The following is a 72,089-nucleotide window of genomic DNA, read 5'->3' as shown; positions in this document are numbered from 1 at the left end:
CCCGGGATCAAGCAACTTTCAGAAAAGATGTTTATGTTTTTATGTTTATGTCTTGTTTTTTTTTTTTATTGGAAGAGAATAATGAAAATGTATAAGATAGATGGATATAAAAAATGTACACAATCTAAAGTTAAAGAGATATAATTTGAATAAATAGAAGGAAAGGAAGTAATAAAGAGAAGTTTGGGATAAGATATGAAGATGAACAGATAAGGTAAATATATATATCAAATTGTGCTTGTTTGGAAATGTGATAACTTGGAATAATTCTGTCTTTAAATAAGATGTTGTATTGGCTTTTTTAAAAAAAAAACTCTTATTATATTCTATGTTTTGTTTGTCTGTGTATTGTTTTGGAAAATCAATAAAATTTGTTCAAAAAAAAAAAAAAGAAATCAACAAACAGAACTTTCAATGCTTAAGGGGTGAGTACTATGCGGGGATTGGGTAGTCATACCAGACAGATTAAGGAAACATATACTAGAACTATTACATGAGGGACACCCGGGTATTGTAAAAATGAAAGCCCTGGAAAGGAGTTATATATAGTGGCCAGGGATGGATAAGGAAATAGGGGATTGGGTGGCAATGTGTAAAAGCTGCCAGGAATCGAGGCCAACACCCCCCACAGCACCAAAACATGAATGGGAAACACCAAGGGGACCATGGTAAAGATTACACATTGATTTTGCAGGCCCAACCAAAGGACACACATTTCTAATAGTCGTAGATGCTTACTCTAAATGGCTAGAGGTAAGCATCATGCACTCCACCACAACAGAAGCCATCATTAGACAGCTCAGGAAACTTTTTGCCACATATGGATTGCCAGATTTGATTGTATGGGCCGCAATTCACACAACAACATTTGAGGGATTCCTAGCATAACAAGGCATGTACTAACAGCTCTGGGACACCCAGCTACAAACAGACAGGCAGAATGCATAGTACGTTACATGAAGGAAACATTACAAAAATTGGGGCCTGGGGATATACAATAAAAGATAGATAACCATTCAACACATGACACCCAGTGCCACAACTAATAAAAGCCCAGCAGAATTACAAATGGGAAGGAAACTAAGATCACACCTAGACAGACTACACCCCACATATAGCCCAGAAAAACCAGCAGACTCCTCCAGTAATTGCCACACATTTCAAACAGGGGACCCGGTTTATGCAAAAAATCTCATAGGAGAACCACTGTGGATCCCAGCAAAAATAACCCAGATAACGGGCCCCCGCTCATACAGGGTAGACACCACGGATGGGAGAAGCTGGAGAAGACACATTGACCAGCTCAGATCGAGAGTCATGAAAGGTGACCCAAGTAAAACTATGGAAGAGGGGGGAGACCCCTCAAACAAACAAAACAAATACAAGGAAGGAGGGGGAACCCCTCAAAAATAACCATAGGGGAGGGGAGGCCCCTCAAACAAACAAAACACAACCAGAGAAGAGTGGGGAGACCCCTCAAACAGACAAAACACAAGTAGGAAGGGAGGGGGAGACCCTCCACGAGCAACAGAAATAACAGAACAAACCCTGACAACTACGCAATAACCATTACTAACACTAGCCCAGTCAGGAAACGCAAAACATGTACCTGAAACCAGGGAAGAAGGCAGGTTGGGGAGATAGGAACAGGTCCAGGAAGATAGCCAGAAAGCAGCCCCTGGTGGGAACGGCTGGGCTGACTCAACCATCCAGGAAATTCCTGGCGGGAGCAGCATGGTCGACTCAACCTTCCAGGACATTCCAAGAAGACGGACGGGAGGAACAACAGATCCATCCAAACAGTTCAGGAGACAAACGAAGACTGAGTTGCTCAGGTCCAGTAGAACCCATACATGATTACATACGGTAGGTGAAGCTCTGATTGGTTGAACCGGACCAGGTGGGAAGGAGTGTTATGTATGAGCATACTTACCTGTATGCTAATACTTAGCCGGTCCGTGGCGGCAGGAAATTTGAAGAGCCATCACTGACCATAGCCGCGAGCAGCTGAGTATAAGAAGGGCTGCCGCGTTTTCTTTGGTGCTGAGTCTGAGACGGAAGTAAAGACAAATTGAAAATCATGCTGGTGTCCTGTGTCTCATTCCCGCGACATAACAGAGAAGATTTCTATGAGGGTTTTGAACCCCACTTAAAATAACAGTCAAGTAACTGACTCTGAGAATCTGAGACTTAACAGTCAACAACAGTCCAAACAAAGTGGTTAGGCAAAAACAGTACTCAATTTTAGAAGGGGTGGCTTCCCAACCTTTACCTATAAATAAGCTTGGTGGAATACTGCAGACTCTGGATTGATGGGTATGCTGATCTTACCAAACTCCTGTATGCAAAGTTAATCGAATCTGAACCTTGGAATTTGAAATGGGAGGGACATGAAAGAGGAAGCTTTGAAAACTTGAAACAAGCTTAACCAAAGCTCCTGTATTAAGTCTGCCAAATTTGGAAAAGCCATTCCATCTCTTTGTAAACACAGAGAATGGAATAGCGCAAGGGGTGTTGGCTCAGCCTGTAGCATTTTTGTCAAAAATAATGGACCCAGTGATAATGGGGCAGCCAGTATGTATTCAAGCAATTGCTGCTACTGCTATGAAATTGACCTTTGAAGGAGCCCTCATTGTGAGCACCCCACATCAAGTTAGAACCATTCTCCACCAAAAAGAGATCTTGGAGGCAGGGGGTTTGCCTCATAATTGGCCTGTTCAAACTTGTGAATTGTATGCACTAAATCATTTCGGAAGGAAAAATAGGGACAATATATACAGATTCCAAATATACATTTGGGATAGTGCATACCTTTGGCAAAATATGGTGGAAAGGGAAGGAATTAGTACATGAGACTCTAATAAAGGAAACAATGAGTTCCTAACTTAAACCTAGAAAACTAGCAGTGACACCTGTGAATGCACACCAAAAAGGAACATCATTTGAGAACACAGGTAATCTTTTTTTTTCCAAAAATTTTATTAATTTTTAAAAAACAAACATACAAACCAGACACAAAACATGGAAACATAAAACATCTTTTTTGAAAGCAGTTTGATGCCGGGTTACATCTCTTTGTAGAGACATAAATTCAAGTTCATGCTCACTTTTATATACCATTCTGTTATGCCTCACCTGAATCCACAGGTGAGCAATCACAATTCTGAAGTTCCAAAATTATAAGCAACTAAAAACAAACCCCAACCAAGATAACTGCTGAAGTTTTTCCAGTCCTCAGCAGTAAATCCGATATCTGTTTAGCAAACCTGAAGTGCCTATTGTTAGGGATACACCCTAGCAGAATCTGCACGGCAGTCAGGCCTCCAACCAATCAATGCTTTTCCATTGCTCTATGCCAAAATGTATCCTTTGCAGGATACATTTTAAGTTCTTCCACAGTAGTTGGAACTTTACTAACTTGGCAAACTACACTTGCTTGGTACCTATCAGGTGGTCTGGTTTCACGTGTTGAACATCTAGGTATTACAGGGCTTACAGGTGGACTTTCATGTTCTACCTGTTCCTGGTGATCTATTTCTTCGTGTTCACCTATTTCTTCCTGTTCTGGTCCTATTTGCTCTTCTTGTACTTCCTCTTTAATTGGACTTTTCTTATTACTGATATGTTGGTTTGGTCTTTTGTAGGTTTCTATAATTACATCCTTATTCGAATCTTGCTCCAGTTTTTCCCATCCTACATGTTCAAGGAATTGTGCACTAGCACTACAGTAAACTCTAGATGTACCTCTTTCCCAGAACCTGTAAGATTTATGGTTAGATTCGTAACCTACAAAAAATAATCTTTTAGCCCTATGCTGCCCCTTATGTCTCAGTTGTGTAGGAATACGCACCCATGCTGGTGCTCCAAATGTGTGCATATAGCTTAGGTCAGGTTTTCTACCATGCCACCATGTGAATGGTAATTCACCTGTTGTTGAGTTAACAACATTATTCAATATATGATTACCACACATTATTGCTTCTCCCCACAAATTTTCAGGTAATCCTGAATCCGACAACATAGTACGAGCCATTGCCTGTATTGTTTGGCCTCGTCTTTCTATAAAGGAATTACGTTGTGGCCTATATGGTGCAGACTTTTTATGTTCTACACCTGCCATCTTCAATCTATTTTGGAATTTATTATTTATAAATTCTGTACCATTATCAGTTACAAGAGTTACTAGTTTCCTTTTAGTTTTCCTTTCTGCAAACTTCAACCAATTAAAGAAATTCTGATATGTTTCCATTTTACTCTTCATTAAATAACAGAAACCATATCTAGAATAATGATCCATTATACTTAATATATAACGAGCACCTCCCACACTTGGTTTTTTAGGACCTATAATATCAGCAAATACGACCTCTAGAGCCTCTTTAGTTTTAAATCCATTAACTCTATTTGCTGGTATTACCTTGCTTTTTTCTTGACTGCAAGCATTGCAGTGCAAATACTTACTGCAAGGCTTCAGTTTTATACCTTTAGATAGTTCAACCGTTTGCTTGAGCATTTTAAAATTTATATGCCCTAAACGTCTGTGTAACAAATGTATGCATTCATCATGAGGTTCAACGTTATTATACACTGTGTTAGCCACCTCTGATTGATTATCTTTTAACACATACAATTCACCTTTTAAAGTTGCAGTCACTTTTTTACCCTCCTTTTCTATTATGCAGTTTTCTCCCCTAAAGGTAACTACATAACCTAGTTTAATCAAAACTCTAACCGAAAGCAAATTAAACTTAAGTTGTGGTACATATAACATTTTTACATTTTCTTTTATGCAAGAACAATGTGCAGTACCTTCAGCTTTTGCTTTAATTTTCCAGCCATTAGCTAACGATATCTGCTGTGAACTCGTGGACATCTTAATAAATCTTTTCTTATCTTTCATTATGCAGTGCGATGCTCCACTGTCTACCACCCAAAAATTATCATTGTTCACAGTTTTGTTGCTACACATGGCTAACTCTAAGCATTTTTTATCCTTTTGATGCCTTTTTGCATTCTGGCTGACATTGTGGCGTTTTTCTTTCTTGCAGAATCTAGCCAAATGTCCTTTTCTTCCACAATTAAAACATTTTCTAATTGTGTAGGCTGATGAAGATAATTCCTCTTCTTGTGGTTGTTCCCTTCTCAGTTGATCCCTTTCAAGCCTTCTCCTGGCTTCTTCAATTAATCTGCCAGTAATGTCAGTTAATGTGAGGTTATCTTTTGGCAGAACTTCCAGTGAAGTTACATAGTCGTCATAGCTCTCATCTAATGAAGACAAAATTATATAAACCTGATGCAGTTCAGTGAAGATAAGTTCTTTTTCATGCAGTTCTTGAAAAATCCTCTTCATAGTGTTTATATGAGTCAACATGTCTCCATTCTTTTGAAGATGTGTTCTGAACAGCTTCCGTGTAAGATTTATATGTGCTCCTACACTGTCTTGAACATAAATCTTCTTTAAATTCTCCCAACACTTAGCAGCTGTTTCTTCTCCACGAATATGGACAAGCTGCTGGTCACAGAGTGTCAGTCCTATTATACAGAGAGCTTGCTCATTCTTCAGTTTATATTCTTGTATTTTCTGGGCATCATCTTCATCCTCCGGATCACAAGCATCTACCTCTGGTGGGTTTTGAATTATACTCCACAAACCTTCTCTGCGTAGAAGTAGGCTGCATTTCATAGACCATGAAACATAGTTTGTTCCATCCAGTTTGGATATTAGAGACAAACTTGGTAAATTGACTTGTGCCATCTTTCTCTGGATATTAAACTATAATTAATAAAACACAGCTGTCTGTTTACAGTATTGTGTAACTACACTAACTCTCACTTTATATAAGCCTGTTATATCCTGGTTAGTCTGACTGTGCAGCTGGGCCCATAACCAGTGTTGAAGATGCACCCTAGCAGAATCTGCACGGCAGTCAGGCAGGCAGGCAAAATATGTGAGATAGACATTTTGTAGCTTACACTCAGTAAAACAGATACACCGTGCTAGTTAAATAGTTTATTCCAGTAAGAGTTATAGCATAGTCAAACAGTCCATATATCATTCACTAGTTCAGCCTGTCCGGGGATTATTCAGTTGCAAATTCCAGTGTTGAAAAAGAGGTCAGTAAACTTACAAATATCAGTCCAGTAATATATCTCCTCGCAGTAGAGTTATGAAGAAGTCACACCTCCTTTCTTCCTTCAGCGACTCAGCAGTAGGGAAAACACACAGTTAAGAAACCATCAATCCATCAAACCAAATCCATCAAATCGTCAGGAATCGTCAGCAAATGAGCAGGTTCTCTTGCTCCCTCTTATGGCGGTTCAACACCGCACCCAAAATTACATGCTTTGCAGTTTAAAGTGACACACACTTAAACTTACAATCATAGTTTATATATATTATTTCACCCAAACTACGTTAGGTAACCTATGTTATTCCTAACACCTATAAATCACAATGCCTCAGAGAATCTTCACAAGACTTTCGCTCTAACAAGACACTTTGCTTCTGGCAAATTTCTCAAGCCAATCCATTTCCTTTTATCCCCTAAAGGGGGCATGTCAGTCTCATTAATCACTGGCTTGACGCTTCTTTCCCAATTGAGATTGACGTCTCAATCTCCGTCTATTTCTCACATCAAGCCAAGATCCCTCAAACCCCTCCTCCTCCGCATTTGAAACCTCTCACACTTTTTCCTGATTAACTGTTCCCGGCTGCTGTATAATCAGAGAGGGAGATTCGGGGGAATTCACCTCCAATAAATCAGGTTCGTCTCTCATAACTAAGTCCACTTCCTCATCCTGACTTCCCTCAGAATCACTCAGCAATGCAGGCTCAAATTTCACTGCCACCGTCTTCGCTCGAGCTCACATCTGCCAAAAGAGCAGATTCCAATAACAGAGTCACAACACCATTCCATATCTTATTACCATTCTAGATTTTCTTTTCTTTTCTTTTTGAGTTAATTACTTTTTTATTGGAAAACAAATATACAACTTGGAATGGATTTGAGGCAAGTTGTGCCATAAGCGGATTCTTTTTAAAATAAGTGGCTGAACAAAAGTTTTTAAAAGCATAGTAACTATAGAAGAAAAATGTCTTCTGGTACATGACCAGGAATACAATAGTGTACGAGTACCTGGATAATACACCTGTTTTGCAATAGTGCAAACTTTTTAAAGTTCCATATTGTTGACTGTCCATAGTCCACAAAGTTAAGACTACATTTCAACAACATGCTAAATTTCCTAAAATAACTAATTTCAACAGGCATAACCTAGATGATCCCTCATTTAACCAACACCATCTAACTTTAGAAGTGTGGAAGGACTTAAATATCCAGAGTAAGCCACATGCAAACATTTGTTACTTTGATCATTTTCCCAAAATATCAGGATGACAGATAAAGGGGAAAACATGGAGGAATGAGTTTGTTACTATATACGCATCTCTCTCAACAGAAGGGGAAAACCTTTTACAGATATGTTACAAACAGAGAAAAAGGCGAATAAACAATTTGTACAAGAAATTTAACACATTCTGTGCAGTGTCTTCACTTCGCTGTCATCATTTGTACAAACTCTTCATAGTTTACTTGACCATCACCATCAATATCTGCTTCTCTAATCATCTCATCAACTTCTTCATCTGTTAGCTTCTCTCCAAGATTTGTCATCACATGACGAAGTTCTGCAGCACTAATATAACCGTTACTATCCTTATCAAATACACGGAATGCTTCTCTAATTTCTTCCTCATTGTCTGTGTCCTTCATTTTTTTTGCCATCATTATCAAAAATTCTGGAAGGTCAATTGTGCCATTACCATCAGCATCTACTTCATTGATCATGTCCTGTAATTCTGCTTCTGTGGGATTCTGACCAAGTGACCACATCACTGTCCCCAATTCTTTTGTTGTTATTGTGCCATCTCCGTCTTTGTCGAATAGTAAAAAGGCTTCCTTGAATTCTGCGATCTGCTCTTCTGTCAGTTGATCAGCCATTTTGGGTTTTGCTGGGTCTGGTAGCGATTACTGCAGGCTAAAGATCACGACTGGTGCCGCCTTGTTCGGCCCAGGAGTGGTGCGCCGTCCGCTGGCTCTTCAGCTCCTAAAACCCAAATGCCTCGGCGATTCGCCTCACACTGAACGAAGCACGCCTGCCGGCAGCTTCTTATCACCATTCTAGATTTTCTATATAGCTTCTCCCCTCTTTTCACTCTCTTAATTCTATTTTATTTATTTCATCTCAATTTAAATCATTATACTTATATCCGTTGTCTGTCCTGTTTCAACTGTCTATTATCTTTTCTCATTAACACAAAATTTCTCCTGTAATCACTGATTGGAGTATGACGCCTTTATATCTTTCCCCTAAATTTAACACTTAATATAATACATAACTTTCATTTGGATTCTGCTTAGTACATTCTAAAGCTATTTTAAGAAAAGAAAAAAGTATAAATATATAATATAATTAAAACAACAATCCATACCAATTGAACTCTATCATTAAAATTAATATTTATTTAAATCTTAAACATTTTACACATTCCTTTTCAAATAGGTATCATGCTTCCATGGGAATAGTTATAAATTTTGCGTAGTTCCCCCCCATTTCACTTATATTTTAAAACGTTATGTAATTAAAACGTTCCCATTCCTTCTTAATTCAATTCTCTCATATTTCATTTCATTTATTTTGTTCAAAAAAGAAAAAGTTTCACTAAATTACATTGAATATTTTATCCCATTTTATAATCATATGTTGTTCCAATTTTCTAACATTATTTCTAATACAAATACAACAATACAGTCTATATGTACCTTTGCAGAATCTCTTTTTCAGTTATATTTTTACCCATTATCTCTAAATAAATCCTGTTTCTTTACATCTTGTTTCAAACCCTTGTAGCTTCTCTTTCCTTCTTTCCTCCCTTGCTTCTTCATGCCCTTTTTACCCCTTGTCTCTCCATCTCCATTTCCCTCTTCTGTATTCCTCTTTTCTGTTGCTTTCTGACATTATATCCACTTTTCACCTTATTTTTTCCCTTTTTTGGTTGTTTTTTTAGGTCTTAAATTATCTTTCCCCTCTTTCCCCTTTCTTCCCCAGATAAAGTTACTTGTTCATTAAAGATGGCTTCTTCTTTGTCCCAATCTTCTTGTTCTTGTAGTTTCTCAAAGGTAGAAATCACCATTTCTAAAAAGTGGAAAACAGAGCCAAAAGAGCCCTTCCCTTCTTGTTCCTCTTCTTTATATTTTTTAAATTCAATTTTCAGTTCATCCACAAGTGATGCCATAAAAAAAATTTTAAACAACCACCCAAGTATTTTTAATCATTAAAATATAATTTCCAAAAGTCCCAAAGTCGCCAAGCAGTCCAAATACACACAAGCTGTTTCATTTAGCACTTTCCTCTTTTTTCACTTTCTCTTCCTGGGGTTACAATTCAGTTACAAAGTTCCAATTAAAATGTATCTTTTAGAAGTCTTGTTACAATTTAACTTTCGATTCTTTTAAATTCCAAGCAGTCTCCTCCAGCCAAATCTTACTCTTATTCTTTTCCTCTCCCTTCCCACTTACAGCAAAATAAAAGTTTTTTCAGTGTTCAGAAATCTTTATTGTCCCCTTGGCTTTGATTTTCAGTTTAATTACCTGCTGATGCCAAAGCGTGTTTTTCCGATTTCTCATTCATCTGCTGTCACCGTAAGGAAGGAGAGTGAGAAAAAACAAACTTTCCCTTTTCACTTTCATTCGCTGCTTCCAGATCTTCCCTGGGAATGATGAATCTTTTTTAAAGTTTAAATTCCAGGATATCTTGAATGTTGCTTCTTATCCCTGTCAGCCAAAACTTTCATTTCTTAGCTTCCTCCTGCACATTCTTTTCTGAATGAGTGCTTCTTTGTGGCGGACATTTCTGATTGCTGCTCTACTGCCTTCGGAAAAGGGAGTTAAGCCAGCTGAGGAGGGGAGGTGCGGACTCCCCTCAAAACCCTGCCAGGTCTCCCCTGTCTTCAGCCACCTCTGTAGGGTGGCTTTAGCCCTGAAGCCAGCTGGCTCAGGGCACTCCAGCGGCGAGTGCAAGCAGAAACCACACATGATTGTGGATTCCTGCTGCCGCCGAAACCCAGCAAACCGGAAGTCAAGAACACAGGTAATCTATTTGCTGATGAGGAGGCAAAATTGACTGCTACTGCGGAAAGAATGGAGGTATTAATTCCCATTTTAGAGTCAATAGAAGAAATTGTGTTCATTGACAGAGAACAGAAAGAGTTACAACAAGTAGGAGGCCAGGAGGGTGAGAAGGGAAAGTGGTTCTTCCCAGATGGAAGGAAAATAATAAGCAAACCTATTTATTTATTTAGTCAATTTCTTACAAGATAATAGGTATAAGTAAAAACATAGTTATGAATACATGGATACATATAATAAAAATATAAAAAATAAAAGAAACAATAGGACAGGGATGGTAGGCATGTTGGTGCACTTATGCATGAGAATTGTTGGGAAAACTACATGAAGGAAGTTATTGGGGAATTCAAGCCATTATAGATTAACTTTTAAAAATTTATGGTTTTATTGGAATATATCCTGTAGCAAAATCAATTTTAGAGAAATGTAAAAAGGTAAATAGGCAAGCTGTTAGGAAACAACAGATTGGTGGAAGGTCACCTGCATTAAGACCATTCCAGTGTATTCAAGTGGATTTTACAGAATTACCAAAAGTGGGGAGAATAAAATATGTATTGGTCATAATAGATCATCTGACAGGATGGGTGAAAGCCTTTTCTTGCAGTAATGCTACAACAACAGTGGTGTCAAGAGTATTGTTAGATCAAATTAATATTGGAAGTGCATATGCCATGGACTAAATGCCTACCTTTGCCCCTATTGAGAGTATGAACCCAGTCTCAAAAGGATATTGGATTATCACCTAATGAATTGTTGTTTGGAGTAATTTTTATTCCAGGGAGCATATTCATTGATTCTTTGGAGATTGAAGATAAAATATTGAAACAATATGTGCATAAACTGTCCAGTTATTTTGATTTCCTTAGGAAACAAGGACTATTGGCTCAGACACCACTTTTGGAGTTAGTTTCCAGTCCATAAATTCCACCACGGAATTAAGTGCTGATCCGGAGCTGGAAGGAGAGGTTAACCCTGAAGTGGGAAGAACCATTCCAAGTACTGCTCACCTCTGAAACTACAGTCCAGACAGCTGAGAAGGGTTGGACTCACTACACCAGAGTGAAAGGCCCTGTGTCTCCACCAAGCACCAGGACCAGCATTCTGCAAGGGGACCCACTGAAGTTAATCTTGAGGAAACAATAAACTATATATGTTTAATTACTAATGAAATTTGTCCCTGTAGGTTCTGGATCCAAGTGGAAGGAGCTGAAAAAATGTAGCGAATCCAGATTCAGTGGAGAATTTTGGGACCAGGAAACTCATATATGTGGTGTTAAAAATTAAAAATAAGGTTTATAAAATTGTCAGGATGTAGGAGGGGCAGGGAGGCATCAGGGTAGAACTGTATAAGGGGTGGTTTTCTTAACTAAATTTCAGGCTGAGAGACCCACCACACTTTGCAAATTGCTTTTTTCTTTTAAGTTTTAAATAACATCTCTTTGTTTTCACTGAACCAAGTTTTTGATGGCTGACATCATTTCCAACAATATGCATATCTTTATAATTTTAGTTTTTAATTAGTTTTCCTTTTTAAAAATTAATAGATCATATTTTGTTTACAACTATCTGTATTGAAAGAGTTGGAAGTAACTTTAATGTTATTTTTGGAATTTTTTTAATGTCACTTTGTAATTTTTTCCTAATGGTCCCCTTCCCCATCTTTCCCTTTTGTTGTAATTTTGTATTTTAACTTTTTATTTTATAAAATGTAATATGTAATATATTTAATAGTTTTTTTAAAAATAAATAAATACCAAACTACAATTTTATTTATTTATTGTCAACCCCAAAGCTGTTCTGACTGTGGGCTTTTCCCCCATCTTTCCTTTTCTGTAGTTTGTAGTAAGGGTTCTTTCATGTGGCTGCAGGCTTGTCAAAGCTAGGAGCTGAAGTGGGGAGGATTTGGTAACTACAACAAATTAGTTCATTGCTGGGCCAAGGACATTTCAACTGCTGACTGGCTGGAGGTGGAGGAAGGAGTTTCCAGGCAATCAAGGCAGCACCCAGATTGGACAATGTAATTTATTGTTTTGGGGGAAAGTGAAACTGTTGGTTTTATTTAGGTGGAAAGCTTGGGAAAATTCAGAGTTGAGTTTTCAGCAGTTAATGCCAAGATGATTTCTCCTAAATAAAAATTGTTCTTTGAGAATCTACCTTGAAGTTCTATTTTGAAATGGGGTCAGTACTTGGAAGGCCAACATTAAGCCAACTCTCCAAAATTCTCTGATCCCATGGGAGCTACTCTCCAGAGTCCTGAGTGTAGCCAGGGAGCAGGAAGACTCATGGAAGATTGCAGAATGGAGGAAGAAGGAGAGGATACGAGAAGTTGCTGTGCAGACAGTCTGGAGAGGCACCAAACCCCTTCAGGCAGCCAGCAGTTAGCAGAAGCTACAGTGGACACCCAGATGAAGGTCTGCATCAAGATGCCATTTACCGGAGACACATGCCAGGTGAAGGACAGATACTGATGCCGGTTTGCTCTGGGGACCAGTGAGTGGATGCCCAGGGATGCCACAGAGGGAGATGCTTGCCAACATCAGCCCAGGTGAGTTGGGGCTTTGGATGAAGTTGCACAACCAGATCCTGAGACCAGAATGGAGCCTGCCAGGGTGTCATGAAGGGAATCACCTGCCCAGTCACCCAATATCCCAGCCAGGGAAGCAAGTGCCAACTGACTGGGTTTAACACCCTAGCCGTGCTAGGTTCCAGGTACAGTGGGTCCCTGCTTTAGAGCCATCATTGCCCCTTATGCCCTATTGGCTTGCAGTCATGCCAGGAATCTGAAGCCAGTCCAGCAATTGGCAATTCAGGCTACAATTGCTTGGAGAGCTGATGAGAGAAGCCTCAGCGTGGCCTGTGGGAAGCTCCTATGGCAGCAGCCAAGGCCCACAGCCATGGGTCATATTGGGTCTTGGGATCCTGGGAGTTCAAAGTTATATCCTGCAATGAAGGCCTTGGTCTGGAACAAATCCTGCCAAGATGCTGCAGAAGTGGCAGCCTACAGCAGCCTGCGATACCAGTTCCTTTGCCCCCTCAAGCTGTAGCCCTGCCGCGGATTTAATGCAAGCCTCTGAAGTGTCCGCTTAGCCAACAACCTTGGGGATCCAAAAAGCTGCCCAAAAGCCCTGCCAACAGTCTCATAAATATGCTCAAGGTCGTCATCAGGGACTCCAGGCAGTGGAGGACTTGGTCCCGAAATCCCAGCCATGGTTGGGGGCTACCGAACTAGTCATGAGGTCACCATGGAGGATGATGGAAAGGGAAAGCCTCACCATGCAGGCAGTTGAGGCTTCCCCTCCCACAAATAGGGAAGAGGGAACTCCGGCTCAAGAATCTCAGGTACCGGTGACCTACGATACCAATGACAAAGTTGAAAATGACCCAATGGTAAGTAAAGCTGTCCATCCATTTGCCATCAGTTGAGAATAATGGCATCCAAGACAGGGGCATAGGGGAAGTGGACATGATCATAGACATGGGCCGCACCCACTGTGTTGAACTTACCTACAGTCCTAAAGCTGGAGATCAGGCAAAGACAATGACCTAACCCATATGATTTCAGCAAGTTGATGAATTGCTGATAGGTGGGGCCCACCACGCTCCTCACTGAACCCATAAGTCTGGAAATGGGCCGACAGTGGGAACTCATCTGCTTCGTGGTGATGCCAAAAATGACCGAAGCAATGATCCTAGGCCTGGCTGGACAAGTGGTGTCCCATCATTTCCTGGGGAGATGGTTATGGAAGGCTAAAGCTGGGAATAGGGCCCAATCCCCCTTGAGAGGTTGCTGAAAAAGAGGCAGTCCAATGACAGAGCAGTGGCAAGCAAAGTGAAAGAACCGCAGGTATCTCAATGCTGCCTCCCCACAAACCTTAGATCCCTAGAGTATACTGGGACCTGGTGGAAGTGTTCAGTGAGGAGGAATGTAACATGCTACTGTTGTGGTTCGCTGGCAGCAGGTGTGGTTGGCTGAGGTCTCTGAGAGCAAGGACTTGGATGAGGGGTCTGCGTGTGATGCAGGGATGGGGCCAGAACTATCAGAGAGTCAGGTGTGCCTCCAAAGCTGGCAGCACTGATGCAGAGGACCCCTTTGAGCAGACCTGTGCACGTGAGCAATAGAGCTGCTCAAAGGAAAGAGTAGCTGTAGCAGCACGGGGCATAGGGGTAAGGGACTCAGAGTAAGGCTGCAAGGTGATGGCCCCTACCTTAAGGAATAAAAGCCAGCCCTCAGAGATGAGATTCTTTGCAGGAAGCAAATAAGTTCTTGCATTTCAAGTCCTCAGGGAAGTTTGGGCTATCCTGGTTTGTTTTCAGAGACTTTTGGCTTTGAATATTTCTTTGCATTTAATCTTGTGTTCTTGGCAGCCTTGCACAACCTTGACAGGGTTTGCTCTTATTTGGGACTATTAGTTTTAATAGTGCTTTGCTGTGAATGAACAGAATTTACAGAGAGGCATTAAAAAGGTTGTTTTGTGTTTGTTTGATTTGAAGGAGGCTTGAGTCAGAACAGCTATCTCCCCACTGCCCCACAGACTATGCCATAGAGTTTGTACCTGTGGCTAACTACCCAAGCCAAAGATGTACTCCATGACCTGAAAGGAGATGAGGGAGCTAAGAGAGTACATTGACACCAACCACACCCATGGATTTATCCAACCAGCTAAATTTAGAGTAGCAGCCCCAGTCTTCTTTAAAAAGAAAAAAGAGGTTTGATGAGCCTATGCATAGACTTCAAGAGAATGAACATGGTATGCTTGGAGAACACCTATTTACTTCCCCTCATGAAGGACATTTTGTCTCACCTGGCTAAGGGGAAGGTGTTTACCCAATTGGACCTGTGAGAGGCATACTACTGGATACGAATCAAAGAAGAGGATGAGTGGAAAACAACATTCAACTTCCCTTTAGAGAATTTCCAGTTCAAGGTGATGCCTTTTGGCCTGCAAAGAAGCTGTATTCATGCAGTTAATAAATAAAGTGCTTCATGAACACCGGTATAAGGAAGTTCTCATGTACTTAGATGACATTTTCATCTTCTCTGAGACACTAGAGCAGTATTGGCAAAATATTTTGGCACTGAGTGCCAAAACAGGAGCGTGCACACATGCACACAATCCCAGGTGCCAGAAACCAGAAGAGTAGCTGGTTTCCAGTGCATTCATGTGTGCTGGCCACCTGGTCTTCTGGGTTCTGGCACACATGTGCAGACCAGCTGGCCAGTGCACATGCACACGCTGGAAACCACAAAAATGTTAATGAAGCCACCCCCCATCCTGCCACCTCTGCCAAGGGAGCACAACTGCTTCCCAGCCAGCATGCCTGCTACCCCAGTTCTGGACATATGTTCCTCCCTAACCAGGCCCATAAGGAAAAGGCACTTCTGCTGCCAATGAACCCCTGGAGAGGGCCAGAACGGCGGATCTTCCACCTCAGCTTCTATGGCTGCAGCCAACAGTGCTGCCTCTTCTTTCTCCTCTTCCACCACTGGCACAGATTTGGCTGCACTCCCCATGCTTGGAAGAGCATGGCCTGCCAGCTTCTGCCTTTCATTTCAGCAGTGCTGCCACCCTCTCACTGTTCTCTTGCAACTCCTCTCAATAGATAGTGGTACCATCTTGATGGCCATTGAAAAACCTACCAGAAACTTTCATTCTTGTTTGGTGGCCTCCTGCTCCCCCCCCAAAAGGCCACTTTCTACTTAACTACTTAATGAGACCTTGTTGTCCCACAGAGCTTGCATGCAAATGGAGTGAGACAGAGAGAGGAGGGGGACTTTCCAAACTGTGTGTGTGTGTTTGTATGAGAGAGAGAGAGTGCATTTTTAGCTGGAGCATTTAAGCTTCGGGCAATGGTGGCGTGGGAAGGGAGCAGGAGCCGTTTTTCTCCTTGTCTTCCCCACTGAAGCAGCAGCAGCCACCTAATGATTGCCCCCACTCCAACCAGCCAGCCAACACTGCCTGACCTGAACCGTGCCTGGCGAGCCAGCACAAACCCTTGCTGTTCTCCTCCTCCTTCTCCTCCCCACCAAAGTGGGAGCAGGCTCCATAGGACAGGGGCTCATTCCTGGACGTGGGTGTGAATGGCCTGGCCCCACAGTGCTTTCTTGCTTCATTCAGCCTCCAAACAGTAAGGCTGGCTCACATAAGTGAGCAGTGCACCAGGGCCATGGACGTGTTGGTTCCTGCACCCAGCTGATTCCAATCCCCCTGGAAGCCCCCCTGCCTCCCCCTTTTACCCTGGCACCGGATAGCCATTCTTCCTACATAGACTCAGTTCCTGTGAAGCCCTGCCACCCCAGAAGAGTGGCAGCTGCAGGTGACAGATAGGACCGACTGGCCAGCCCCCACAGCCTCTCCCATGGCAGCAAGCTGGGACCTCAGTGGTGTCTCTATGGGTGAGAAGCTGTGCTCTCCTCCAGCCTTCCTGGGGCAGCTTGCCTCTCCAACAACGGCTCCTCCTCCAGCATCCCAGCCAGAAGTGGCACTGCAGGAACCACTTCCAGCCCCTCACACATTCCAGCGGGGATGTTAGAGGAGAAAGTGGATGAGCCACCATCGGGAAGGAGGGCCAGAGGATAGCACAGATCCTCACACATGGAGACACCACCGAGAGCTTGGTTCACTGGTGGGGGAGTAGCTGCAGGGCCCAGTCACTCCTGCCCCTTGTTGCTGCTGCCTCTGCTGTTCTTCTGTAGCACCCAAATCGGCCAGGTGCTCTGGACCATGGATGTAAATTGGTATTGCAGGCTGGAAGGATGGGGCCATGCAAGAAGCACACTCGGGAGGGATGGCCTGCCCATCCTGGCCAACAGCTTTGCTCCCCTAGGAAGTGATGGATGGGATCCCCTTCTCCATGTCTTTGGGCACACAGAGCTGTCACCTGTTGCTCTTCCAGGTTTCAGTGTGTGCGTGTGCACCAGCCAGCTGGTCTTTGCATGTGCATGCATGCCAAAAACCTGAAAACCAGGTGATTGTCATGCATGCGTGCGCTGGAACCAGGAAAAGCAACAGGCAACAGCTCTGCATGCCCAGAGAGATGGTTCCGCGTGCCACTTCTGGCATGTGTGCCATAGGTTCACCATCATGTCACTAGAGGAACATATGAAGCTGGTTCATTAGGTGCTGGAAAAACTCCTTGCGGCCAAGCTGTATGCAAAGCTATCAAAATATGAGTTCCATAAGGCCTGTCTAGATTATCTGGATTACTGAGTGTCGAACAAGGGCATGGAGATGGACTCAGCTAAAGTCAAAGCTGTTCTGGACTGGCAACCCCCACGAATACAGAAACAGCTGCAGAACTTCCTGGGGCTTGCTAACTTCTACCCGCAATTCATCTCCTCCTTTTCTGAGATCACTCTACCATCACCGAACTGTTTTAAAGACTGGGGGAGACCCCACAACCATGGCCCACTCAATCCCTAAAGTGGACCTTAGAATGCCAGTGGCCATTTGAGGAATTAAAAAACTGTTCACTAAGGAGTCAGTCCTAAGGCACCCTGATTCAGAATGGTCCTTTGTAATTCAAGCTGACACCAATGATATGGTCGTTTCAGGAGTCCTCCTTCAGAGGAATACAGAGAGTAATTTACAACTCTGCACTTACACCTCCAAAAAACTAACTGAGCCTGAACGGAGGTGGGCAATGTGGGAGAAACAGGCTTATGTGGTTCATTGGGCCCTCTGACCTGGAGGCATTTCACTGAGGGCAGTAGCATGCCTTTTGAGGTATGGACTGACCACAAAAACCTAGAGGTACTGAAAACCTTTCAAAAACTCTTCCCAAAGCAGGTCCGCTGGGTGCAATATTTCAAGCTGAAGTACATTCCGGGGGGGTGGGGTGGGGAAACCTAGCAGATGCTTTGTTGCACACACCACAGTACTATAGTAAATAAAAAGAGGTGGTTCACACTATGATTCCCCTGTTCCAATCTGCCTCACAAGCCTTAATCAGGGGACAAGCTAAGCAAAGGAGGACAGTAGATGGGGTGGTGGTGGTGGAAGATGACTCAAAAGTTGAAAGATGAGCTATTGGCTGACCCAATGAACAAAAATAACTCCCAAGGCCTGGAAAGGCTCTAAACTGTATGTGCCCAGCAGCTTGTAACTCCTTCAAAAAAGTCATGATTCTAAGCAGGCAGGCCACTTTGGTTGCATTTGGTAGCAGGCAGTTTTGGTGGCCGAAGATGAAGAAGGACATTGAGGACTATCTCAAAAGTTGTGCCACATGCACAGCCATGAAGAAGAGGCCAGAGAACTTCCCTGGGTTGCTCCAACAAGTTTCCAATACATCCTGATCCTGGGAGAAAATAGCTATGGACTTCATTATGGAGCTCCCTGAGAGTGGGGGGAGCACAGTTATTTGGAATATCATAGATTTGTTTTCAAAGCAAGCCCATTTTATTGCTTGCCCAGGGCTCCCATCAGCACAGAAGCTGGCTAACCTATAGATAAAGCATATCTAGAGGCTGCATGGGGTCCCCTGCAGAGTTATCTCCAATAGTGGGGTACAAGTCACTGCTAAGTTCTGGAGGGAGTTCATGAGGTCCATTGGGCCCTGGCAGGGAATTAGTTTGGTGTTTCATCCAAGCACTAATGAGGCTTCAGAATGTAAGAATACCATGGTGAAGAAATATTTGAGGTGCTGTGTCAACTACCAGCAGACAGATTGGGCGGAGTTGCTACCATTCGCTGAGGTAGCATATAACAGTGCAGTACACAGTGGTACCTGCCTGACTCTCTTCCAAATCACCAGTGGCATTAAGTTTGTCCCCATGCCTGAGCTCCCCAGTGAGCCACCCTCCTCCATGTCATTGACAGAATGGATGGAGTCATTGAAAAAAGCATGGGAAAATACCAAGCAAGCTCCAAGGGAGGCGGTGAAAACCCATAAGGGAGCAGGACGACAAGCACTGATCTCTTTAACCACAGTATAAGGTGTGGGATAGGGTTTACTTATCCACAAAGTACTTAAAGTTGAAACTATCTTCAAAGAAACCTGGTCCAAAGTTTGTAGAGCCATTCCCTATTGTGAAAGTAATCAACCTGGTCACTGTACAACTCAACTCCCCAGATTGCTAGGGAAAGTGCATCCAGTTTTCTACAGCAGCCTATTAAAGCTTGCAGTATGTTCCCAAAGATTGGGCATCACCCAAGCCACTCATAATCGTGGGTCAAACACATTATGAAGTAAAGAAGATCTTAGACTCAAAGTTATATAGAGGTCAGTAGCAGTATTTGGTGCACTGGAAGGGATACCCCATACTCCCAAAAACTGAAGGGTCCTCCTGGGCAGAGAGGGTTAGGAATAATGCTTATCTAGCCCCCCCGTGCTTTGTCTCTCTTTGCATGAGGATTCCTTCCAATGGGGGGGGCAGCCTGTCAACCCCAAAGCTATGGGTTCCCCCCTTTTACTTTTCTGTAATTTTCTTTCTTTTTTATTATAAATTTTATTAAATATAAACATTAAAAACAATGAAAGTGGTTCTTTGATATACATTTCTGTCCAATCTCTTTACAATTAGAAAGAAAAAAGAAGTTAATACATTTATATACATATATACATTTTTGTGTATCATTTTTCCAATTGTCTCTTATTCCTTTTTATCACTTCTCTACATTTTAAATCTAGGAAAACTTTTTCATGTCCCTCCATGTATAAAATTTGTTCCATAGTTTATAATATTCTAATTCATCTCACCCTTTCAATTCAAGTGTTAGCCTATCCATTTTGGTGCAGTGTAGTATTTTCCCAATCAAGGCATCCTCACTTGGAATCTCTCTTGCTTTCCGGTTTTGCGTGAATGTTACTCTTGCTGCAATAATTATATGTATAATTAAATAAGTGTCAACTTTGTTTACATTCCCCTCTATTATTCCTAATAAAAACATCTCTGGTGTGTACTGGATTTCAAGTCCTGTCATTTCCTTTAAACATGATCAAAATTTATGCCAAAATCCTTGCGCTTTCTTGCAGGTCCACCATGTAAGTACCCCATGCTTTCATGTATTTCCAGCAGTTGGGAGATTGGTTACCATACATTCTAGCTAGTCTGGCAGGTGGGAAGTGCCACTTGTAGAACATCTTATAGATATTTTCTTTGTATGATGCCTCTAACAAGATCTTTTTGTTCCGCTCCCAAATTTGCTGCCATTGATCTAAGTTGATAGTGTATCCAAAATCCCTAGCCCAGGTCACCATTGTTTTTTTTACTTGTTCTTCATATAATTTGTAATCTAATAGATATCTATATGTATTCTTTATTTGTTTAGTTTCTTGGTCCCAATAATATTTTATCTAATGCTGTATCTTGTCAACTGATTCCCCCATTCATTTTTGTCTTTTCCATACCTGGACTGTATTTGAAGGTAGGCCCAGCATTCTAGGCCTATTCGATGATAGTTCAATTCATTTCTCTGTTTTAAGTGGCCTTCCGCAGATAAGATATCTTTATATGTGATGGCTTTTGTTCGGTTATATAGGTTTGGATACATTATTGCTTTGAGTGATGAAAACCAGCTTGGGACTTCCACATAATGTTGATATTTTATTTTGTTCCAGATCAAGATTAAGGCTTGTCGAATTTCGTGTCTTAGAAAGTAATGGTGAGTCATTGTTTTTTACAGGGCCATAAATATGCATGCCATCCCTGTTGTAGATTGTGGCTTTCTAAGTATAAAAGTCTTTTGTTGTCCAATTTTATCCATTCCTTGATCTAAGTCAAGGCAGCCACATGGTAATACAATTCCCATTCTGGGAAGCTAAGTCCTCCTCTTTCTTTAACATTCTGTAAAGGTTTCAGTTTGATTCTATCCCTCTTTCTCTGCCAGACAAAATTTAATGTTAATTTGTCCAAATCTTTAAAGATTTTTTTATCCAATTTAATCGGTATGTTTTGAAACAAAAATAGTACTTTTGGTAGAATATTCATTTTAATTACTGAGATTCTGCCTGATAATGATAATCTTAAATTGCCCCAAATTTTTAAGTCCTCTTTTATTTGTTTTAATAATTTTTTGGAAAAATACTTTATTCAGTTTTCAAAGTTTAAAAACATAAAATTATATTTTATAGATCATTGTATCAATGTTAAGACATCTTTTACATTACCTTATCATCTTTCTATATATACTTTCTTATTCCATTATCATTGCATATTTCTTTCCTTACTCTTCCTACAAATCAATATTTTCATTTTGCATTTCAATTTTCTCCATAACAGATAATTTCTTATTCTTTACCTAATTGCCGTTTTAATTTCTTTTTATTCTTAAACCATTCGTACCAGGCGTCCCAGACTATATAATATATTGAATCTTCTTTATCTCTTAATTTCAATGCTAGCATGTCCATCTCTGAACAGTCTAATATTTTCTTTTTTAACAACATCCTCTGATGGTACATTTTCCTGCTTCCAAAATTGTGCCTAAGAGATCCTAGCAGCTGTTAAAATATGTAACATAATATATCTGTCTTTTTTGTTATATTTTTCTGTTGTTATGCCTAATAGAAATAATTCTGGTTTGGGTTCAATTTTCTGTTTTGTTATTTCTTCTAGTCAATCAAATTATGTTCAAATATTTCTTGATTTCTGGGGAGGTCCACCACATATGAAAATAAGTGCCTTTTTCTTTCTTACACTTCCAACAATTTGGGTTTAGGTTAAACATTTTTGCTAGCCTAGCAGGCGGTAGGTGCCACCTATAAAACATTTTGTACAGGTTTTCCCTGTACACTGTAGACGTAGTTAATTTCTAATTTAGTCCCCACATTTTTCCCAGTGTTCCAAATCTATATTGTGGCCAACATTTTTCACCCATACCACCATTGTTTCTTTTTTTTTAAAAAAAGTTTTTTTATTTTAACAACAAACAAAACAATATAAGACATACAACATAAAACATAAAAACATCATCCTTCATAAATTTACAAACAGTGTATTGGTTGGTTTACCACTTTTTTGTGTGTGCATCCATTTCCTAAACGCTAATATAATTATATTACATAATAACTCATATTATCAATAAATAATTGTATAACCCAATATCATCACTAAGAAATCATTTATCTGTAATTTTATTAACTCATACTTTAACGAGATAACTATAATTTACTTAATTTATTCTGCAATGAATCGTAAGATCATACCAAATCTATCTTAATAAAGTTTTATAAAAACAATATAAAAAAAATTGTATCCTAAGTCTAAATGTTCTATTATTATGTTTTATTATCTAACCATTGATAAAAAAGATCCCAAACTTCATAAAATTGTTTATCTTCTTGTTCTCTAATTTCAAATGTCAATTTACTCATTTCAGCACAATCCAGTATTTTCTTAATAATTTCTTCCTCTGATGGAATTTTCTCACTCTTCCAGTTTTTAGCAAATACAATCCTAGCCGCTGTTAATACATTTACAATCAAATACTTCAAATTTTTATTGTATGTATCAGATAAGATTCCCAATAAAAAAATCTCTGGTTTCAAATCTATATGTGTCTGTCATTTTTTCCAACCATATGCGAATTTTAGTCCAGTATTTTCTAGCATCCTCACAAGTCCACCACATATGGTAGTATGAGCCAGGTATCTGATGACATTTCCAGCACTTTTCCGATTCGTTCTTGAACATTCTTGCAATTCTTGTTGGGGGAAAATGCCACCTGTAAAACATCTTATACAAGTTTTCTTTATAAGCTGTTGACATTGTCATTTTATAATTTTGAGACCACAATTTTTCCCATTTCTCCAAATCAATCCCATATCCAAAATTCTTCCCCCAAACAATCATCGTTTCTTTAACTTGTTCCTCCTCTAATGTAATTTCCAACAAATAACTGTATAATTTTTTAATCACTTTTTCATTAGTACCTGTCAAAATCCTATCTAAATCAGTCAACTTATCATAAATCCCTCCATTTTAGAATCTATAAGATACCTTGAATGTATTTGCGCATATGAAAACCAATTCATCTTTATGCCTTGTTCTTCTAGTTTTTGCATTGTTTTAAGTTCACTCTTTTCATCCAATATTTCCCCATATCTAACTGTTTGTTCCTTCTCATATATTATAGGATAAGAAAAGGCTTCAATAGTTGATAGCCAGACTGGGATTTTCAAATAACATTTTCTCTTAATTTCCCCCCAATTCAACCATAAAGACTTCCGTATGTAATGCTTTCTAAAATAGCCCTGCGATTTAGTTCCCTTATACCACAGAAAAGCATGCCATCCCAGTAGTAAATCATGTCCTTCTAATGTCAACAATCTGGTCTTTCTTAATGTTATCCATTCTTTAACCTACATTAAATTTGCAGCTTGGTAGTACAGCTCCCAGTTCGGAAGGCCAAATCTTCCTCTAATTCTAGCATCTTGTAGAAGTTTTAATTTTATTCTCGCTTTCTTACCTTGCCATATAAACTTCAACACAATTTCATTTAATTCTTCAAAATAATCTTTACCAAGTCTAATTGGTATGGTTTGAAACAAATATAAAATTCTGGGTAAAATACCTATCAATGACAATTGTAAGTTTTCCCATTTCTTCAAATCAGATGCTATCTGTTGTTTAAGTTTAATATAGTTATTCTCTTTCAATGTAGTACATCTTGACGTCAAATGTATCCCCAAATATTTAACCTTATTCTTAACTTGAATTTTCAATAAGTCTGCCAGTTCATCTCTTTGTTTTAGTAACATATTCTTTGTCAAGATCTTTGTTTTATCTTTGTTTATTTTCAGACTCGCCATCTCACCATTACATCTCTATCTTTTCCAATAGTTTTAAAGCTGTTTCTAGAGGATCTTCCAGAATAAAAACCAAATCATCCGCAAAGGCTTGCAGTTTAAATTCCTCCTTCTTAATTTTCATTCCTTTTTATATTTGGATCCTCTCTAATATTTCTATTCAGCACTTCCAAAGTCAATACAAATAACAAAGGTGATAATGGGCATCCTTGTCTTGTGCCTTTCTTATATTAATAGAGTCTGTAAATTCTCCTCTATCATTACTTTTGCCGCTTGCTTATCATATATGCTTCTATTGCTTGAATAAATTTTCTAGCAAAGCCCATCTGTTCCAATAACAAAAACATGAATCTCCAGTTCACATTATCAAATGCCTTTTGGGCATCTAAAAATATCAAAGCCATTTGTTTTTCAGGATGCGCCTCGTAATATTCCAAAGTGTCCAGAATTACCCTCATATTATCCCTAATTTGTCTCTTTGGCAGGAATCCATTCTGATCAGGATGAATACAGTTATTTAAGTATCTTTTGAGCCTTTCTGCCAAGATTGAGGCAAAAATTTTATAGTCTGCATTCAGTAAAGAAATAGGTCTATAGTTTTTAATTTGTAATGGATCGGCCCCTTCTTTTGGAATAAGTGTAATATAAGCTTCTGAACATGTTTTAGGTATTTTCTTATTTAACATGACTTCATTCATGACTTCTAATAATGGAGTGCTCAACAATTCTTGTAATGTTTTATAAAATTCTGCCGGGAGCCCATCTGGGCCTGGTGCTTTTCTGTTATTCTGCCTATTGAATGCTTCAGTTAATTCCATCATTGTTATAGTACTTTCTAACATTTTTTCCGTCTCTTCAGATATCTTAGGTAGATTAGCATTTTGTAGATAAAGTTTAATTCTTTCCTCATCAAAATCCTCCTGTTTATATAATTGTCCATAAAAATCTCGAATAATTATCTTTTTCTCCTATTACCATAACACATTTGACCTTGATCATCTATTAGCTGTAATATTTTCCTAGATTCTTTCTTATTTTTCAATTTATATGCTAGCCATCTACCTGGTTTGTTTGCATCTTCAAAGTAAAAGTAGTTCTGTTTAACACTTCTAATTTTTTGTGCCAGTTCTTCTTTCTCTGCCTGACCCATCTTAAGTTTAATTATATCCATTTTGAATTTAATATCTTTTTTCTGTGGCATATTCTGCAGTTCTTTTTCCAATTTTTATAATCATCTTCTAAAGCTTTAATAATTTGCCTCTTCCTAATATTCTTTTTCTTTGTATAGTCCATTATTAATCCTCTCGATATGCCTTCATTGTATCCCAAACATTCTGCATTGAAGTATCTTCTTTTTTATTTTCACTGGAAAAGAAAGCCAATTCTTTTGCCCATCCATTGTGTAAAATCTTTTTCCTTTAAAATAGTATTGTTTAATGTCCATCTAGATCTTCTTTTTTGTCCTTTCCATTTAATTGTCATTGGGTTATGGTCTGCCCATATACCCATTTCAATATTTATTTCTTGAATATTAGATATTAATTCTGATGAAGTCCAAATCATATCTATTCTGGACCATGATAAATGTCTATTTGAATAAAAAGTATATTGTTGGGTTTATACCATTTCTTTCTCTCCATATATCTTTTAAATTTAATTCATCTATCATTTTAAAAAGGATTTAGGGAGAGTCTTTCTATTTTGTTTTGATGCTGTCCTGCTGTATAGTCCAGTTTATTATCTACAATTCCGTTGAAATCTCCCATCATAATTATATTGACATAGTCCAGTCCAATTGATTTCATATGTAACTTTTTATAAAATTCTTCTTGTTTATCGTTCAGAGCATAAATTGCAACCAGCAGTGTTTTTATATTGTTATCCACTATTTCAACCATTAATACTCTTCCATCTTCATCAGTATAAATCAAATTTGCTGCGATAGTTTCTTTAATGTATACGACCACTCCTCTTTTCTTACAGTTAGTCAAGGAGGTAAAAATTTTCCCCAGTTTTGCTCGTACCAATAATCATTGATGTTGCTTTTTAATATGTACTTCTTGTAGGCAAATTATATCAAATTTTAACTTCTCTAATTTATAAAAGATTTTTCTTCTTTTAATAGCTGAGTTCAATCCATTTATATTCATAGAAATCAATTTTTTTTCCTCCATGGTTATGTTTTGTATTTAGGTCTAACAGTTCTTGTAGATCTTACTTCATGTTGTTCTTTGGTCTCCATTTGTCCACCTACCGCATCTTCTTCTTTTCCCATTCCCATTTGGTCTTCTTGGGGTTCAGTCAGGATAGTCTCTTTTTCTGTCTCTATTTCTCTTCTTCCAAAAAATTCAGTGTAGAATGTTTCTGCGTTCTCAATTGAGTCGATTCTGTGTCTCTGTTTTTGCCATATGAACATTAATCCTTCTGGAATCAACCATCTATAATTCACCTCTTTTTCCAATAACTTTTTGGTCAAGAATCGATATTCTCTTCTCATCTCTCTCACTCTTCTGGGCACTTGTTTTAGAACCACAATCTCTTTGTCTTTGTATTTCAACACCTTATCTCTTGCCACTTGTAGTATTTGTGTTTTAATAGACTTTTTAGTAAATCTGACATGGACCTCTCTTGGTAGCTTGTTCCTCATCGCATATCTTGTGAAGACACGGTATATCTCATCTACTCCGTCCATCATCATTTCCTCTGTTATCCCCAAAGCTCCAGCCAAAATTTCTATCATTACAGCCGCCAAATCTTGTCCTTTTTCTTCCTCTATATTTTGAAATCTGAGATAATATTCTGACCTATCCATCTCCCACTTCAACATCCCAGTTATATCTTGTTCAACCATTGTTAATTTGCTAACGATATTTCCAATTATCTCATCTCTTTGTTTGTCTTTCTCTTCAATTTTTTGGAGTCTCTCCTCATGTTTCGCCATCATTTGTTGAAAATTTTCAATTTTTTCGTCAGTCTTCGCAATACTCGTTTTGAGTTCTTGTATTCCTTGTATAATCGTCGCTAGGTCCATTTGTACTTTATCTTGCTTTGCCATTATTGATAGTCATCCTCCAGTTGATGGAGAAGCAGGAGCAGAAGTTGAACTGCCAGGAGGTAAAGTTTTCTTACTCATTTGAGTAACTCAGAATCTTTAGGCTCCTTTAATCCAATTAATAAGGTAGCCAATTATAATCCAATTGGGAGGAAGAAAAACATAAAAAAAGCCAGTAAAAAATAAAGAGTCCAGAGTTAAAAAGAGAAGGAGAGAAAGAAGATCAAAAAGAAAAAGGAGGAAATTCTTCAGGTTCTTCTAAACCTTAATCCTATTGTGGAATAGTCAATTATAATTCAAAAGTAAAAATTAAGAATACTAAAAAAAGAAAAAGAGAAAAAAAAAGAATTCTTCAGGTTCTTCACACCTTAATCCAATTAAGAGGTCTCAAGAAATAAATAAAAAAATAACCATAGAAGTAAATAAAAAATGAAAATAGAAAAGGCAAAAATCCCAATAAGAAAAAAGAAAAAAGAAAAGTATTCTGAGGCTTTCCCTTTAAAAGGAAAAATAAAAATAAAGTCAAACAAGAAAGTAAGATATACAAATATTACAAGATACTGTGGGATTGAAGAGGAGGGATGGAACAGCTAAGAAGAAGTAAAAAAGAAAATACACTGCATCTTATTTAATTATCCAAGGCTCTTATTATGGCTTCTCCACAGATTCCAAAGCCAAGCTTCAAGTATTCAATTAATAATAGACGTTCCAAAGAACACCTGTTAAAACATTCTCCAGTGTTCTTCCCTCTATCTTATCAAGTTCCAATGTCCTTGAAAAAGGATTTCTTCACAGTCCTCTCAACTTCCAATAAAGTATTTTCAAGCCTCTAGTTGGCAGTGTTACAAAATTTCTTTAATCCATTCCCCTTCTTTCCCAGAAAAGGCCTAATAAAAAAAGGAAATATACATGTATGTATGTATGTATGTATGTATATATATATATATATATATATATATGTATGTATATATGTATGTATGTGTATATATATATATATATATATATATATATATATATATATATATATATATTTGTTTTCTGAGGTTCTCATGGGTATTTGTATGTGATCTTTGGTTGTTCGGGTTTTCTCCCGCGTAAAGATTCGAAGTATCTAGGCAACGTTTCGATGAAGTCTCATTCATCATCTTCAGGCTTCTGTCTCCGGCTCTGTGCTTCTCAGAGTAATGGAGATTGCAGCTGCTTCCTCCTTTAACTGCTTCTCACTCAAGCACAGAGCCGGAGGCAGAAGCCTGAAGATGATGAATGAGACTTCATCAAACGCTGCCTAGATACTTCTCAATCTTATGCGGAGAAAACCCAACAACCAAAGATCCACATACAAATACCCGCGAGAACTCAGAAATATATATATATATATATATATATATATATATATATATATATATATATATATATATATATATATATATATATATATATATATATATATATATATATATATATATATATATATATATATGGATCTTTGGTTGTTCGGGTTTTCTCCTGCGTAAGATTTGAAGTATCTAGGCAACATTTCGATGAAGTCTCATTCATCATCTTCAGGCTTCTGTCTTCGGCTCTGGGCTTCTCAGAGTGATGTGAGATTGCAGCTGCTTCTTCCTTTTAACTGCTAGTGGGGGGTGTGACTTGATTGGGTGGGGGCTTGGCTGTGTTCTGATTGGGTGGGGGTGTGTTCTCATTGGTAGAGGGTTTGGCTGTGTTCTGATTGGTTGGGGGGTTGGTTGTGTTCTGACTGGCTGGAGGCATGTTCTGTTCAGGTGGGGGCTTGGTTGTGCTCAGGTTAGTCTTAGTTGCTGGGGGATTTGAGTTGGTGAGCTGTGATCTTGCTGTTTGGCTTCGAGTTCGTGGTCGTGCTGCATCTTTATAGTGGGTGTCGGTTTGCTTCATGTATGGCTCGGAGGGGTTTGAAGTGGGTAGTGATGCAGCTACAGTGCAGTTTTTGGTCTGTGGTCGTGTCTCATCTTCTGAGTGGGTGTGAGTCTGTTTTCTACATGGAAGTGTGGTGGTGGCATCTTGTGTGGCTCTCATGGGTGTGGGTCTGGTGTCATTCTTCATGTTAGGTCCTTGTCTGTTCATGAGGGCGGGTTTCCAAATGGCTGGAAGGCGGGAGGTGTCATCTCATTTGTTCATGCTGTGTGGGCGTTTTTCTATCTCTATGGCTTCTCTGATTATTCTGCTGTTGAAGTGTTCGGTTTTGGCGATGGTTCTGGTATTTTTAAAATCAATTTCATGTCCTGTGGCTTTGAGGTGTTGGACCAGGGAAGAGGTCGTTTCTTCTTTTTTGATTGAGTTCTTATGTTCTTCAATGCGTAACCCCCCAACCAATCAGAACACAGCCAAACCCCCTACCAATGAGAACACACCCCCACCCAATCAGAACCCAGCCAAGCCCCCACCCAATCAAGTCCCACCCCCACTGGCAGTTAAAAGGAGGAAGCAGCTGCAATCTCACATTACTCTGAGAAGCACAGAGCCGGAGACAGAAGCCTGAAGATGATGAATGAGACTTCATCGAAACGTTGCCTAGATACTTCGAATCTTACGTGGGAGAAAACCTGAACAACCAAAGATCCACATACAAATACCGGCGAGAACCTCAGAAAATATATATATCTAATCTGATTATCTATATATAATCTAGATTATCTATATATAATCTGGCCACATGGGAAAGAAAAACTGAACAACTTCCTCACACACCTCAACAGCCTACACCCCAAAATACAATTCACCATGGAAACAGAAGCCAACAACCAACTTCCCTTCCTAGATGTCTTGGTATACAAAAGATCCAATGGCTCCCTAGGACACACCATCTACCAGAAGAAAACACACACTAACCGCTATCTACATGCACTCTCACACCACCACCCAGCACAGATCAATTCCGTAGCCAAGACACTCATCTCCAGAACAAAATGCTTAGCCGATGAACAACACCAAAAACCGAACTACACACTCTCACCAACGTACTTACAGCCAATGGATTCCAAAGAAAGAAGATTACCCACCTAATCCAAAAGAAACCCCAACCAAAATCCAAGACAGAGAACAAGAAAACGGCAAAGCCCTCCTCCCATATATAAAAGGCACTACAGACAAAATCAGCAAGATCCTCCAAAAACACAACATCAAAACAGCATTCTGCACAAACAGAAAAATATCCACCATCCTAAGAAACCCCAAAGACAAAATCGAATTAGAAAACCAAGGAGTATACGAAATCCCCTGCACTGCCTGCCCTACCACATACATTGGACAAACTAACAGAAGAATAAATGCACGCATTGAAGAACATAAGAACTCAATCAAAAAGAAGAAACGACCTCTTCCTGGTCCAACACCTCAAAGCCACAGGACATGAAATTGATTTTAAAAACACCAGAACTATCGCCAAAACCGAACACTTCAACAGCAGAATAATCAGAGAAGCCATAGAGATAGAAAACGCCCACACAGCATGAACAAACGAGATGACACTTCCCGCCTTCCAGCCATTTGGAAACCCGCCTCCTCATGAACAGACGAGTACCTAACATGAAGAAGGACACCAGACCCACACCCATGAGAGCCACACAAGATGCCACCACCACACTTCCATGTAGAAAACAGACTCTCACCCACTCAGAAGATGAGACACCGACCATGGACCATAAGCTGCACTACAGCTGCATCACTACCCACTTCAAACCCTCCGAGCCATACATGAAGCAAACCGACACCCACTATGAAGATGCAACAGGACCACGAACTAGAAGCCAAACAGCAAGATCACAACTCACCAGCTCAAATCCCCAGCAACTAAGACTAACCGGAGCACAGCCAAGCCCCCACCTGAACAGAACACGCCTCCAACCAATCAGAACACGGCTAACCCCCCAACCAATCAGAACACAACCAAACCCCTACCAATGAGAACACACCCCACCCAATCAGAACACAGCCAAGCCCCCACCCAATCAAGTCCCACCCCCACTGGCAGTTAAAAGGAGGAAGCAGCTGCAATCTCACATTACTCTGAAAAGCACAGAGCCGGAGACAGAAGCCTGAAGATGATGAATGAGACTTCATCAAACGTTGCCTAGATACTTCGAATCTTACGCGGGAGAAAACCCGAACAACCAAAGATCCACATATATATATATATATATATATATATATATATATATATATATATATATATATATATATATATATATATATATATATTTAAAAACTAATTACTAAAGGAGCCTCTATTCTAAAAAAAAAACTATTAACAGTCAAAAGGGAGAAAAAAAGAAAAGAAAATTAGATAAATATAAGAGAAAAAAACCAGTCTAGTTACAGTTACTAAATCACAATAGAAGTTCAATGAAAACAAAAGTAAAAATAAAAAGCCAAGCCTCAGTTTGACATTCTCTTTAAAAAATCACCGCTAAGTCAGTTTCATCAGTTTTTGTCCAAAGTCTTGCAGGATTCTTCTCATTTTAGAGTGTCCTTAAGTCCCGAAAAAAAAAAAGATTCTCACCAGCCGATACACTTTCTCTTTCTGCCTCTTCCTTCTGGAGCTGTCACAGCTTCAGCAGCTTAATGGCTGCCTCTCCGCCGATGGTAAAGGGGCTTCTTCTGGATCAACCAGGGACTTTGCTTTCCCTGGGACCAGCAGAACGCACCCCTTGCTATCACCGTCTCTATGGGACGGTTTAGGTCCATTAGGACCGACCAGGGGCGAAGATATCAGCTGCGATCTCGGAGCCCTGAGATTGCAGCTGTATCGCAGCGACATGGCTCCGCCTTCTCCCCACCATTGTTTCTTTAACTACCTCCTCTTCCATCTTAAAATCTAAAAGAAAATTATATAGTTTTGAAGTCATCTTTTTTTCCATTCCTTGTAGAATTCCATCTAATTGGTGTTTTCCCATGTAAAATCCTTATTATTCTTTGTCTTTTTTTATATCTTGTCTGTACCTGCATGTATGGCCATCAGTTGTTATTGTAGTTCTTGTATCATTTTCAGCCTTCCTTGTTCATTCAATAGGTCTTTATAATTCCCCATTTTCACCTGATGAATTGTGTTTGGGTAAATCTGTGCTTCCATGGTTGACAGTCAGCGTGGTGTTTTAACATAATGATTCTTTTTGATTTTGTTCCATATCTGAATTAGTAAGTCTCTGTTCAAGTGTCTCTGAAAATATGAATGTTAATTGCTTTCCCCATCCCATAAAAAACTGTGCCATCCCTTTTGCAAGTCGTGGCCTTCTATCAACAGTATTCTTTTGTTTTTCAAATTAATCAAATCCTTAATCCATACCATAGCTGCTGCCTCGTAGTATGTTTCCCAGTCAGGGAATCCAAAGCCACCCCTTTCTCTTTTACCCTGTAATAATTTCATTTTTATCCTAGCTTTTTTTCTTGCCCAAACAAATGTAATTTTTGTTTTGTCTAATTCTCCTAAAAAACTTTTATCTAATTTCACGGTATAGTTTGAAAAAGATATAGTATTTTTGGTAGTGTGGACATTTTGACTGCCGCAATTTTCCCCATTAACAATAACTGTAATTTCCCCCATGTTTCCAATTCTTTTTTTATTTGTATCATTAATTTATCATAATTGTCTCTTTTAATTGATGAACACCTTGGTGTTAACCAAATGCCTAAATATTTTACTTTTTTAATGATTTGCATTCCCAATTTTCTTTCTAATTCTTTTTTTTGTTTTGTTTATCCTTTAAGTTTTTGGTCAATATCTTTGTTTTATTTTTATTTATTTTGAGTCCCGCGACACTGCCGAATTCTTCTATTTCTTTTATTAATTCTACTATAGTGTCCTCTGGATCTTTAAAAAAAATACTATATCATCAGCAAAAGCATGTTTCTTTCTAATTGAAGCCCTTTAATTTCTTTATTTTCTCAAATGTTCTCCAATAGGTTTTCTAATGTAATGATAAAGAATAGGGGTGACAATGGGCATCCCTGCATTACTCCCTTGTTGATCTTAAATGTTTCAGTTCTATCAACATTTAGGATTATGCTAGCCACCTGGGTCGAATAGATTGCTGAAATCATTTTAATAAATTTGTCGCCAAAATCCATACTTCTTAGTTGCTGTATAATGAACTGCCAATTGACATTATCAAATGCTTTTTGTGCACCAAGGAAGACCAATGCCATCTGCTTTCCAGGGTGTGCCTTATAATATGCTAATGTTTATTACCATTCTGGTATTGTTTTTAATCTATCTGTTCGGCGGGAATCAATTTTGATCTTTATGTATAATTTGGTTCAATATTTTTTTTTCAGTCTTTCTGCCATTATGGACATAAAAATCCTATTATTGACATTTAATAAGGATATGGGCCTGTAATTCTGAATTAGTTGGTGGTCTGAATCTTCCTTTGGAATTAACGTTATATCTGTCTCTTCCGATGATTTTGGTAGCTTCGCTGCCTCATTGTAAAGTTCTAATAATTGAGTTTCTAATTTTTCTTGAAGTGTCTTATACAACTCCCCCGGTATACCACCTGGTCCTGGCGTCTTATTATTTTTCTGCTTATGGATCACCGCTTGCAGTTCTTTTTGCATTCTCTCTCTCTTCATCACTTCTTTACTTTCTTCCAGGATTGTAGCTATCCCTTTCTTCTTTAAATATCATTGAATGCTTTCCTCTGGTACATCCTCTCGTCTATATAGTTCTTCAGAGAAGGTTTTAATAATATGTTTTTTCTTTTTCATTTGATGTTGTAGGGTGCCATCGACATCTTTCAGCAGTTGGGTTGATCTTTTTTCCTTTTCTTTCTTAAGGCTATAGGCTAGCCACATTCCCGGCTTATTCACATGTTCAAAGTGGTTTTGTTTCATCTTTCTCATATCATATATCCATTCATCCTGCATCAGCATATTCAATTCGTGCCTAATCATTATTCTCTCTTTATTTGCTGTTTTATTATGTGATGTCTTTTGTAATGTTCTTTCTAGTTCCCTGAGTGTATCTTGTAGTTTAGTTTGTTTTTCTTCTTTTTCTTTATGCCTACATATTGTATATGAAATTGCTAAGCCCCTAATGTATGCCTTTATAGTGTCCCATAAATTTTGGACTGATGTTTGTTGTTTTCTTTTAAAAAGTACTCCAGTTCCTTTTCCATCATCTTAATACATCCCCTTTCTTTTAAAATCTCCTGATTTAACATCCATCTTCTTCTCTTTTTCAGTTCTTTCCAAATTATTTTAATAGGATTGTGATCTGCCCATATATTTGTTTCAATTTCTATTTCTTTTATATTATGCTCAGTCTCCACATTTGTCCATAACATATCCAACCTTTACCATGATTTACGTGGTATCGAATAATAGGTATATTGTTTTTTATCTAGATTTCTTTCTCTCCATACATCATTTAATCCTAATTTGTTTGTCATTTGATAAAATATTTTCGATAGTGTTTTCCTTTTTAAAAAAAATCTGTTATTACTCTCATAGTCATTTTCTGGGTTCACTATCGCATTAAAGTCGCCTACCAAGCATATATTCTCATATTCCAATTCTACTAATTTTCTGTATAATTTGTTGTAAAATCTTTCCTATTTCTCACTTGGTGCATAGATAACAGTTAACAATACTTTCTTATAATTTACATATATTTCTAACATTAAGATACAGATACAGATAGATACAGATACAGATAATCAGAGTTGGAAGGGACCTTGTAGGTCATCTAGTCCAACCCCCCCACCCAAGCAGGAGACCCTACACCATTTCTGACAAATGACAGTCCAATCTCTTCTTGAAAGTCTCAACTGATGGCACTCCCACAACTTCTGAGGGCAAGCTGTTCCATTGGTTGATTGTTCTCATTGTCAGAAAGTTTCTCCTTGTTTCCAGGTTAAATCTCTCCTTGTTCAGTTTCCATCCATTATTCCTTGTCTGGCCTACAGGAGCTTTAGAAAAAAGCTTGACCCCTTCCTTCCTGTGGCAGCCCCTCAAATATTGGAAGACTGCTATCATGTCTCCCCTGGTCCTTCTTTTTACTAGACTAGCCAAGCCCAGTTCCTGCAACCGTTTGTTGTATGTTTTAGACTCCAGTCCCCTAATCATCCTGGATGCTCTTCTCTGTACTTTTTCTAGAGTCTCAACATCTTTTTTATAATGTGGTGACCAAAACTGGATGCAGTACTCTAGGTGTGGTCTTACTAAGGCTTTATAGAGTGGTATTAGTGCTTCCCTTGATCTTGACTGTATCCCTCTGTTAATACAATTTAAGATTGCATTAGCTTTATTGGTGACTGCTGCACACTGCTGGCTCATATTTAGCTGGTTGTCCACTAAGACTCCAAGATCCCTCTCACAGTTACTGCTATTGAGCCTGATTTCACCCAGTCTACATGTGTACTTTTGGTTTTTCTTGCCTGTGTAGGACTTTACTTTTCTCTATATTGAATTTCATTTTATTAGATATGTCCCAGTGTTCTAGTCTGTCAAGATCCATCTGGATCTTGAGCCTATCTTCTTGGGTGTTAGCTATTCCTGCCAGCTTAGTATCATCTGCAAATTTGGTAAGTTCCCCTTCTATTCCCTCATCTAAGTCGTTAATGAAGATATTGAAGAGTACTGGGCCTAAGAAGGAACTTTGTGGCACCCCACTGCTTACTTCCCTCCATGTAGACTTAGATCCATTAAGGACTACTCGTTGAGTGCGGTTTGCCAGCCAGTTGCAAATCCATCTAGTGGTGATGCTGTCTATTCCACTTTTTTCTAGCTTACTAAGAAGTAGGTTGTGGTCTACTTTATCGAATGCCTTGCTGAAATCTAAATATATTATGTCCAAAGTATTTTGGTGGTCTACTAATTTAGTCACTGTGTTGAAGAATGAAATAAGATTGGTTTAGCATGATCTGTTTTTAACAAACCCGTGCTGACTGCTAGTTATTACTTTTTTAAAAAAAACAAATTTTATTAATTTTCAAAAACAATACACAGACAAACAAAACATAAAACATAAGAACATAGAACATCTTTTCTAAAAACTGCTTAACAAAACGGATAAAACATCTCATTTAAGTACAACATAATTCTAAATTATCGCATTTCCATACAAACACAATTTAATATGCATCTTATATATTCAACTTCATATCTTATTACTGTTTTCCATCTTCTTACTGTTTCTTCCTTTATTTCTGTTCAATTTTATTCATTAAACTTATACTTTCATATATTTCATATTACTATATTTCATATTATTACTATTTCATATGTTCTTATCCAACATCATTACTCCTCAATAGACAAACATAGACTAACAAAACACATAATATAAAAACATAAAACTTCTTTTTAGAAAGCGGCTTAACCCCGGGTTATAACTTTTTGTACAGACGTAAATCAAATTCATGCTCAGCTTATATACTATTTCATATCTTATTTAAAATTCTATATTTTGCATATATCTTCTCCCCTCTTTTCACTCTCTTAATTCTATTTTATTTATTTAATCTCAATTTAAATCATTACACTTGTATCTTTTGTCCGTTCTTTTTCAATTGTCCATTTATCTTTCTCTTTAACACAAACTTTTTCCTGTAGTGACTGGTTGAAGTATGACACCTTTCTATTTTCCCCCCAAATTTAACACTTAAAATAATACATAGTTTCTATTCTGATTCTGCTTAGTACATTCTACATAACATTTTAAAATATAAAACATAGTAACCTTATAATATATTAAAAATAGTGTTCCATAATTAATTAATTACTCTATTAATTAAATCTTAGACATTTTACACATTCCCTACAATATTCTATTAACACATATGTTATTCCAATTTTCTAACTCTATTTCAAATACAAATACTACAATACAATCTTATGTACTTTTGCAGAATCTCTTTTTAGATTATATTTTACCCTTTATCTCTGAAAAAAACCTGTTTATTAACATCTTGTTTTAAGCCTTTATAACTTCCCTTCACTCTTTCCCTTCCTTCCTTGTCAAATCTAGCCTTTATACCCCACCACCCTCTCTCAATCTCCAGCCTTTTAGTCTCTCCTCTCTGTTGTATTCCTCTTTTCTGTTGCTTTCTGACATTATATCAATTTTTCACCTTATTTTCCCCTTTTTTGGTTGTTTTTTTAGAACTTAAATTCTCCATTTTCTTTTCCTTTTTACCCTTTTCTTTCTCAATTAAAATCATATGTCCATTAAAGATGGCTTCTTCTTCATCATCCCAGCCTTCTTGTTGTTGCATTTCCTGATAAGTAGAAATCGCCATTTCTAAGAAGCGAAAAATAGATCCAAAGGAGCCCTTGCCTTCTTCTTCCTCTTCTTTTAACTTTTCAAATTGCATTTTCAGTTCTTCAACAGATACCATTGTGGAAAATTTTTTAAACAATCCATATGTTTTCTTAGTCTTTCAAAAGATAGTTCACAAAAGTCCCAAAGTCATCAAGCAATCAAAGTCAGCACAATCAGCACAGTCTGTTTCCTTTAGCACTTTCTTCTACTTTCTCTTCCTGGGGTAGAATTCAATTACACAATTCCAAGGTATTTTTTGGAAGTTTTATTGCAATTTAATCTCTGATCTTATAAAACTCCAAGCAATCTCCTTCAACAAATCTTGGTATAAATCATTTACCTCTCTTCCTTTCCACTTAAAGCAAAAAGATTTTAATTTTTAAATGTCAGTGTTTAGAAATCTAATGTCCCCTTGGCTTTAATTTTCAAAGTTAGTACCTTCTGCTACCAAAGCGGGTATTTCTGATTTCCATCTGCTGTCTCCGTAGGGAAGGAAAGTGAGGAGAAAAAAAAAATCTTTCCCTTTCACTTTCAACCGCAGCTTTACGATCTTCTGGGAAACAATGTATCACTTAAAGAGCCAAAGTTCCAGGGTATTCAGATATTGATTGTCATCCCGATTCAGCCAAAAGCTTCCACTTTCTTCACTTCCTCCTGCACAAAACTTGTCCGGCTGAGAGGTTCTTTGTGGCGGCCATTGCTGACCGCCACTCCACCACCTTTGGAAAAGGGAGTTAAGCTGGCTGGGGAAGGGGGTTGCAATATCCCCAGACCCCTGCCTGGATCTCCCCTCTCTTCAGGATAACTATAGCCTCCCAATCCAATTGAATCGAAGGCACTCCAGCAGCGAGCGTGGCAGGGATCACGCACAAACGCGAATTCCTGCTGCCTCCGAAGCCTGACAAACCGGAACTCATGACTGCTAGTTATTACTTTACTTGTTTCTAGATGTTGGCAGATCTGTTTTTTTATTATATTTTCCAGTATCTTCCCAGGTATTGATGTTAGGATGATTGGTCTATAGTTTCTTGGGTCTGTTTTCCCCCCCTTTTTTGAAGATGGGAACCACACCAGCTCTTTTCCAGTCCTCTGATAGTTCCCCGGTGCTCCAGGATTTTTGAAAGATATGGTGCAGTGGTTCTGAGATGACCTCTGCCAGCTCCTTTAAAACTCTGGGATGTAATCCATCAGGCCCCGATGATTTGTTTTCATCAAGATCAGACAGGTGTTCTCTTACTATTCTTTTGCTTATTTTAACTTTTATTTCTGATCTGTCTTTTACAGTTATGTTTTTGGTGGGTTGAGCTATAGTTTCTTTTTGCGTGAAGACAGAGGCAAAGAATGAGTTAAGCAATTCTGCTTTCTCTCTGTTGCCTGTTACTTCCTTGCCATCTTCTCTCTTTAGTGGACTGACTGTTTCCTTGATTTTTTTTCTTGTTATTTATATATTGGAAGAAACTTTTTTTATTATCTTTGACTTTTGTTGCAAGTCTTTGTTCTGAGCCTTTGCTATCCTGACTTCATCACTGCAGATTCTGGCTATCTGCTGATATTCTGCCTTAGTTGTATGTCCTTCTTTCCATTTTTTGTACTTGCCCTTTTTTTCTTTCAATTTGCCAAAGAGATCTTTGTGTAGCCATGCTGATTTCTTCTTGGATTTTTTGCTTTTCTTTCTCAGTGGTATTATGCTGGTCTGGGCTCCTATGATCATACTTTTTAGAGTTTCCCAAGATTCTTGAGTTGTTTTCCCCTTTAGGATTTTCATCCATGGAATCTTTCCCAAGTTCTGAGTTTATTGAAATCAGCTCTTTTAAAATCCAAGACTGGTGTCATTATGTTGTGTTGCTTGTGTTTGTGTAATGTTGAATTCTAGTATGACATGGTCACTCTCACCCAAGGTTTCTGCAGTTTCAACTCCTTCTATCACTTCTCTGTTTGTAAGAATTAAGTCCAGTATGGCTGTCCCTCTAGTTTCACCCTCTACCTTTTGGACAACAAAGTTGTCAGCTAGGTTGGTAAGGAACTTATTCTCACTAGGTGCAGAATTAGTTTTCCAATTGATATCAGGATAATTGAAGTCTCCCATTACTATTGTTGTGTGTTTCCTGCATATGTTTGTTAGTTGGCTGGCAAAAAGGACATCTATTTTTTCTGCTTGATTGGGTGGCCTATAATATACAACTATGGCCATGCCATTCTTTTTTTCTTTTATATTGACCCATATGCATTCTGGGAGGTTTTCATCTTTGGTTTCATGCATTTATGTAGCAATATAGTGGTCCTTTACATACAGTGCAACTCCACCTCCTCTTTTATGGGGTCTGTTTTTTTTGAATAGTTTGCATCCTTCTACCAGTATATTCCAGTCATGGGTTTCATCCCACCAAGTTTCTGTTATTCCAACTATATCATATTTACCGTCATGTATTCGTAGTTCAAGTTCACCCTGCTTGTTCCCCAGACTTTGTGCATTTGTATATAGGCACTTGAGATCTTTATGTCTGACACTGTTTACTGTGTACATAACCTGTGTTGTGCCTGCCTGTCCCTACTTTCCTGCTACCTGTTTGATTAGTGCACATGATATGGCACTCACTATTAAGTGCTTGGTTTTGGTTGGCATCAAGGTTGATAATCTTACCTGCACAAACATCTATTTTGCATGCACTGGTATCCTTATTAGTTTTAGGTTGCTGGGGACAGAAATGTTCTGAATCCATTAATTCTCTGCCCCCACTGTTCAGTTTAAATGTTTATTCAGGAAATCAGTGAATTTAATGCCAAGTAACTCAGTCCCTTTCTTTGATGGATGCAAACCATCTCTTTTGTACAGTTTTTCATTGGACCAGCTGCAGACATCATGACTAATAAAACCAAACCCTTCCCTTTTACACCGCTCCTTTAGCCACACATTAAACTCCGCTACACATTGCCCTTTCCCTTTTTGTTCCTTGTATACTGGTAGAACCTCTGAAAAGGTAACCCTACAGCCCATATTACTAAGTTCATACCCCAAGCTCTGGAAGTCTTTCTGAACAGAAAGTACATCCTACTGGGATAGATCATTTGTACCAAGATGTATAATAGCATCAACATCACAGGTCTTGCTGGCATTCTTGACTATCTTAAGAATACGCTTCTTGTCTCTGCTGGCAGTAGCACCTGGTAGACACCTGACCTCTTTCAAAGCTGCAGTATTCTTTCCTAAATTTACATCCCTTACAATTGAGTCCTTAACCAGAAGGTGACTTCTCTTTTTGGATGCCTTGCTCTTCTTGTGTGACTGGTGCGTAATACCTGATTCACACTTTCTCCTTTCCAAAGTAAGTTCTTCTTCTAGGACCATGATCCCCAGCTTACTTGAGTTATCATTATCACAACTACCTTGACCTGTCACATTAGTGTCCCTATTAAGGTCAGCAAGGGCATTGTATCTGTTATGCTGGGACACAGCAAAAGTTTTGCTTTTATGGTCCACAGCTCTCACCTTGCCAGATCCCACGGTTGTCCATACTGCCTTTTTCCTGTAGGATCTTTGTGGCAGTGGGGGCTGGTACCATAGCAGCTCAATAGATGTCTGGATTGGGCACCTAATTTCTGCTTGGAGAGCACAGATTAGAGATTCTGGATAGGTAATTTGTCCATATAGACTGGTAATTTTTTTACAAAGAGGACAGTATCCAAGTTTGAAAAGAGTATTGCGAAAGACAGCTGTAAAACAAGTATTACACTGAACTAAGCCGGTCATTTTGAAATAAAATAAAATCACAATCTCAAGAGCACTAACTCTAAATGTCCTATTGGTATTCTTGGTTTATAGTTATATGATTCACGCGCCAAACGGCACGTGGGCCACTATCTTTCTCCTTTCTATTCACCCTCTGCTTCCTTCACAAGCAGCCAGCAGCTCCTCCCAAAACCTCTTGGAATTTGAAATGCAATGGAAGCAATTCAAACTGCCTCTCTTTTTTCTACTATTAAGACTCTACCCTCCTCATCTGCATAAACCTGTTTTGATTGCAAGTATTTTCTAATATACACTGCTCAAAAAAATAAAGGGAACACAAAAATAAGACATCCTAGATCTGAATGAATGAAATATTCTTATTAAGTACGTTGTTCATTACATAGTTGAATGTGCTGACAACAAAATGACACAAAAATTATCAATGGAAATCAAATTTAGCAACCTGTGGAGGTCTGGACTTGGAATTACACTCAAAAGTAAAGTGGAAAAAAACACTACAGGCTGATCCAACTTTGATGTAATGTCCTTAAAACAAGTCAAAATGAGGCTCAGTAGTGTGTGTGACCTCCATGTGCCTGTATGACCTCCCTACAATGCCTGGGCATGCTCCTGATGAAGTGGCAGATGGTCTCCTGAGGGATCTCCTCCCACACCTGGGCTAAAGCATCTCCCAACTCCTGGACAGTCTGTGGTGCAACGTGGCATTGGTGGATGGAGCGAGACATGATGTCCCAGATGTGCTCAATTGGATTCAGGTCTGGGGAACGGGCAGGCCAGTCCATAGCATCAATGCCTTCATCTTGCAGGAACTGCTGACACACTCCAGCCACATTGTCTTGTATTAGGAGGAACCCAGGGCCAACTGCACCAGCATATGGTCTCACAAGGGGTCTGAGGATCTCATCTCAGCAGTCAGGCTACCTCTGGCGAGCACATGGAGGGCTGTGCGGCCCCCTAAAGAAATGCCACCCCACACCATTACTGACCCATTGCCAAACCGGTCATGCTGGAGGATGTTCAGGCAGCAGAACATTCTCCATGGCGCCTCGAGACCCTGTCACGTCTGTCACACGTACTCGGTGTGAACCTGCTTCATTTGTGAAGAGCACAGGGTGCCAGTGGCGAAATTGCCAATCTTGGTGTTCTCTGGAAAATGCCAAATGTCCTGCATGGTGTTGGGCTGTAAGCGCAACCCCTACCTGTGGATGTTGGGCCCTCATACCACCCTCATGGAGTCTGTTTCTGACCATTTGAGCAGCCACATGCACATTTGTGGCCTGCTGGACATCATTTTGCAGGGCTTTGGCAGTGCTCCTTCTGTCTCTCCTTGCACAAAGGCGGAGGTAGCAGTCCTGATGCTGAGTTGTTGCCCTCCTACGGCCTCCTCCACGTGTCCTGATGTACTGGCCTATCTCCTGCTAGCGCCTCCATGCTCTGGACACTACACTGACAGACACAGCAAACCTTCTTGCCACAGCTCGCATTGATGTGCCATCCTGGATGAGCTGCACTACCTGAGCCACTTGTGTGGGTTGTAGACTCCATCTCATGCTACCACTAGAGTGAAAGCACCACCAACATTGAAGTGACCAAACCATCAGCCAGAAAACATAGGAATTGAGAATTGGTCTGTGGTCACCACCTGCAGATCCACTCCTTTATTGGGGATGTCTTGTTAACTGCCTATGCTTTCCACCTGTTGTCTATTCCATTTGCACAACAGCATGTGAAATTGATTGTCAATCAGTGTTGTTACCTAAGTGGACAGTTTGACTTCACAGAAATGTGATTGACTTGGAGTTACATTGTGTTGTTTAAGTGTTCCCTTTATTTTTTTGAGCAGTATATATTGCTATCCCCTCTTTTTTTGGTTGAGCCAAAGATACGTATAGATCTCCCAATTTTGTTGATTTTAACATCTCTGATGTTTGTGTATATGTGTTTCCTGAAGACATATGATATCTATATTTTGTTTCTGTAATTTAGTTAATATTTTTTCCTCTTAGTTGGTGAGTTTAAGTCATTAATATTAATAGAGATCAGTTGGATTTCTTCTTCCATCCTGCTCTGTATTTGTTATTTATTGGCGCCTCTTTGCTCTTGTTACTCTTTGGTGTCTTGTTCTTATGCCTTCTCTTTTTTGTCTTTCAACTTCTTCCTGCTCTCTTTCCTGTTGTTCTATTTCTCTTTCCTCCACCTGTTGTTCTTCTTGGCTCCTGGTTCTTTACCAGTTTGGTCTTATGACATAGAGATCAAATAATTCCTTCACATTTTTTATACTATCTATTTTGAACTTTTTGTCCTGCCATAATATTAACATTCCTTCTGGGATGAGCCATCTAAACAGGATATCATGCTTATTAAATTGTGAGGCCAGGAATCTGTAATTTTTTCTATCTTCTCTTATTCTTCTTGGAATTTGTTTTAATGTTACAATTTCTGCCCCCTTGAAAACCAGTGGTTCATCTCTTGTCATTTTATATATCTCATCTTATAATAATTTCTTTGAGAATCTTATATGGACTTCTCGAGGTAGCTTAAAACGTCTCATATAATTGGTATAGATCCTTGTCCATTTCTCTTTGAACTTCTTGACCATCTCTTTGTAGTGCTTCTGCTAAAAGGTCTGCCATTATTTTGGGTAGGTCTTCTCATCTTTCTTCTGTTACATTCTGAAATTTAAGGAAAAAGTAGCTTTTTCCATCTCCAAGTAGGAAATCGCTTCTTCTAATTTCCTATTTTCTCCCATTAGTTTCTGTTCTATTGATTCAATTTTCTTGTCTGTCTGTTCAACTTTGTTAGGAATAACAAGGGTACCTAACGTAGTTTGGGTAAAATAATATATATAAACTATGATTGTAAGTTTAAGTGTGTGTCACTTTAAACTGCAAAGCATGTAATTTTGAGTGCGGTGTTGAATCACCATAAGAGGGAGCAAGAGAACCTGACGATTGCTGACAATTCCTGATGATTGACTGGTTTGATGAATTGATGGTTTGTTAACTGTGTGTTTTCCCTACTGCTGAGTTGCTGAAGGAAGAGAGGAGTTTTGACTTCTTCATATCTCTACTGCGAGGAGATATATTACTGGACTGATATTTGTAAGTTTACTGACCTCTTTTTCGACACTGGAATTTGCAACTGAATAATCCCTGGATGGACTGAACTAGTGAATGATATATGGACTGTTTGACTATGCTATAACTCTTACTGGAATAAACTATTTAACTAGCACAGTGTATCTGTTTTACTGAGTGTAAGCTACAAAAACGTTTATCTCACATATTTTGCCTGCCTGCCTGACTGCTGTGCAGATTCTGCTAGGGTGTATCCCTAACAAACTTTTGTCTCCACCACCTTCATTATTGTTTTAATAATATCTCATAGTTGTCTTCTTTGAGCATTGAACAACGTGCTGATATAATAATTCCCAAGTACCTTTTTTTTTTTGGTAATTTGAACACCTAAATTTTTGATTAGGATTTCTTTTTGTATATTAGTCATATTCTTTGCTATAATTTTTGTTTCGTTTTTATTTATTTTCAAGCCTTCCACCTCACTGTATTCTTCCAGCAATTCTATTAATTTTGAGCCCATTTGTTCAGGCTCTTCCATAATAAACACTAAATGCTTGCAGTTTGTAAGTTCCTTTTTGATCTCCATCCCTTTTATCTGAGACTGTTGTCGAATTATCTTTGCTAGAGCTTCCAAGGTAAATATAAATAGTAATGGTGAGAGAGGGCAGCCTTGACGTGTGCCTTTCTGCATGTTAAATTTATTTGTTGTTTCATTTATTATTATTATCTTGGCTTCTTGCTTTGAGTATATTGCCAAAATTGTGTTTAGAAAGTTTTTGCCAATATCCATATATTTTAGTTGCTGTAGCATAAATGGCCAATTAACGTTGTCAAAAGCTTTTTGAGCATCGAGAAATAGAAGAACTACCTGGCATTAGCTATGTAGTTCATAAAATTCAAGAATGTCCAGGGTTATCTTTATATTATGTTTGGTTTGCCTATTAGGAAGAAAGCCATTTTGATTGCTATTTATACATTCAGTTAGATAGTTTTTTAAATTTCTCAGCAATAATTGTTGTAAAAATATTATAGTCTGCATTCAGGAGGGAAATTGGTCTATAATTCTGAATCTGTGTCTGGTCTGTGTCTTCTTTTTATATTAATACAATATTAGCCTCTATCCAGGATGTTGATATTTCTGCTTCACATAAAATTAAATTAAAGACTTTCAATAAATGTTGGTTCAGGATATTTTGTTGTTCCTTATATAGCGCTATTGGTATGCCATCTAGTCCTAGCACTTTGTTGGTCTTTTGTTTGTCTATTGCCTTGGAAATTACTAATATTTTAAATTCCTCATTTAACATAGATTTTATTTCCTCTGGAATCTTGGATAATTTCGCTTTTCTAAGGTATGTCATGATCTTTTCAACCAAAACTCTTTTGTTTTCCTTGTATAGTTTTTCATAGAATCTTGGAGCTATTTCCCTTCTGGAATCAGCCGACGGAATAGAATATCTCGCTTGTTCAACTGTGTAGCCAAAAATTTATAGTCCCTTCTCTGCTCCCTTACTCTTCTCAGGATATGTTTGAGAATCTGGATCTCCTTTCCTTTGTATACTATTGCTTCTTCTCTGGATATTTTATATATTATGTCTCAAACTTTCTTCCTCGTAAATTGGATGTGGACCTCTTTTGGAAGTTTGCTTTTTCCTGTGTAGCTTGTACTAATCCTGTATATGTCATCCATTCCCTTTAACATTTCCTCCTTATCTCTGTCTAGTGCTTTTGCCAAATTTCTGCCATCACTAGTGTTAAGTCCTCATCTTTAGTTTCCACTATATTTTGGAATCTTAAGTATGATACAGCTTTGTCCATTTCAATATAGATCAAGGAGTCCTCCATTTCTTTACACACTATTTTTATTTGTTGGTCCACCGTTTCTAGGTTCTTCTCTGTTTGTTCCATTCTTTTCTCTACTTTCTTTATTGTTTTTTTCATTCCTTTCTAATGCTTGTTGGATTGACCTTACTTTTTCATTGAGTTTTGATATGTCTGATCTCATTTCCATTTTTAATTACCCCATTTTCTCCTTCAGTTCATTAATATCAGCTCTTATTTCTGAGTGATTCTTCACCATTATTTCTTGGAGTTTAACCATCAATTCTTGCAGTGTAACGAGGTTTGTATATTGACGTCCAAAGCGGTGTTTTGTTTCTCAGCCATCAGATGGGCAGCTACTGAACACATACATTGCCTTCCTCCCAACTCCAGGGCATCTTGTTCATTTCCCATCAGATTAACTCTTCCTTAAGGCATGGTTAAGAAAGCCCTGTGTTGTGTAGCCTTTTTCAGACATAATTTATACTCCAAAAAAGACAAGCTTAAAAACCTATATTATAGTGACAATATATTTCTGAGAATTGTCAGTTTAATTTCTGTCATTAATCAAGATCAAATCCCATGATGACTGCATCTTTAAAAAGACAAACTGCTTGAACCAAATTGAAAATTTTTCCTCTTTATATTCATCACTCCCTCCACCTAAAAAAGAAATACAAAGAAATCTTGTTCTTCTGAATTATTAGAAAGTCATAGTGAGAAAAGGGCAGTTTACTATTTTTATATGGCCTGAATTAATACATGACAAATTCATTTTTATTAAATTTAGATGTTTTTAAGTTCATAGATGTCCATCAGAAAACAGCTCCCTCACTGCATCCACAAAAGGATGGGTACCAACATTATTTTTATGCTAGTTAACTTTTATTATCTCTTGGGCTTATGACTCTGAACAAATTGTATGTAATTGCTAATGTTATATTTAACAATATATTCCTGAATCTCTTTTCACAGCTTTTAACCTACCATTCTAGCTTAAAAGTGGGGATAAGGGGAGAGCACCAGGTGAGGTACATCCAAGAAGTTAGTAATATCAATAATAACTTAAAGCTACATAATTCAGGCAATTAATGCCATACCATATAGAATATGGAGAATATTTGTAGCTTTAATGTCAGGATAATAAAAACTCCACAGCATGGAACATGGCTAAAGAGGAAAACACCAGAATTATGAATAGCTTGTCTCAGGTATTTATCTTGCTAATTATATCCTAAGGATATAATTCAAGACTAAATTGAATATTGTGTTCAGCCATAAATGTTTACAGGAATACAATTAAGCAAGTGGATTGGTTTTTTAAAAATTAGTTCGTATTTTAATTAACTTGCTTTTTTCCTACTTAGGTGCAATTTTGGGAAGGGCTATGAGGAATGAATGAAGTCAAGAGTTTGAGACATGAATTTTGAAATAGGGAGTTAGGCAGAGATTTGTCAATGTTATTCATCAAAAATGTTACCAGCACATTTTCAAACAAACATTACCTACATACATTGCAATAGATTGAAAGTTTCTATTTGTGAATGTTTCTGGAATTTCATCATTGTAAATAAGCAAAAATATTTATTTATGGAAAAAAAAATTTTTTCCAGAATAAGATCGAGAACCTGAAATAAATTCGAGTATCCATTTAAAATAACATTTCTGTTTCAGTATTAGACTCAGAACAATTTTATAGATTCCATTTATAAGTCACCCTCAAAGTTTCTCTAGAACATCATTTTTTATGGAAAGCTTTTATTAACTATCTTCGCTAAATAATTGAGAATTAAAACCTTACTGCAAATTACCCAGATATCTCTTAGAAAAATCTTCATACAGTATCCATTTATGGAAAATTTAATAATGATCATTATTCTGCAACAATGTGTTTTATAATCAACATTCTACAACAGTTTTTTTTTAAAAAAAAACTTTATTTAATGGCTCAAATAGCAAATGTTTGGTAAGGTATCCACCTATGACAATTGTTATTATACATGTCCATTGGCATCATAACACTTTGGTTCCCATTACACAAATAGAATGCTAGTGGTTGAACTCCTTTGGTTAGCCAAACTGAAAAACAAATATATGAGGACCAGTCTGCTTAGAGCAGCCACATCAAGAAGTAATTCCGCACATAACATCTACTGCAGAATGTACTAACAAAATTTCTTGAACAAATGTTTTCTAAAGTCACATCAATAAAGCCTATCAGTTAGCATATTATGTACATATGCTGTCTATTTTGTTCAGATGGAGGCTTACAAAGATATATTTAGAAAGCCTTTTGGAAGTCATGTATTATACTGAATTCCTTGAAATCTCGGAGTTGGAGGTTTATATTCAGCTCAGTTATACATTAACAGTATGGTAATGTTCCTTACAATAAATAATTGAAAACAATTTTTAAAAATATTTTAATGACAATTTTGGAAGCATATCGTCAGTATTTTGATATTGCAAAGGAAGATAGTCAGCTGACTGAAATAAACCAGAAAAGTATATTTCCATTAAACAATATATAGTAAATGTTCTCAAACAGAGAAAAATAAACTCTAACAGCTTACATATTTTTCAGAATGGAACCTTATTTGTGCTTTTGAAATGCATAGTGCTATCCTACCTAAGGAAAATATCCTCCACAAATAGGCAAAGATAAAGTACTTACAAAAGTAAATGTCAGTATCTCTGAATTAAGAAGTAAACTTCCAATTGAAATGTACTGCACCCACTTCATTTTTAAATTTAATGTATCAGTTGACTTTTACTAAAGCACTTTTCACTAAAGCAAGGAAATTATACATTCTGGATAATTCAAAATTCAGAGTATGGCACATTTTTCTGATCAACTGTACTGTTAGCTAGTAAAAATGCTCAAAAACTGCATTAGAAGATATTTCACATTGATGCACACATACAATTTAGTGCGTTGCAAGATATACTCTTAAATTAAGGCATATTCAAATATTGTCATGTTTATACCATTAATCTAGGTCCATGTATAAATGATTCCAACAGAAGCAGAGAAGATAGTTTGTTCTCTAATTTGCATAATTCTTAACAAAAAGGAAAGCTTATTTACTATTTTTTGTTTCGTTTTTTTCATTACCACTGTAATTTTCAAGGCAGTAAGATATAAAGTAAAAATCTGATATAAAAGTATATGCTTTAAAGAAAAACATAAAAAGTAATGCTTTTTCATTCACAGTTCAATAAATTGCCCATGGGAGAAAAAAAAATCCTCTACATTCAGAACCATGGCAAAAGAAAACAAGTTATATGGATTAAATTCTGCTTTTCTTGAAACTATATTTTTCCAATGAAGATTTTCAGTGTTGTCCCAACCTTGCCTTAAGTGGTGTATTAGAATTCCCCAACTATTAAGAGTGATTTCTGCCATAACAGCCTCCAAATAACATGCTCTATGTTAATGGATTTTATTGTGGTTGAAGTAGAAGAGAGTTTGAAACTTTGGTTATAAAATGCAACATCTTTCTCTGATCCTCTTGGCTAGACTTTTCCTTTTCTTTTTTCCATTCTTTTCTTTACTGTCTTCCATCTTTCTTGCTCTGATTTCTCTCATTAAGTCAAAAAATACCTAGGAGAAATATCAGTATCAATACAATTGACTGAATGCCTAAATATAACATGTACTTAATTTCATTTAGCTACTAATTAAGCCATGATATATCTTTAATTCCAAATTATATGCTGAAACTTAGAAAACGTTTTGCTATGCCTCAACAGCAAAAACAAAGATCTTCCACAATTGACAATAGGTTAATACAATAATTTACATTTAAAATTTAACACATGAAAAATATAACCAAAGACTATAGAACTAGTCTTTCAAGCTAGCAGTCAATAAACTTTCAAATAACTCATTGGCTATCACATATACTTCAACCATTCTGTGCTGTACTTTATAGAGCTAGTTACATTTGCTGACTCAGACTCTTGTACCTGACTTTTAACAGAATTCTGTTACATAGTCACTTTTTTCACGTAAGTCACACACCCTTGCTTGTAGAAACTGTGCTCCTTTCTTCTTTTGCTCCTTCTTTTCCTAATTTCCTATTTTTTTCCTTGTATTAAAAAGCTGCTAATAAGAAAATTAGAAAATGGGCTGCTACCACATCCTGCCAGAAAGAGAAAGGGCCATACTTGTCCACCTCCCACTTCCAATGTTCCTTTCTCTTCCATGAGCATAGGGCAGAAACTGCTTTGCAACTAACTGCAGAGCAAAGGACAATGAAGAGCAGTGACTCAGAAAGTCAGATGTGGGAAAAAAAGTGTGTGGACCATCTGCACCATTAGTTTTAGTCTCCATGCCGAAGTTGCTTTTTTATTTCTCAAACTCTGCTTTGGATGGAAACAATTGCAGCAGAAAATAAAGCAAAACGTAATATTGGAAAGTGGAATTATAGGTTTTCATTACCTACCCACTTTTTTTAACCTATCTTTCAAATTTAAAATTTTCTAAACTGTACAGGATTTTTATAGCCACTGTGGGAATACATTTACTTAAATATAATTATGTTGGCAAATCTTACGTGAAGAGGATTACACAAAATGGGAAATAGCTTTTACCTTATCAACATTAGCTCGTGTTTTAGCAGATGTTTCCACATAGTTAACATTCCACTGATCAGCTCTAGTTTTTGCTTCTTCTACAGAAACCTGTCTTCTATCCTCTAAATCAGATTTGTTGCCAACAAGCAAAAATGGCACATTTTCATCTTCCTTTACTCTTAAAATCTGCTCTCTGGAGAAGAAAAAATACCACACACTTTTGATCCATACACTCATGGAAAATACAATTATTTATCTGTGATATTTTGAACTAAATGCTGTTGTAAATGTAAAGAAACTGCCAAGCATGTAGATCATCATCATGTGGCCACAGAGGTGATGGGTGCAATGCTTTGCCACAGCCAGAAGAGCTTTACATATTGTAAAGCATCCTTTTCGAGGCCATCCTAATTCCAGACTGTTAAAACTGTCATTTTTCCCTAGATCTGTGAATTGATATAGCATGTTACACATGATTATCTGGAGCATTAATCAGACATTTCAGTTATATGTAGCTTTCTTGTACCATTTTATCAGTTGGGTGTTTAGAGAATTACCAATATAAAAAGGCAAGGAATTGTAAGACAAAAATTACCATCATTCAAAATATTAAAACATTCATCCAATTACCTGAAGTCAGCTGTAGCAGCAAAAGATTCAAGCTCTGTAATTGAAAATACACAGAGAAAACCTTCTCCGCTTCGAAAATAGTTATCACGAATTGCAGCATAATCTTCCTGTCCTGCTGTATCCAATATATCAATCTGAACTTCTTCTCCATCCAGGACCACTCTTTTTCTGTAGCTATCGGCTTTGGTAGGTTCATAATCTTCTACAAACTGTTAACAAAATAGTCAGTTCCATTCTAAACAACAAATTTTTAATGATTTCAAAAACTCATTCTTGTTCAGCCCTATCTAATACTGGTGGAAGATTATATGGTAGTTATTTATCCAATGAAGTATATAAGGCAATTTATCTTATAGAAGTAACTCAGAATGTATACAAATATTAAAAAACCGTCAGTTGAAAATAACCCAAAACATGAGAGGTAGTGTGTTCCAGTTCTAATAATCCAAACCTCAACAGACCCAAACACCTGAGAAAGTAGCCAGAGACCAAAAATGTTAAGGCAATCTGGGGGATGTTGTTCAACAAGGCAGGCAGTGACAGAAAAATTAGGACTCCTAAATCCAACAAAATGAAGAGTGCTTAACGGAAAAAAACTGGAGTGTGCCTATTCTTTAAGATCTGATAGGGAAAACAGAAACAATGGGAGAAAAAACTTCACCCACATGCAGGGCTTTCAGAACCAGCTCCTTGAATTTCATCCAGAAACTTACAAGGAGCCAGTGCAGCTTGCAGAGTAGCTGTCTTATTAGGCTTAGTGAGAAGCAAAAACTGTCTGCACAGCCGTATTCTGGACTGTTGGCAGTTTTCAAACACTCTTCAAAGGCAACTCCAGAGTACTTTATAATAACCCAAATGGGAATTATGAGCCATAGTAGCAAGACCTCTTGGTCAAAAAACAGGCACTAGTAGTGCATAAGCTGGACTTGCAAAAAGAGCCACAGCTGCTACCTGACTCTTGAGAGGAAGATTTAAAACCAACAGCCAGTCTTAAACCAAATCCTTTATACAGTACAATTGCCTTATGCAAAAAAAAAGTTTTTAATCACACTATTTTTTGTTTAAACCTAGAAGCCAGAAACAATGAAGATACCATTTTGTTTCAAATTTTGACTCTTCCAAATATAACTAAAACACCCTCAGCTATTTTAAGTAATTTTCTCAGATTGTGTCTAAACTACTTCAACCACTGATATAACAGAAATGTATTAAGTACTGATTAATGTAATATTGTTTCAGTTGCTCTCATATACCTTGAAAATTTGTATAGCAATTTAAAGGAAAACATTTTGAATTCTTACCTCATCATACATGAATTGTAAAGTCAATGCAGATTTTCCTACTCCCCCACTGCCTACCATAATTACTTTATGCAGAGCCAAAGAATTCTGACTTTTAGGCTTATTTGTTGCCATTTTTTCCTGCAGATACTTCACACAAAGGTAAGACCTAAAACAAGAAAAATTGTTTGCATTAATAGGATTTAAAATAGTTTTTTTTTTTTGTTCAACAACTCACAGACTGATAGTCATAAAATAACTACATATGGACTTTCAAATTAATAAATTAGTAAAATGATAAATGCTATATTCACAAGCAAATTACTTTCCTGAAGAATTGTTGCTTTTACTGGATTTTAACTCCTAAATATAATGTATAAATAGCACAACTAAATAAGCACAATTGAATAAGTAGAGAACATTTGTGTGGATGTGTGCACTTTCAAGTAAATTATCTGGGTGAACACTGAACAAGTCCTTCAATTTGCAGAAATGATTTATCTGTTTTTTTAGGATGACATGGACTGGCTCAATCACACAGCTGGCTTTGCACAAGGTTTGAGTAACTCAGGATCTCCCAGTGTCTAGCTTGGTGCCCCAACAGCTATTCCACACTACCTCTCAAGTAATGAACAGGTCTACCAATGTGTATAAGTATCCATCATAACCAATAATAGAATCTTATTTAGAGGCAGCATTTGTAACAGAGGCTGCCGACTTCAGATATCTGTAGCTAGTGTCCCAGAATGATTTGCTTAGTGCTTCACCTCAATAGAGTCAGCTAAGCCTTTCTCTTTACTGAAATTGCTACCCCTTCCCAGTTAAGGCCAACCACAGGTCTGTCTGGACTCAAGCAGGTAGACCCAGCATATCTCGCTTTGAATAAGTTTAACACTGCAGGGAAAAAACGAGCGCCTTACACAGAAAAGCTTCCATCACTTTTTTCAGCGATACACTTCAGTATAACGAAGAGGAAAGCAGCCCTGAAGCCGCCTTAACACCAACCAGCTACCCACCCACACAAGCAGCGTGGCGCGCCCATTGCGTTCAAGGCATGGGAAAAGGGAGCGCCACGACGGCCCATTCAGTAGGGGAAAAAGCAAGGACAAGCGAGCAGAAAAGAAAGGCAAGAGTTCCGGAAAAGGGAAAGCTCTTCCCAAAGCAAGGGCTCCGCCGTCGGCCTCCAAAGGCACTCCACGCACACTTGCCCTAGGCAGCCCCCCTTTTCCTCTAAAACTGCCCTGGGCTTAGAAGCGTCGTTGTCCCATTCCCCAGCCAAATGCTGAAAGGCTCAGCAGGTCGCGCCCGCCCAGTTCTAGGCAGCCGCCAACTGATTGGTGTGGAAGAAAGCACATACTTATCTGCAAGGGATAGGTCAGGCCCACCTAAGGTAGAAGGAAGCACGGGGCTTGTAGAGGCTGTCTCTGCTTCTCTTTTTAGCTCGAGACCCGCTAGGGTGAGACTGGGACCGCCGGATTAAAAGCGACACTGACCACAACCGCTTACTACCAGACGCGTCTCACCAGCCAGTCGGCTCCTCCTTCAAATGAGAAAGATAAGGGAGGTGGGCGGGGCCTGAAATGGGTTTCACGTGTTTTCCGAAAGGAGAGGAAGAGGAGGATCAAGGGTGCGTATGTAGAAGGGCGTGGTGCTTAGCGAAGGCGACCAAGTGTTTTTTAAATTAAGAGGCCTTCATTGGTTATACATCCTGAAGACATGGTGATGTCATTCTTTCTCGCTCATCTCTATGGTGCCTTATACTGAACAGTGCAAGTGAAATTTCGGAACCGAAGATTCTTCGAAGTGATTGTTCTCACTTGGGAATGACCCTGAGAAATTCACAATAATCTCTTAAGAAAGCGAGTAACTCCCCTCCCATCTGAAGAGAAAAATCACTAGCAACTAGTTCAATTTAATAGTCATAAATATTTCCCTGTAGGCTCATTCTCACCGCTAACATCTCACGCCCCTGCTGTGTGACAACCAGTGGCAGAAAGCACATCCACATGCCACCACTCGGAAGGTACAGCCACTCCCTGAAATTTTACTGGGAGTTTCAGGAATACTATTCTACCAATTTTCTGTCACAGTTTGACTTCTGCTGAAATTATACAATGAAAGCATCTTCTTTTCACTTTTATACCATATTTCTTTTTTCTGAGTTAATAATTTTTAATTTTAGAAAGTTATTGGGAAATTAGTGTATTCTTTGTAATTGAGTTATATAATGTTGTCATTACCTACCCAGAGAATGCAATGAGAGCAATAATTCTAATGAGTCCAATGACCAGGTACTGATTAAAAAAACAAAACTGTTTAGGAGCCCTCTGGTCAGGAAAAGCAGCTTCTACTTCTGTAGAAAGTTAGCACCCACTCCTCTCCTAGAAGAATGAAATATTCTAGGAAATATTAAAAAGGCAGAGTATTCTATTTCCCTTGATGAAAAAAGGAAAAACATGTTTTAAAGACAACGCACCTTCCTGCAGCTCCCTACCCCCTCCTTCAGTGCCAGGGTGATGGGATTAAGACATGGCCCTCAGGAAATGATAGGATTACCCATCTCACCACATGGCACCTGGGAAGATTGCATCAGCCAGCACTCAGGTGAAGCCATGTGGTCCAGACAAAGTCTACAAAGTTAGTTAAGACCCTGTCCCTTGGAGTCTGACAGCCAATGGGATATATTTCTTACACAGGAACAGGAAACACTAAGATGGGGCCCAACAGAGGGTATAAAACCAAGGATTCTCAGCTTTTGTTCCTTTTCTTTCTGCTCAGAGCTCCAAGGCATGTGGTCCTGTCCACCATTAAACCTTTCCAAGCAACATCTATGAATCCAGTGTCTTTTTCCCCACTTGGAAATGAACCCAGAAGGATATTTCTTCCAATACTTCACACCATGGTTTTTTAAGATACAGCATTTTCCTTTTCCCCAATGATGCAAAAGAAGAGGGTGGTATAAAAGTGAAGAAAAGATGCTTTCAGTGAGATAAAGGTTTCAGTTAAAAAAAGGGTTTTTTTTTGTAAGTTATAAATTAAGGAAAATTTTTAGAACTAGAAACAAATTATAGAGCATCTGTCATGAATTGATTCTAATAAAGTGGCCTATAGGATTTTGATCACAGCTGTTCAAAATATTGCTGATAGTTTACTATATACCAAAACATACAGGAAATCAATGCAATTACAACTCCTCCACCTACTAGTGGCTGCTGCTTAAGGAGTAAAGTGTGCCATTAAGCAAGATGTGTGTTTATTCTGCATTCACAGTTTAAGGAAACAGAGCAGGACCATAATACACCAAAAAGGTGCTGGAGGAGTTTAGTGTTTTCAGGATGGAACAAAACTGATCACCATTTTAAATTTGATGTAGCATCCAATAGCTATAATGATGTATATTGTGTACGTTAAAGGGTTGTTGGCTTTGCTAACAGCAGGGATTCGCCTTCTCTGCGATTCCTGCTGTGCTAGCCGCCTTGGTGCCTCCGATCCTGACGGATTTGGAGGCTAAGGCTGCCCTGTTGGGGCAGCTGAAGAGAGGGGGGATCCGGACGGGGGTGAGGGGCATCACAACCCCCCAGCCGGCAATAACCCCCTTTTCTCAAGACGGTTCCAGCGGTGGTCTTTTATGGCCACCATAAAGAAGCCGGCAATTGGATGATAAAGAATGCGCAGGAGGGAGAAGGAGTTTTCTTTTTTTTTTAAAAAAGAAAGTTCTTTCTTGGTTGAACTGGGACCTTAAGGATATATTTAACACCTGGGAAAGTAATGACTTGGAAGCTATTGTTCCCGATTGATGTTTTCAGCTGCGAAGAAAAGTGACGAAAAGGGGAAGTTACTCTCCCTCCCTTATGGAATTCACAAATGGAAAAGGGAAACCAGCCTTTTGGTAGAAGGTAAAACCTAAACTTCTTTGTTATAAGTGGGAAGGGAGAGGCTTGGGAAAACAAATTTTTACTCTAAGACTTTGCTGGAGGAGATGCCTTGAAGATAAAGAGAATTTTCTTTCCCTAATTTGACTTCACCCCTAGAAGAGAAACTGTAAAAAGAAGAAGCTTTTACTCTGCCTGGACTGTTTGATGACTGTGGGACTTTGGGACGTTTGGGAACTGTTTTAAGCCTTGAAATAACTGATTGGTTTAAGAAGAGGATACAGAAAGAGAAGAAGAAACTTTAAAATGGCTCTATCTCTTGATGAACTAAAAAACAATATCTAAAAACAAAGAAAGAAGACAAAGATGTTATGGGAGAAGCCCTTTGTTTCCTAGATATGGCGCTTGCTATGTGTCAGCAAATTAAACAACAGCTGGAAGAAATCGAAGAAGAAGCCATTTTTAATGAACTAAACGGTGTGACTAAGAAAGAAAGGAGAAAGAGAGGAGCGAAAAGGAAGGACTTAAGAAATAAAAAAATATTTATGAAAGAGAAAAAGAAGATGCAAAAACAACAGAATGCTAGAAAGCAAAAGGAAAGAGGAATGCAGAAAGGGGAAATTAAGAAGACAGAGGTTTTGAGAGGAGCGGGTAAAAAGTTTAGGCGGGCTAAGAAGGAAAGGGAAAAGGGGGAAAAAAGTTACAAAGATATAAGACAAGATGGAGATAAGGAAATTTTTTTCAGGGATAATGGGTAATATATGGGTTTTTTTTTTTTAAAAAAGAGGGGATTCTGCAAAGTACACATGAGTATTGTAATAGTGGTATTTGTATTATAAGTAGATAACCAGAACTTTTTAAGATCTAATAAAAGGCTAAAATATCAAGGTATAACTTTAAAAGGTTTAATAATGAATGATAATAAGTTTTAATAAAATACTAAAGGGAATGTTTAAAATATTAGTTTGAATATAGAGTTTAATGGATTAATGTGTTGATTGTTATGGATTTATTATTGTAGTATTGGTTTTTGAAATAGTAGAATGTACTAAGCAGAATCTGATTGGGATTTAGGTGTTATTTTAAATTTTAACCTAGGGGAATGATAGAAAGGCATCATACTCCGATTAGTGATTCCAGGGGAAACTATTCTTTCTTAAATTGGAAATGAGACAGATGTAAATGGAGAAATGGACAAAAGATATAAAAAAAAATTTTTTTTAAAAAAAAAGCAAGATTAAATATATAAAACAGAATTAAGATGAGGCAAAAGTGGAGAGGAGTTATATAATAGATATAGAATGGTAAATAAGATGGGTAATGGTATATAAGAAAAGCGTGAATACAACTGAGTCCATACAAAAAGAGGTAATCTGGGGCCAAGTTACTTTCTAGAAGAAAGCTTTATGTTTTTTATGTCTGTGTTTTATGTGTGTGTGTTTAATTAAGAATTAAATAATAAAATCTCGGAAGAAGACTAGATGAGAATAATTATAAACAAGCCAGAGGGAAATATAAAGTTGATGACTGGATAGCAGATAAATCAGAAAGGAAATATGATTGAATAATGATTAAAGAGAAACAATGTGGAATTTGGTAAAGGGAATTTACGTGTTTATATGGAAATGGGATAAATTATAAGTATGTGATATAAAGCAATATGTTACCTGCCTTGTAAGGATCTACAATGGAAAGAGGTTTTATGTTTTTAATGTTTAATGATGTTTTGTCTTGTTTGTTCGTAAAATCAATAAAACTTGTTTAAAAAAAAAAAAGGGTTGCAAATGTACAATGTATTACTTGGAGACTTGAAATTCATGCAAGGAAAAATATGTGGTTTCTTCCACTAACCCCAAACACTTTAACCTCAGATTGTCTACTGTTGACCTCACTCCATTCCTAAGAGGTCTGTAAGGGGCATGCATAAGCGCACCAAAGTACTTACTGTCCCTGTCTGAATGTCCCCTTTTATTCATATCTATTTCATATATTAATAATCATGTTTTACTTATATAATCAAATGCATGCTTGACAAAAATAAATAAAATGCATGCTTGACAAAATAAATAAAATAAAAATAAAAAATATTAAAATATGTCAAGGATGGGGTGTAGACCATGTTATTTTTGAGGAATGATATATTTTGATTTCTCCTTCATAAGAAAAGTCTAGAAGTTTACAAGTCATTACAAGTCATTTTGACTCTTGCTTATACTAAATAAAGGTGAGGGAATTCTCATGTAGTGTCCAAGATTTTCTTTCTATGAAACTCTCAGACTTTCAATTCCCTTACCAGAATTCTGTGCCACACAGTCAAGATTAAATCCTTCAGTATCCTGATCACAATATGAAGTTATGGTGCCAGATCTTGATAAATGTATTAGGATTATTGTTTCTTGGGAGCTTCTACATGGAATCTAGCAATGAGTACTGTGGGAACTGACCAGGGGTGGGATTCAATTTTTTTAACAACCAGTTCTGTGGGGGTGGCTTGGTTGGTGGGTGTGGCTTGGTGGTCATGTGACTGGGTGTGGCCAACTTGATGTCACTCACATAAAGGGGCCCTTCTCCTTGCCTAGCCTCTCATGACAGTGGGGATGCTGCAATGGTCATAAGTGTGAAAAATGGTCATAAATCACTTTTTTCAGTGCCATTGTAACTTTGGTCACTAAATGAATTGTTGTAAGTCAAGGATTACTTGTACAAAAATACAAAAAGCTTCTTTGCTTGCAAAAAGCTGCCCTAAATACCAATCATTAAAAATACGTGCAAGCCAGAGTTATAAATCAGGCAGGGTGCCAGAGCACCTTGAGGAATGAAAATAGCTAAAATGCAATGATAGCTATCAGCAGCCAACTCTTGCTCATAAAGTGAAACCCTTTAGCAGAGAGATCATTTAAGCTCTGCATAAAGAACACACCCAGGAGAAGCAATCCATAGATCCATTTGCACCACTTAAAAATACCAGCTAGTCTCATTTACCTCAAAAGATATTCTAAGGAAATCATCCAGATTTAAAGAAAGGTCACATGCTCTCCAGAAAGGCAGTAAAAAAATCAGTGCAAAGCTTGCATCCTGCCTCTTGGAAGTACACCCCAAAAAGACAGTGCCAGATACCACTAAAGCAGTGAAGGAAGACCCCCTCCCCAGATAGAAAAAGAAACCACGAGGCAGGAAAAAATTCAAACACAATACAAATAATTAAATCACAACAGTAGCTGTTGCTTGTTGGAGCTGAATAGGGTAAATTATCCCATAAATAAACACAGGATTAGCCTTCACCGAAAACCAGTTTTAGACCAAAACTCAGAAAGGGTATGTAAACTCATGTTTGAATGTCAATATTTCTAGCTAGCCAAGAAGCCTTGCTGAATGTCACTCATCTTGGTTCCTTGTCATTAGAAAGCTTCTTTCCACAGCTCTGCTTTGTTATTCAATTATTTCTTCAAAGTGCTGATCATTGCATGCAGGCTGGAAGTATTTCCAGGGGAGTATTTCCTCCCAATAGCTTAAAACAACCCTTCCCCTTTAAGAAAGTATCAGGAAAGAAAGAAAAAAACCTCCTTCTGAGACAGTAAGTCTAGACATACTGCCAAGAATGTAATAAGGGTGGAAAAAAACAGAAGGAGATTTCTTCTAAATACCCGTTCTCCGAACTACTTAGAAAGTTAACAAGAGGTTCTATAGAACCAGTCAGAACTGGTAGAATCCCACCCCTGTAACTGGCCAGTTTTGGGGTACCTCGACTGTCATTATGAAGAAGCTGTTGTCAGCTTATAAGAGAAGTTGGGATATCATTTCGCTTGGTATAAAAGTTTTTTTTTCTTATGCTTGAGTTAATATTAAAGCTCAATCCTTTATTTACTAGAGTGTTTCTGGATTCAAAGGAATCAATTGCTTGGGCATCTGATCATTGTTGTGACATTTGGCAGAACACATATGTATATAAATAGGAAAGGAATCATTCACTGTGATAAAATTCAGAGTCTTAGATATCCCTAACCATAAAACATACTCCACAGCTCCTAACTCCCCAGTTAAATAATTGTCCATTCAAACCAGTCATAATGAACCTGCAGTGAACAGCTTGTACTACAGGGAATATAAAGTGCTGATACTTTTGCCTAGCAAAGTAGATTTCCATTTCCATACCCCATAAAATTTGGAATATTAGAGATGCTATCAAATGATAAGGTTTATGAATTGATTTATCTTAAAAGCTTATTATAAAAGCGTATTTGTATAGTTTGATTATCTTAGCGCTTGTTTTCTAAACTGGTCTTTTATAAGATTATATATCTTTTATAATATTAAAATGAAATCCCCATGGCAGAGAAACTTAATATGTTCAGCATGCTACAATGTTCTTTTGTAGGATAAATTCCATTGACTTTTGTAAGGTTTATTGAGAAATAAACCTTACAAAAGTCAATGGGATTTATCAACCAGTGATTGTGTTACTGGATTATGTAATTGACTTACATGGTATATTTTGAAAGTCTTTGTTTCCCATCTTACACTCCCACGGTGGTATTTAGCCAGTTTGGACCTTTTAACTAGTGGAAATTTTAACTAGTTCGGATAACTGGCAAATACCATCTCTGGTTGGCCCCACCCACCTGCCCACCTGGTTGCTGCTTGACCCTTCCCATCCACTCAGCTAAGCTAGCTCGCCCCATTCTGCCCTACCCTCTCCCGCTCACCATTGCTGCCTGCCTTCGCCTGCCATGGCTGCCTGCCTTCACCCATCATGGCTGCGTGCCTTCTGCCGTGGCCCTGATCTCCTTGTTGAGTGAGCCTGCAAGCAAGCCTCAATCGACTTCCAGTCCGACCTACCTGTCTCTGCCACCATCAGCTCAGGCCCCATTTGAGTGCTGACTCATGGTGGACACGATGAGGCTCAGCCACCTTTCAAACCTGGCTCTCGCCATCCTTCCACTCACATGCCACCTGCCCACTTGCCCTCCACCATGGGTCAGGGGCCACACCATTTCCTAGCTCTGGCCTTCCCTGAGGTCTCCTCACATATGCTACCCACTTGCCCTCCAACTTGGCCCTCAAAGTAGTGATACATCAGTCCCTGGCTCTGGCCTTCCCCAGGGCCTCCAGCTGCATACCACCTGCTCATCCTCTTCCTTGCTCAACTTCCAAAGGACTGCCTTGGTGGAGGGGGACACGGTGAGGCTCAACTGCCTTTTGCGAGAAGCCTCCAGCCACAGTAGTTTTCAGCACAAGAAGCCTCCAGCCACTGCCTCTTTTTTGGTGTGAGGAGAAGCCTGCAACTTGCCGCCTTTTTTTTTTATATGAGAAGTCTGCAGCCACCACCTGTTTTTCAGTGCAAGAAGCCTGCAACCGCCTCTTTTTCAGCACAAGAAGCCTCCAGCCACCGCTGCCACTCAGTTCCAGCTGGCAAAGAAGTGGCAGCTGGAGGCTTATCATGCTGAAAAAGAGGTGGCGGCTGCAGGCTTCTTGCACCGAAAAAGAGGCAGTGGTTTCAGGCTTCTCGTGCCGAAAAAGAGGCGGCCAAGCCTCACCATCCCATTGCCTGCTGGTGCCACTCACAGCCAGACCTGGCCAGGAGAATGGACTGCTGTACCGGAGGGACTTGCCCATGCACTTGCCCATGTCTCTTCATAGAAGGTCCCAGTGCCATGAGGTGTGTGCATCTTTGCTGTAACATGAGGCCGAGAAGGAGGAAAAGACTTGGCTGAACTTTTCTGCCTCCCTTTGCAGAGAAGCTGCTCGGAAGGCAGCCGCTGCAATCTGTCTCTTTAAGGTACTTTGATGTGCGAAGTGTGGGGAAATCATAAAGGGACAGGCCACAGGAGCTGCCTTCTGAGCAGTTCTGTTGTGAAGAGAAGCAGAACAGTTCAGCCAAGTCTTCTTCTTCTCGGGCATATACACAGAGCGTGCACACATCTCACGGGGCTAGGACTTCTGTGAGGAGATGGTGTGTGGCATGAGATGTGTGCCTGTTTGCTCTGTATGTTTGGGGCCGAGAAGGAGGAGAGAAGCAGCCAGGTTGAATGCTGTGGCAGAGAGAAGCAGCCAGGTTGAACGCTAGAAGACTTGACTGAACTTTTCTGCTGGTTCTGTGGGCATGGCTTGGTAGGCGTGACTTGGTGGTGGTGGGGTCATATGACTGAGTGGATGTGGCCAATTTGATGTCACTCACAGCAAGGTGCTGCCCCACCTTTCCTTGAGTGATGTTGAGTTGGCCATGCCCACTCAGTCATATGACCCCACCAAGCCACACCCACCAAGCCACGCCCACAGAACTGCTAGTAAAATTTTTGAATCCCACCACTGATCCCCCTCCGCCCTACACAAACGTATGTGCAGACAGGAATAGCTAGATTTTTAAAAAGTGCAAAGAACACAAAGTGTACAATACTGGGAGCATATAACTTTGAGGACCAAGTTCCTGTCACTGGAATGACAATTCGTTTCAGATCTTACACTTGCCTCAGAGAGGAAATGGCATGTGGTGTAACGGGTCATTCACTGCTAGGAAGAACAGAGTCAGCAATTGGCAATCCAGATATGATATCTAGGAAAGTGTGTTGTTTCCAGGTGAAAAAATATTGGATACAATGCAGAGGATGACCCATCTTATCAAACTTATCCCTTTCTTCTCCATATTGGAACAAATGATACTACCTAAGAAGCCTGGAAATATATTGAAAATAATGAGCAAAGCAAGAACACATTTCAGAGCATACGATGGTGCTTTTATTATACTTCCACCTGAAGGTTATAATATGAGGGAGGAACAAAGGTTTCTAGGGTATGAATAAAAATCTTAAAGGAAAAAAACAATTCAGAATATGCTTGACATTGCAATGATGACATGGGATCAGGTTCAGAATGTGTTGAGACTTGCAACAAATGCCAAAAATAACACAAAACAGTTCTTGGGATATATGTGGAATAAGAAGAAAGTAAATAAAATAGTTGGCCAGCTGGTTGGAGAATTTGGCAAAATGGTGACAGAAAATGGAAAGCTAAATTTTTTATTTTCTATTTTTCAAAAATATTCTAATAAAAGCCAGTCCAATCTGCCAAAAACTGCACAGAAACAAATCCTGGAGAATTTGAACAGATATATTACTACAATTGGGGAATAAAAGCTTATTCCAGTGTGCAGCATTAAAACTGTAACCTGCCAGATGGCATCACAAACCCATTGAGCTATAAATCAGTACTATGTGCGTTGTGCAGGTGTAGATAGCTGCAGTTCAGTAGTCTGCTTAGCTTGGTCAATCAATAGTCATCTTCATAACCTATTACCTCCTCATGTTTGTGGACCAGGAGGCCTGTAGAAATCACCTATGATCCTTGAACTACAGGCCAGAGTTCTAATAGCCCTCTCTTCTTAGGTCTCACAAAGCACAATAGCATACTGAGGAGGAAGCAAGGTAACTACTGTCCAATAGGGTTACCATGTGGCCCAATTGCAAAATAAACCACATCACTTTCATCTCATCAAATCACTGCATACACAAACCTAGAAGTCATGTGATGTATGAATTCCCAATCCCTAAAACACCTTTAGAGTGAATGCTGTCACGCTGACATGACTATGCTATGTGATAGAACACTTCATATAAAAGAGGCCACGGTGGTAACTACTCACTAATCTTCTGAAAGGGACTTTCATACACTACAATGGACAGCACCTGGAAATTTGAAATGAAGAATGGCATTTTGAGCAGGGACACTGAGCTTATATTTTGTATTGATACCAAGCAAACATACTGCATAGATAAGTAAAAAATCAGATGCCTTCTACTCCATCAGATACCAGAACCATATGATATATGGTTGAGTGGATTTGACCTAAGACTTTCTTCTCCACCCTGTTTTCTTTATACACACACAGAAACAATACAACAGGAATAACAAATGCCAGTTTTCTGCTAAAGCCAGAAGAGAAGTGCATTAAATTTCCATGTAATTCCACATAGTTGAGTATCAGTAAAACGTCAGTGATAGAAAACTTAATGGAAATGTTGATTCAGTATACAGCTACTATAAAAATAAAAAGTCTTTGATCATTATAAAAAGAAGCATTATATAGACAAGAAAAAGCCGCACAATATCATAAAGCATTTATATAAATCTATAATGGTCTGTACTTTAATGTTTTTTATATATGGTCAAATTACTACACCTCAGAAATATTAATTAACCAGTCATCTTGGTTAACATCCCAGCTACCCTTGTATTCAGATACCCTTTTTTCTAATAGTTGATGAAAAAAATACCCCAGGTTTTTAAAAGAAGGAATATAAAAAATCTAATTGTTCAAAAGACAGATAGCAATACTAGACTCAGGGTTTTGGTTAGTTATATTAACTTCTTGCTGGGAAAGGGAAAAGGCCCATAAACTGAAACAACTACAACATGTTCAAGAAAACATTATTATTCCATTCTCCTAGCTGAATGTAGGATAATTTGTTTCATTTATAACAAAGAGGAAACCATCTTAATAACAACATCAATCATATTAATTAGTAATAGCAATACATCTCTCCAGGACTATAATGCAGTCATACTGATTTATAATAAGGAAGGTTACTGGATTTGGCATTTTCAATAAAACAAAACTAATCAAAATGTTGTATTAATATATAAATACAAATTAAGAAAAAAAAACCCAGAATTAATCCTTTATTAAAGGACTTCCAACAAAATTTATGAATTAGAGCAGGGTCCCCAACCCTGAAACTATGCCTCACTACTGGGTTGCAGTCGATTCAGAACTGGGATGTAGAAGTGGTGAGCAAGGTTAAGTGTGCATGCAGTAGGTGGGTGAGAACACATGCAGCTCCATTTGTGTGAACAGTGAGTGCATGTGTACCCATCACTTGTACAAATGGAGCTGTGTTCATGCTCTTGCCTACCACTCACTTAAAACTATTCTCTCTCTTCCCCGGCCTGTTAGACTCTGAATTAGACAGATGAAGTAGTATAATTTTACAAACATCATTAGATATACAGGACAGTCATTTATAATACAGTTTTACTACAGTCTTCGACTTATAACCATTTGTTTTAAGATCAAAGTTACAACAGCATTGAAAAAAAGTGTCTTATATCAGCTCCACACTTAGGACTACTGCATATTCTCACAATCATGTAGAAGATTAGCACTCACCCTTCTAGAAGAATGAAATATTCTATTAAAAAGGCAGAATATTTTACCTCCCTGGATGAGAAAAGGAGAAACATGCTCTTGGAAAGCAGCCGGGGATCAAGGAGATCTGGAGGCTGCTGGAAATACAACCACACTGCTTCTCGATGCTCAAGAGGAGGCTGAGCTGCAGTAAGGCTGCAGATCGAAGGAAGCAGAGGGCAAGTAAAAAGGAGAGAGGCAGTTTGAATTGCTTCCATTGCATTTCAAATTCCCAGAGGTTGTGGGAGGAGCTGCTGGCTGCTTGTGAAGGAAGCAGAGGGTGAGTAGAAAGGAGAAAGATAGCTATAAACCAAGAATACCAATAAGACATTTAGGGTAAGTGCGCTTGAAATTGTGATTTTATTTTATTTCAAAATGACTGGCTTAGTTCAGTGTAATACTTGTTTTACAGCTGTCTTTCACAGTACTCTTTTCAAACTTAGATACTGTCCTCTTTATAAAAAAAAATTCCAGTCTACATGGACAGATTACCTATCTAGAATCTCTAATCTGTGCTCTCCAAGCAGAAATTAGGTGCCCAATCCACACATCTATTGAGCTGCCGTGCTACCAGCCCCCACTACCACAAAGATCCTTCAGGTAAAGGGCAGTATGGACAACCGTGGGATGTGGCAGGGTGAGAGCTGTGGACCATAAACACAAAACTTTTGCTGTGTCCCAGCATAACAGATACAATGCCCTTGCTGACCTTAATAGGGACACTAAAGTGACAGGTCAAGGTAGTTGTGATAATGATAACTCAAGTAAGCTGGGGATCATGGTCCTAGAAGAACAACTTACTTTGGAAAGGAGAAAGTGTGAATCAGGTATTACGTACCAGTCACATAAGAAGAGCAAGACATCCAAAAAAGAAGCCACCTTCTGGTTAAGGACTCTATTGTAAGGGATGTAAATTTAGGAAAGAATACTGAGTCTCTGCGTCTCTGCTGTGCTACTGCCAGCAGAGACAAGAAGCGTATTCTTAAGATAGTCAAGAATGCCAGCAAGGCCTGTGATGTTGATGCTATTATATATCTTGGTACAAATGATCTGTCCCAGAAGGATGTACTTTGTGTTCAGAAAGACTTCCAGAGCTTGGGGTATGACCTTAGTGATATGGTCTGTAGGCTTATCTTTTCAGAGGTTCTACCAATATTCAAGGAACAAAAAGGGAAAGGGCAGCGTGAAGCAGAGTTTAATGTGTGGCTAAAGGACTGGTGTAAAAGGGAAGGCTTTGGTTTTGTTAGTCATGATGTCTGCAGCTGATCCAATGAAAAACTGTACAAAAGAGATTCTAGGTGGTTTTCATCTTTGGCTTCATGCATTTCTGTAGCAATATAGAGGTCCTTTACATACAGTGCAACTCCACCTCCTCTTTTATGGGGTCTGGGTTTTTTTAATAGTTTGTATCCTACCAGTATGTTCCAGTCATAGGTTTCATCCCACCAAGTTTCTGTTATTTGAACTATATCATATTTACCTTCATGTATTCATAGTTCGAGTTCATCCTGTTTGTTCCCCAGACTTTGTGCATTTGTATATAGGCACTTGAGATCTTTATGTCTGACACTGTGTTTACTGTGTACATAACCTGTGTTGTGCCTGCCTGTCCCTCCTTTGTTGCCACCTATTTGATTAGTGCACATGGTATGGCACTCACTATTATATGCTTGGTTTTGGTTGGCACAAGGTTGATAATCTTACCTGCACAAACATCTATTTTGCATGCACTGGTATCCTTATTAGTTTTAGGTTGCTGGGGACAGAAATGTTCTGAATCCATTAATTCTCTGTCCCCGCTGTTCAGTTTAAATGTTTATCCAGGAAATCTGTGAATTTAATGCCAAGTAACTCAGTCCCTTTCTTTGATGGATGCAAACCATCTCTTTTGACAGACTAGAACACTGGGCCATATCTAACAAAATGAAATTCAATATAGAGAAAAGTAAAGTCCAACACTTAGGCAAGAAAAACCAAAAGTACACATATAGACTGGGTGAAACCAGGCTCAATAGCAGTAACTGTGAGAGGATCTTGGAGTCTTAGTGGACAACCAGCTAAATATGAGCCAGCAGTGTGCAGCAGCAACCAAAAAAGCTAATGCAATCCTAAATTGTATTAACAGAGGGATACAATCAAGATCAAGGGAAGTACTAATACTACTCTATAAAGCCTTAGTAAGACCACACCTAGAGTACTGCATCCAGTTTTGGTCATCACATTATAAAAAAGATGTTGAGACTCTAGAAAAAGTACAGAGGAGAACAACCAGGATAATTAGGGGACTGGAGTCTAAAACATACAACGAACGGTTGCAGGAACTGGGCTTGGCTAGTCTAGTAAAGAGAAGGACCAGGGAGACATGATAGTGGTCTTCCAATATTTGAGGGGCTGCCACAGGGAGGAAGGGGTCAAGCTATTTATAAACCTCCTGTAGGCCAGACAAGGAATAATGGATGGAAACTGAACAAGGAGAGATTTAACCTGGAAATAAGGAGAAACTTTCTGACAATGAGAACAATCAACCAATGGAACAGCTTGCCCTTGGAAGTTGTGGGAGTGCCATCAGTTGAGACTTTCAAGAAGAGATTGGAGTGCCATTTGTCAGAAATGGTGTAGGGTCTCCCGCTTGGGCAGCAGGGGGTTGAACTAGTTGACCTACAAGGTCTCTCCCAACTCTGATTATCTGTTATCTGAGAAACCAGTGGTCTGACCCAAATGGTCCTTGTGAGTTGGATGGAAATTGCTGGAAGAAATCCCCTTGGGGGTGACGACTGCCAAATGGCATCAGGGTGAGAATGCATGGCAAGAGGAAAACCAAAAAGACCTTTGGCTAGCACAAGCTTTACATCTGTTTAATGAGTCCATGGGGGACGTAGACCTCAAGAAAGGTATGGCTTGCTGACCCATGAAGAAACTGGAGGAGAGAGGAGGGAAGCAGAAGTAATGGGAGCTCAGCCATCCATCCCAACTCAGCCCAGGCCAGTTCAAATGGCTGCTGCCACCCAAGCCCCTCCCTGGCAGGGGGAGCAGTCCCACAGATGCATCAAATTCCAAAGGTTCCTCCACTGGAAGTAAAATATGGAGGAAATCCTAAGGAGTTAGGATTCTTCCTAGCCCAAGTTTGGAACCATATGGAGGAATATGGTGATGATTTTGCATCAGAGGCAGCTAAAGTGAGATGTGTCACCAGAGCTTTAGAGGGAACCACTGCAAAGTGGATGGTGAAATTGCATAATGATAATGCCCCTCTATTGATGAACTATGACCTGTTTATGGCAGCCTTGCACACCCAGTTTGAAGACCCTCTTGCTGAACACAAGGCTAGGATTAGGATGAAAACTATAAACCAGAGGTGGAGGTCTGTGGCTGAATACACCCAGGAATTTAGAGAGCTGGTGTGCCATATTCGAGGGTGGTCCCAAGAAGCCCTGATAGAAGCTTTCAAGGATGGGCGGAATGAAGATGTTTATCAAAGCTGTATCTCCAGAAGAGATCCTAGAGATCTGCAACTCTGGTACGTGTTAGCTGCAGATGTGGAAATTGATTTGACCAGAAACAAACGCAGTATGGTCCCAGCTGGAGCAAGCCCTCTCCTACAAATTCCCGAGAGGCCCCTAAAGCTCAAAAGGGTAGATCGTCTGTGAAACCCAAAACCACAGTGTGCTTTCAATGTGGAAAGGAAGGTCACTGGGCTGCAGAGTGCCATACTAAGTTGAAGCCAAAGGGGGTGCCAACAGGAGGAAATTTTTTTGAAAACACCCCAGGAAAGCTGCGCGAAACCGCCTTGAAAGCAGAGGTTGCCAAATGGATGGATCAGTAGCTGGGGGTGGCCTTGCACGTTTCATAACAGAACCAGTGAAAATATCGATGGGGCGTTTATTATTTTATTGTTGCCCCTGGGATGGAGCGCCCATTATTACTTGGTTTGCCCTGGCTTAGGAAGAGAAATCCCCAAGTGGATTGGAGGAAACGGCTACTGTGTATACGTACCGACCAACCACCAGAAGGGGAGGAGCTGTCTCTAATAAAACCTCAGAATTCCATGGAATTGGTGTCAATGGGCAGTGAAAGCATTTTGGGGGAGGAAAATATCCCTGAAGAGTATTGGGACTTAAGGGAGGTTTTAAGTGAAAAAGCGTCGTATGTGCTCCCCCCCTCATTACCCTACAGATTGTAGCATTAAGATTCTGCCGGGGGTAAAGCTTCCTAAGCCTAAACTTTGTTCAATGACACCGCGGGAATTAGAGGAATTGTGGTTGTTTATCAATAAGAACCTTGAGCGAGGTTTCATCCAACCTGCTAGGTCTTAAGTGGCGGCCTCAGCGTTCTTCCGAGAAAAGAAAGATGACTCTCTTCACTTATGTGTTGGCCTACATAATCTTAATGGAATTTGTGTAGAAAACATGTACCCACTCCCCTTAATGAAGGACATGTTGGCTCACCTTGCCAAGGGGAAATTTTTCACTAAACTTGATTTGAGAGAAGCGTACTACCAAGTTAGAATTAAGGAGGGAGATGAATGGAAAAATGCATTCAATTGCCCTTTGGGGTGTTTCCAATTCAACGTTCTCCCATTTGGCCTGCAAGGGCCCCTGCCATATTCATGCAGCTGATAAATGAGGTGCTGAATGAATATTTATACAAGGGGGTGTTGGTTTACCTTGACAACATCCTTATCTACGCAGAGACTTTGGAGGAGCAGATGAAATTGGTGCAGTCAGTTTTGAAAAAACTTCAAGCGGCTGAACTGTATGCAAAATTATCCAAGTGTGAATTTCACCAAGAGAAAATTGACTATTTGGGTTACCCCATATCGCATGAAGGCATAGAAATGTATTCAGAAAAAATCTGGGCCATTTTGGATTGGGCTGTCCCTTGCACCAGAAAACAATTGCAGAGTTTTCTAGGATTTGCTAATTTTTACCGCCAATTTATCCCAGCGTTTGCAAAGATTGTGCTACCTATTACAAACCTCCTAAAGACTAAGGGAGAATCAAACCCAAAGCCAAGTTGACCATTAGAATGGTCCATGGAGTGCCAGGTGACTTTTGAGAAGTTAAAATGACTCTTTGCAGCTGAACCAATGCTAAAGCATCCAGAGATGGACACCCCTTTTCTGATCCAGGCCGATGCAAGTGTCGTGTCAGTGGGACCAGTGTTGCTTCAACCTAATGAGTGGAACTTTACAACCTTGTGCTTACACCTCCTCAAAATTAACTGAGATAGAAAGAAGATGGGATATTTGGGGGAAAGAAGCATTTGCTGTCTGATGGGCATTATTAACTTGGAGGCATTTTGTCGAGGGGGCAAAACACTCCTTTGAGGTGTGGACGGATCATAAAAACTTAGAGGCCCTAGAGACACCTCAAAAATTATCTCCTAAGCAAATCCGCTGGGCGCAATACTTTAAGCAGTTTAATTTTTCATTGAACTACCTCGGTGTGTGTGTGTGTGTGTGTGTGTGGAATTTTATGGCGGAAGCTTTATCTAGGTTGCTCTAAAATAACAGTGTCTGCCCAGAAATGATCCGTCCTATTGTTTCTACAAGGCAACTGGCTGCCCCGATAGTCACCAGAGCCCAGAACAAAGGGGATGTTACTCTTTCAAGTGATTTGACTATACAGTTAAAAGTAGCTTTACAACTGGATGATTAGTTCTTGATCCACTCAAATGACTGTACTATTTGAGATGGCTAGCATGGATGGGGGCCAAATTATATATACCAGCTAGCCTTAGGGGACCCATTTTAAAGCAAGCCTATGATTTGAAAGCCGCTGAACATTTTGGTTTTGTGAAAACCTTACATTTGGTCAAGTGGCAATTTTGGTGGCTAACTTTAAAATACATAGAAGCTTATGTAGCTAGTTGTCCTAGCTGTGCTTCAGTCAAATGGCCATCTGGAAAACCTGCCAGTTACTACAACATGTAGCTAGGCTGACTGCTCCATAGAAGGAAATTTCCATGGACTTTATAATAGAATTCCCTGAAAGTGGGTGAAATAGTCATTTGGGTGGTTACTGACTTATTTTCCAAGCAGGTACATTTCATACCTTGTGCAAAAATCCCATCTGCAAAAATGTTGGCTAAACTGTTTATTTTACATGTGTATAGACTATACGGTGTTCCTAAACTGATTATTTCAGATAGGGGGTCCAATTTACATCAAACTTTTGGAAGGAATTCCTGAAGTTATTGGGCTCTGCCAAGGACTTAAGCTCCACCCACCACCCACAAACAATGGGACCTGTGAGAGAACTCGATATTGGAACAATACCTTAGATGTTATATCAATTATCAACAGGATGATTGGTCTGATCTACTGCCTTTCGCAGAGGTGGCTTACAATAACTCTGTTCACAGTAGCACTGGTTTCACCCATTCAAGGTAGCTACGGGTCAGGACTTTGTACCCATACCAGAGCTTCCACAGGAGAAATCCAATGTTCCATCATTGACAGAGTGGATAACCCAATTCCAGCTTACTTGGCCGGTTACCCATAAAGCCTTAGATGATGCTCATTAAGCTCATAGAAAACAAGCAGACAAAAAGAGAGCTCCACAAAAACCATACCAAGTCAGTGATAAAGTCTTTTTGTCCACTAAGTATTTACAAACAACCAAGAA

The 72,089-nt window shown here is 38.8% G+C and overlaps 2 protein-coding genes across 7 annotated transcripts; both read right to left on the bottom strand.

The window, feature by feature from the left end:
• Positions 1-6,936: 6,936 nt before the first annotated feature.
• LOC113437332 (neo-calmodulin) lies at positions 6,937-8,143 on the bottom strand. Its single transcript, XM_026702263.2, has one exon. The coding sequence runs from the start codon at positions 7,998-8,000 to the stop codon at positions 7,551-7,553; it is 450 nt and encodes a 149-aa protein (XP_026558048.1). The 5' UTR covers positions 8,001-8,143; the 3' UTR covers positions 6,937-7,550.
• Positions 8,144-48,336: 40,193 nt separating this feature from the next.
• Positions 48,337-65,585, bottom strand: RALA (RAS like proto-oncogene A). 6 transcript variants are annotated; one of them, XM_087918545.1, is made up of 5 exons: positions 65,493-65,585; positions 52,435-52,582; positions 51,134-51,342; positions 50,522-50,696; positions 48,337-49,529 (listed from the first exon to the last, which is right to left on the bottom strand). In XM_087918545.1, the coding sequence occupies exons 2-5, from the start codon at positions 52,546-52,548 to the stop codon at positions 49,407-49,409; spliced, it is 621 nt and encodes a 206-aa protein (XP_087774671.1). In that variant the 5' UTR covers positions 52,549-52,582; positions 65,493-65,585; the 3' UTR covers positions 48,337-49,406. The 6 variants fall into 6 exon arrangements, with proteins under 6 accessions (XP_087774671.1, XP_087774669.1, XP_087774667.1 ...); XM_087918543.1 differs by lacking the exon at positions 65,493-65,585 and adding an exon at positions 54,890-54,981; XM_087918541.1 differs by lacking the exon at positions 65,493-65,585 and adding an exon at positions 53,799-54,070.
• Between the last annotated feature and the right edge of the window lie 6,504 nt (positions 65,586-72,089).

This window comes from Pseudonaja textilis, chromosome Z, assembly GCF_049901715.1.
Source record: "Pseudonaja textilis isolate UNSWEBS1 chromosome Z, rPseTex1.2, whole genome shotgun sequence".
NCBI lineage: Eukaryota > Metazoa > Chordata > Lepidosauria > Squamata > Elapidae > Pseudonaja > Pseudonaja textilis.
This window is presented reverse-complemented; position numbering and strand designations above follow the sequence as displayed.

Coding starts and splice junctions, on each gene's coding strand:
- LOC113437332 (XM_026702263.2), bottom strand. CDS start 8,000: ATGGCTGATCAACTGACAGAAGAGCAGATCGCAGAATTCAAGGAAGCC.
- RALA (XM_087918545.1), bottom strand. CDS start 52,548: ATGGCAACAAATAAGCCTAAAAGTCAGAATTCTTTGGCTCTGCATAAA. Junction 51,343..52,434: donor TACAATTCATGTATGATGAG/GTAAGAATTCAA, acceptor TTTTGTTAACAG/TTTGTAGAAGATTATGAACC. Junction 50,697..51,133: donor GCTGCTACAGCTGACTTCAG/GTAATTGGATGA, acceptor TTTCTTCTCCAG/AGAGCAGATTTTAAGAGTAA.